This window comes from Lepisma saccharinum, chromosome 1 (assembly GCF_977018435.1).
Source record: "Lepisma saccharinum chromosome 1, izLepSacc3.1, whole genome shotgun sequence".
Lineage (NCBI taxonomy): Eukaryota > Metazoa > Arthropoda > Insecta > Zygentoma > Lepismatidae > Lepisma > Lepisma saccharinum.
Genome location: NC_139229.1, coordinates 210,944,287 through 211,016,375, shown reverse-complemented (window position 1 = coordinate 211,016,375; position 72,089 = coordinate 210,944,287). Strand labels below are relative to the sequence as shown.

General features: G+C 37.6%; 1 protein-coding gene across 2 annotated transcripts; it reads right to left on the bottom strand.

Moving 5' to 3' along the window:
* Positions 1-18,008: 18,008 nt before the first annotated feature.
* LOC145978888 (uncharacterized) lies at positions 18,009-68,002 on the bottom strand. Of its 2 annotated transcripts, none has more exons than XM_083111821.1 (4): positions 67,699-68,002; positions 57,287-57,436; positions 54,240-54,655; positions 18,009-25,566 (listed from the first exon to the last, which is right to left on the bottom strand). In XM_083111821.1, the coding sequence occupies exons 1-4, from the start codon at positions 67,825-67,827 to the stop codon at positions 24,402-24,404; spliced, it is 1,860 nt and encodes a 619-aa protein (XP_082967947.1). In that variant the 5' UTR covers positions 67,828-68,002; the 3' UTR covers positions 18,009-24,401. The 2 variants fall into 2 exon arrangements, with proteins under 2 accessions (XP_082967947.1, XP_082967956.1); XM_083111830.1 differs by lacking the exon at positions 18,009-25,566 and adding an exon at positions 39,374-42,118.
* Between the last annotated feature and the right edge of the window lie 4,087 nt (positions 68,003-72,089).

The window sequence follows — 72,089 nt, the reverse complement described above, 5'->3', positions numbered from 1 at the left end:
GGGGATGGCTTCCCATCCGGACGTCCATGTATAAGAAGTGTCTCATTATCCGAAATCAAATCAAAGCTCTTCCAGTAACTTTTGGAAGTAAAGTAAAGAGTTAAAATTTCATAGTGATATTTTTAAAAATCACAATTTAATGCTTTGCTTTAAAGTTACCATAATATATGTATATATATATATATATATAATTCTTTAATGGAAATCTTGAAAGTTTATTTTTCAGTTTGCGTTTTAAGTACACTTTATGCACAGGAAGGCTAATGGGGACTGGACCTACAGTTTAAAGTGGGATCTGATCCACTATGTGCCTTCACCGGGTATCGATTCCAAGACACCTTGATTACAAGGCGATGACGTTACGGTTACTCCATCTGAAAGGCCTCGAAAGTTTATTTTTGTGGCAAAAAAGAGAAGCGAAGCTCTGGTGGATTGCAGTTTTTACTAGCGTTGAGCAGGGGCCCGTCAAGTATCTGAGCGATGCTCGCTGAGCAAGATTTTCGCTCGTTGAGCAGACAGATCATTTACTTTTGACGCTGTTTGCTCATTGATCAAAATATCAGTGCCTTGCCTTTGAATAATCTGTGATGATGATGAATGTGGCTGCTTCAAGTGGACAAGATTTCGGTGTTTCAAAAGCTGTTAATTATGCAAGTAGAATAGTTGATGTGAACAAAACTGTCGAAATTTAAATTTTCACACTCATGCACAACTTTCCAAAACTACGGTGTATATTTAATATTTGGAATAAACAACACTTTCATTTCAATACAATTACATGAACTGGAATCGGAATATTACATCACCTTCTGTTACTTGAACTTCCTCTCTAATTACGCTATATCGCAAGCCGTTCATCATAAATATTTCCTCCTTGGTCGCCCTCGCCACTCTCGCCTCGCCACCCAGCCATCCTCATACAGTTTTCCTCTTCTTCCCTTTGCCTCACGAGATCGAAACACAAAAGCTCTATATTCTGTGGCTCAAACCTGTGGCCAGCCTGTGACGAGCAAGGTTCAAGTTCGCTCAGCGATCAAGTGAGCAGCGCTCGCGGTGCAACGCCTAATTGGCCGTCAAGTAGCCGAGCGATCACGTTGCTCACTGAGCGCTCAGATACTTGACGCGCCCCTGATAACACCATTTGACCATGCCGATACTCTGATCGATTCTAATCGATACCGATGCCGAGGTTAGTTACTGAGTCACAACAACTCATCACATTATGTTAATGACATTAAATAACTCTCAAATTATTCTCATGAAGCATTACAGCACTTTAAAATGCCTTGTGACATTTTATATGAACTTATTTCTAGACCCAGAGGATGCAATAAAAAACATTTTTTTTTAAATGTTGCAAGCCTTTTTAAAGTGTTGTAGTTACACCGAAAAATTTGGTGGATTATACCTAGGTAAATGTTCCTGCTTCAATTTCATGCATACAATATTCTTGTTGTTTGGATTAACCTAGAGGGGGAGGAAAACTACGTAAAAATACAAACAAATACAGATATATAATAATGCTCAATTGGCCGGCTCTGTTTATGCTCCATTATTCTCTGTCATTTGCAATAAAAACAAGTCTGCAGTGTCAGTATCAGTCTGCAGTCACACAAAAGACTTGCACAGAAGGTAAGAATCCACAACCCTCCCTCCCCAAGAACTTCGGAATCAGCCCAGCATGTAATAATACTGCTGGTTTTAAAAACGTCCACGTTCTTACCATACGAGTTTGCAAGCAAGAATTGGCAATAAATTGTTTCTTTCTTTTTCCACATAGCGTCCACCATCAGGCAGTTACATGCCTTCAATGTCACGTTTGGATGCAATATACGAGTACTTTAGTCCTGCCTTTGGTCTTGTCATCTTCCCAGGAGTGTACAGCACTTCTCGGTAATCTACATGAAACTTCCTGTGTTGGACTCCCAAGTCACCAGGAAGGGTGAATGAACCTTTGAAAAGGACAATATATATTTGCTCTTCTAGCCACTCAAGATCATTGGTATATTGGCGAAGAAAACTCAACCGATACTTGTCGATACCAATACCACTGGTATCGGTCAACACAGAGGTGCCCATCCCCTCCCCCCCCCAAGGCCAATGGCGCATCCCCACCAAAATCATGTCATGCGCCCCTCAAATCATATCATTCGCGCCCTCAAACCATATCGTAATGCCCACAAAGTATTTAATTACGACATATTGTCTACCGAAAGTAACGTTTTTCTTAGCTTTACTGAACACTATACTTGATCTGCCCCTCCTCCCTAAACAGGGGTGGCCATCACCCCCCAGAATCCCTCCCAAAACCCCTTCGATAATACCCATAAACACTTTACTTTCTTCATCTAATGGATTAAATATGGTGCATTTAAGGTGTAAAAATGTTATATATATTTTGGAAATATATATAAATGTTGAATTTTATATTATTTGAAGGGAAAAAATCACCCCAAAAAATTTCAATGGCGCACCCTGCGCCATAATCCCCCTCTGTGGGCACCCCTGGGCCAACACCAATACATTGGTATCGGATCAGTCCTAATTTTTACCTTTTGTCCCTGGAAATATAGCCAACATTTTTGTTAAATGATAACTAAGTTCTAAATTGGGAATGCACAGGATTTTCCATATCGCTATAAGCAAAACATAGGCCACACCAAGGTCCGTCGAATTAGTCTTCTTCCTTGCCTGAGAAGGTCCCGCCATAACTGGGCTTTCTAACAAACCCCGCGGCCGAGAATTCTGTGACGTCATCGCGGAAGCACTTGCCTTCCTTCGCCAGTCTTTTTTACGTGGAAGCGCATTGGAAGCACGAATGTTTTCACTTAGTATACAGATGCAATTGTTCTTGGAGTTTTTGTATGCAACGTTGTATTTAGAGGGAGGGTCCGGGGAGGTCAAGCTCCCCCGGAAAGTTGCCAAGTACTAAAATTAAATTACCAAAATACTTCATTACAGTATGCAGGGTTTAAAGTGAGCCGGAACGGTCCGGAACTCTGTTTGTTGGCGGAACTCAGTTCCTGCTGCGACATAATACACGAAAGTCCATCCTTTGTTACACCTTGCAAACAATAGGTAAAGAGGAAAGAGAAAGTTCTTGAACTAAATTTGTCTCTCGTCGGTGGGTGGTCCGAAATTTAGGGGGGAAAAAATACATATTAGTGCTATTCGTTTAAGTTGTAATTGAGAATTTCCTGAAATGACAGACGTGATAACGTATGGTGAAAAAAAATTGCACAAAAAGAAAACGCTGTGGTCAAGGGCAAAAACGCAGAGATGTATTTCGTGTGCTGGTTGGTATACAAGGGTGGTATCTGAACATCAATGAACAAACACATTCACACCGAGTCTGCTGGCCTTGCGACAATTTTGGGGCACTTTCTGCATAGATGGAGCAAATGTTGATGTATCAACATCGCGCAAGCATTTGCGGATCCGTTGGATGAGGGTTGCAACGGTTCGTGGTTGATAAATATTGGCATACACCATCCGCTTTAAATTTGCCCAGAAATCTTCAATGGGATGCAGTTGGGGAACATTAGGGGGATTCTGTTCTTTAGATATGTAAGGGATACCTAAGTGCTCCATGGCCGCAAGACTTTGTGCGAGTAATGGCAGCTGGCTAAATCTGGTCAAGAAACAACATTGTCCCCACAATGGTATTCATTGATAAACTGCTTCACTTTAGGCAAACAGAACTTTGCATACCGGTCGGCGTTGAGTGCAAGGCCAGCCTTGAAAAACTGAGGTTTCGACAGTCCTTTCTCACTCATGGCAAGCCATAGCAACACCTTCTGTGGGAATTTGGTTTTGGCAGCAAAAGGCACTGAATCGGGCACAGCAGCAGTTCCAGGATCATAGTGACACAATATTATATACCGTACGACGGGAAAATCCTACACGTTGGAAATGTTTCACAAGCTCGGACATTCGAAAATCACGATTCTCTGTCCAATATTACACGATCATTTTCCGACGGTCGTCTTCTTTCAGCTCCATACTGACTTGTTTTTACACCATCCTTCTCCTGCTCTTCACACTACATAACTGGTGGACGTACGATCCTACACAGCTCAAATGGTGTGCCAGTGTACAGTATTGCCAGTTCCGCAGGGTTGCAAACTTTGTGCAAATTTTTTTCACCATACGTTAGATCTTGTGTTTATATATTTACTTCTGATGCAATAATAATAATATAAACACCCAATTTGTCTCTTGCACGATCATTTATGAATGACGAATTGTTTTATTTTACTTGGCGTTATTTACCACTTTTGGCTAATTGCGAAGACGAGGAAATATAGTGGTACGGGAAAATCACAAATACATATTGATAGCACACAACACAAACCCCAAAGAGGATTTTATTGGCCATGGAGTCAGAAGCCTGAACCTTGCGTGTCTCCATAATGCAGTCCGTTGAGGTTGATATTTGAGTGTATTAAAAAAGGGTCACTGCTCACACTCCGCGCGATCATTTGTGAACGTACCACAATATTTAGAGAAGTTTTCTTGATGAACATACCAAATAATAATAATAATAGAAACAAAGAAACCTGAAGAGTACCGAAACTTTTCTTCCCAGAAAAAATCACTAATGATGTTAATATTAGTAATAATATAATAAATAAAATGACATTGTTTTAATACGTTCTTTATTATTATTAGAAGTAGTAGAAGTAGTAGTTCCCATGAGCTGCACCCCGTGGCGGAGTGGTTAGCTCATCGCGCTACGACGCCAAGGGTCCCGGCTTCGAATCCCAGCGTGGGTGTTTGTGACAGTGGATTTATCAATTTCATCATATCATCACTCATCCCCATCTTCGCAATTATCCAAAAGTGGCAGAAAAGCGAAGTACAATAAACCAAGTCAGTCAAATCAAAGTAGTTTCCATGTCTATTGATAACTGGTTGGCGTTCCGGCTATTGAATGAATTAGTTTTGTATTGACAGTGTCTGCAGAAATTAGTGCATGATGATCATAATAGTAATGCGTTATATTCTTATCACCTGAAATTATCAACCTTTTAGTTGATCTCGTTGTCGCCTTGTAATCAAAGGGTCTCGGGTTCGATAGCCGGATCCCACTTTAAACTGTAGATCCAGTCCCGATTAGCCTATCTGTGCATAAAATGGATTTAAAACAACAAATCAGTCAATCAATCATTTCGTTAATCTATAAACTTCTTATTGTACTATTTATTTATTTTGACATTAATTTTCTAGGTGGAACACCTCTCTCTGATAAAAAGAATAGTGGTCTTAGGTAAAAAGAAGCTGGATAATGAACGTGTTTTGTTAAGTGTATATTCTTACACCATCTCTTTACTGTTCATATAGGTAAGGTAGTGTTCCCATTGCACATTTCACCGTGCCATTAACCAGACATCTTCGATCTCGTCATTTTAGATGTATGATCAGCATCCCGCTCCGGCCGACTTAGCCCACCTCAAGGGTTGTCAGAACCCATTTATTTGAGGCTGGGTGAACCCCAGAGTCGCTTCATGCAGGGACAATGCCGTAAAAATTCCGACCTTAGATCACCCAGATGGGGAATCGAACTGGTCTCGTAGCAGTCAGACGCCCTAACCACTAGATCAGCGAGGCTCCCTGCCTCTATTTACTTAATTATCCATAATTATTACAAGTTACCTATTCTGTATCTATTTCTTTCTACTTAGTTATTTTATCGCTTTTCTGCCACTTTTGGCTAATCGCGACGATGAGTGATAGATAATTGGATGAAATTGATGAAGAACACGCACGCCCTGGCAGGGATTCTGACTAGGGATGGCCAAATCCAGATAGTAAAAACGAAGAATCCGGTTTTCTGAGGGAATCCAGTTTTTGAATGGAATCCGGATTTCGAATTCCATCCATCCTGGCTCACGCTTATTTTAAATGTTCCAACAAGATCTACTGAATATGTTTGCAGCTAATCCCAAACTGGGAAAGAGGAGTATAGTTGGCTAACTGAAAAGCAATGGCATCAGTGTCGTTGCAGTAGTATTGTAAAGCTACAACAGTTCTTTGTTTTGGACAAACATGCCCACATTGCTCAAGGGCTCCTTACAGGGCCGGCGCTAGTCATTTTGCCGCCCTGGGCGATGGCAGCAGATGCCGCTCTCTTTCGAAACCCCCCTCGTCATTACGCAGCAACGGGAAATTGAAAATCAATATATTCCTAAGTAAAACATCAAACTATAAAATAAATAATGAGAATTGTTACGCAGTTTCGATACTATTAAGCACAAAAGGATATCTCACTCGACCACAGTTAAACTTTAAAAAATGTGACACTAATTTTATATTATATTACGTATTATTATATTTTATGAAAACTCTCTCGCTCACTCTTAAACGTATCATAAATGTAACAAGTATTAGGAAAGAAATGAAATCTTGACTTCATATATTTACCGTTGTAGGTCTGTGATATATGATTGGATTTTTGAAAGAATTACATGTAATATTCCCAGATCTCCGCGTGGATGATCTGAGGTCTAAATTCTTTCCTGCGTTGTCCCCGCATAAAGCGGCTGTGGGGTTCACCCAGCCTCAAATTTATGGGTACCTGGGGGCAATTCTCCGAGGTAAAGGCAGCCGGAGAGTGGTCCTGATCACATCACTTCCAAAATGGCCGAGATTGAGAATATGTGTGGCCCTATCCCCACATCCTCTAAATGTGGCTTGACATGGTGCTATATGCACAGGGAACTTTACCTTTGCATGTAATATTAATGCAAACAAGCGTGTTTCAGACATGATTGACCGAAGATGGTATTTTTATTAGCCTTAATTTAAAAAAAAAAAAACTTTTTCTTCACTTGCCACGGTTTAGAACAAAGCTAATAAATTCAAAGTTCTACACTCACATTAGGTGCAAAATCATGACCCTTTATCAGTTTAAGGTCTCCTTTGGTGTAATTGTTTTACAGCCAAAAGCACTTTTAGTTCATCTTCTAATTCATGTGTTAACATTCCCGCAAGTTTTCTACACTTTTCAGTCAAAAGATAAGATGGCATGTTTTTATGATTACTAATTTCATAACATAAACTGAAAATTCACTATGATGTTTAAGCTGCTCAAATCTTTCTCTTAAAGCTAAAATAATCGTCTAGGACCTGGTAATAAAAATCAACTTTGTACCATTTTTGTGGATCTTCAACAGTTTCATCATACTGAAACTGCTTCTTTTGATTTCAACCCTGTACAGTGTTGTATATCCTTGGATCATCTATATGAAAATTCCATGCCAATTCTTTCCCATCAACCGGGACTCACAGGTCGCCGCCCCCCTACGCCTCCACGAGTGGAGGTAGGGAGGGCCTGCCAGGCTGCCAAGTGGCGTCTAAGAAATTTGAAATTTTTCATCACTCCTGCTCTTTTCAGAGAGCTGATTTGTTTGCAAGAAATCATCTAACAGCATCTAACACATCGTAGATTAATGTTTTGAAGACATTTGCTCATTACATTACGTGGAGTAAAAATTATACCAGATAACTAGTGAGCAAAGAAATGTAAAGCCACGTAACTGGTTTGCAATACACTGACCCCCATGTGCGATCATTTGGACAGTTTTATTGTCGCCAATTATTTGAAGGAGCGCATCATAGACCTCTCCCACTTGATATCTCAACGAAATCTGCTTCCCCACCTTGTGGCACTCAGTGGTTTTCAAGTGAGGCTACTGATATGTTCCTTCAAAACGGTGGGTTGGTATATATTAACTTCCAAGTTATATAATATAATATTATAACTTTCACGTTTTCAATAGGCTTTTTTTTCTTCTCTTCAAATTTTGCCGCTCTGGACAGTGGCACGGTTCGACACAGTTACACAAGAGCGATATTTTGGTAGATTGGACAAGTTCGCGCTTCAGTTTAATGCGCAAGCACTTTCTGACGCGATAAGAATATCATCATTTGCATCTGCTTTCTGACATTACATGCTTCGGAGCTCAAACAATAAAATCGTATGAAACACAAAATGTCGTATGTATTTCTTTCTGCTTTCGACCAAACTTTTCTTGCTCTCATGCATGGGTGGCGCCGGGAAGAAGGTGCGAAGGGGTTTGTATGTATGACTTATTAAAACTTTGTCGTCACATTGAAGTAACACCGCTGTTATTGTAGACAACAGACATTGGTTCTAATCTGAAAGGGAACCTCATTTACTTTCCTCTATTGGAAGGTGGGAGTCTCTACAATGATTAGTGGCTGTTGTCTTTCTTCCATCATTATCTTTTTGTTAAAAAGTTATTTTTCTTTTATAAGACAGAGTATATGGTAATTGGCCTGCATAAACAAGCTTTGTTCGTTTAAAATTACAAGACATGCGCTTGTAGTGGCCAAAACAAACAAAACTGAAACAAGTCACTATAGTCTTCAGATTCATTGGCATATTTTCATAAAAGCCTCTTAAATGTTCATTGGTATTTTGATGTAATGGCTAAAGCATGCATGCATGTTTCATGTTTTCTTCATTTTCAACATCACACTCCCAAAATTTAATTCCGCACCTCCTCAGCACACCTACATGATTAATACTGGCGCCGCCGCTGCTCTCGTATCATACGTGCAAAAAAATATTCAGATTACATCTGATGTTGAGAAACTGATCTCATGTACCAACTTTTTGTTAATCTAGGGACGGTGACAGGGGTGGGCACGGGTGGGCAAGCGCCCACCAAAAAATCCCTGTGCCCACCCGATTGCCCACCCAATCAAATTAAATAAATATATACAATTAGGGAAATGTAAACGGTTCTGTAAGTATAGGCTGGTTCTCACTCCATGTATATATTTACTTGTGAATATTGTAGATACTAGAAAGTTCACAAGTTTCATCCCATAACGAGCTTTGCTGTCAATTGGCGAAATGTCAAAGTAAGTAAGTTTACAAAGATTAGAGAAAATATCTTGTTGAACGAAATTAATTTAAGCGTTTCTGTCTACTTCCTTAATTTTGTCATTGGAAAGCTAAAGGCACTATCCGAATTATTATTTAAAAAATGAACACTGCTATGATTAGAAGCAATCAACAGGCTTAGTACGTTTTATTGGATATTCACAATTATGAGGTACAGTGTATATGATCAAGAGTTAATCAGGATTTAGAAGGATTTGGAGGGTTGCAGCTCTCAGCCTTCAATGGGGAAAAATGGCTTTGAAATCAGCCATATATTGGAAAAGAAAGATATTAGGAATGTGGAAGTACAAAAAGTATAACTAACTATCTGTCATGACTTGGGCTAAAGGTTATAGACTAACTGAAGCTGTGCATAGATGCGAGCAGGGCCGTATCAAAGTTTGTGGATGCCCCTGGGCAAAATGTTTTGTAGGGGCCCCCCATTTTTATATTTTTTTTTGCTAGGAGCTTTATTAGCTTAATACATTAACCATCAATTTTCATCAGTTGAAATGGTAGACCTGATTTTAGAATCAGTAGTCATTCACAATCGAACATATCGCAGGGAGAATAGCGTAGTAAAATAAAAGTTACAGGACGAAAATTGTAGCGCTATAGCAGCAGTAAAATTCTGCGTCTAAATGTCTACAGTATATTATGAAGAGTGAACACCGTAACTACAATATATAGTAAATACTAAGGGGGTTCAGACGGAAACCGAGAACTGAGCAGTAGACTCAGCGCGGTTTTCAAAAGCGCTGCTTAAAGTTGTCCCGTAGTTCATTGATGCACCGAGAGAGAGCGCTAGTATCTCCACAATGTTTTCCCCTAGAAAAATTCACAGTTCTAATACGATGTTATTAACGAAAGAAAGTTATGTACTTCATAGGATTATTTATTATATTGTAATGTAATTTTTATGTTGTGTTTGGGATTGAATTGGATTCCCTCGCCTTCTCCCGAACTCCATTGCATTTCTTTCACCTTTGCTGTTGTACGTCTCATTTTTCCCTTCCACCATTTTTCTCTGCTTGTATTACCCCCCCCCCCTCTTCTCTGTTTTAAAACACACATGTGCGTGCACGGGTAATCCGTTCACCAAATCTTCTGATTAAAATTCTCTCTATACACTCCAGTATAAAAAAAAGTAGCGAAAGTACCCGATGTCACCTGTTGTAAAGCCTGTTGGCTATTATTCCTGTGTGAATCTTGATATGACCTCCCTATTGTTCTCATTCATGTCCCTTCCCTGATGCCCTTCGATTGTTCAGTATGTACTTCGCTTTGTACAGAGGATATTTTATCTTATTCCTTTAAATTAAGAAGAAATTTATCATAGCCCATACTTTATTAGGCGAACGACAGATTACATTAATTTATTTGATTTATTTGTTGTATTTAACTTCGCTTTTCTTCCACGTTTGGCTAATCGCGAAGATGAGGATGAATTGTGATAAGATGAAGCAGACGAAGGGACAATCATAAACACACATGGGCAGATCACAAAACCACAAAAAAAAGCTCCACGTAGGATGTTACTGGCTGTGAGTCCAGACGCCATAGTCTCGTTAGTCTGCAAAATGCAGTCCAGGGTGTACTACGTGGAAGAAAGTCTGACATTGGGTTGGCAGATTAGAGTATGTTGTTAAATTCATGAGACAATTATTGAAAATATGGATCCAAATCAGTTCTCCCTCCAAAATTCGCTTTCCCTCTGTAATCGTTATCCTTCCAAAACCTGTCTTGCTCCGAAATCCGAATAGTATTTTTTCCGAATCCGGATTTCAAATTTTCCGGAAATCAGATTTCTTTGGCCATCCCTTATTCTGAACTTCGGTAGCGATATCGAAAGTAGACCACTTTATGCGCTAGGCCAGAGAGCAGGCTATTCTTTGTCTTATAGTATTATTAGCAGATACTGTAATATCAAGACAGTTTTGCTATTATTATTACATGTGATACAATTGACCAGCGTCCGAGAATCCTTCCCGAAATATATTTCTAGATAAGTCCATGGAGTGCCGGATCTACAACCCGCAAGACCCCGCAGTGTGGGGGGGGGGCGGAGACAAGTAAGCCTTTAGGGGGCCTCAGCCATTGACATAGTAGAGGGTTCGTATATGTCCATATAAAAAATAAACGTAGTTACTCAGAGGTACAGAAACGAATATAATATACACAGGTAAAAGTAAAGTTAAAGTTCCCTGTTCTTGTAGCACCGTGCTAAGAAAGCATATTTAGGATATGTGGGTGTAGGGCCCCACATATTTTCGATGCAGGAAATCTTGGAGGTGATGTGATCAGCACCACGCTCCGGACGCATTCACTCCCCTCAACGGGTATCATTTCATTTGAGGTTGGGTGGACCCTGGATCAGCTTTTCTGCGGGGACAAAGCAGGAAAAATTCCGGCCTTAGATCAAATCAGGCTACCATTTCACGAGAAATGCTGTGGTGAAGGTTTCTTCATGTTATCTTTAATCAGGATAGAGTTTTGACTTCATGATTATAACAAATTATCATTCTACGGATGAGAAAATAGTGTCATATATATATCACATCACCACGGGCGCCGAAACCGGGAGGGAGGGGCAGAGGGGCCCGGGCCCATCCAGTTCTCGTTTGACCCCCTATAAGGGGTCCAATGCATATCTTCCATATTACATAAATTTTGCACACAGAAACTTCGCCCACAACAGGTGGGAAATTACGCAGGATTCTGCTCTGAAATGGGCAGAATCAATAATGTGGGACTATCGCTCAGTTTGAGTGTCTTTCGTGTGCTTGTGCGTTTACTATTTTAGTAATTCCCTCTGAAACCGACAATGAACTAAGGAAAACGCATGGTATATTATGAATGAATATGTGCGAGAATAGAGGAAGAAGCATGGGAATACTGTAGTCTTCATGCTCTTGAATGAGCCAGTCCATTGGAAAATAGGCTCCTTTGTTTTCCTTCGGAAAAGTCCTCGCCCAGATGAAAATTTTATCTTGGGCCTTCCTTTTTAATGTAAATATGTGTGGAGATATTAAACTCTTATAAAGGATTGTAAGAACAAGTTTTATAAACAGAATATGATAAAAAGTTCTCAGTCAAAAGTTACACGTAAAGTATTATGTTTTATAAATACATAATCACAGTAGTGTAGTGAATTTTTTGTCCAGCTAATAAAGTTCGATGTACCCTGATATATATGTTTTGTTATTGCAATTACTATTTTTCAAAGGTTAATTCAAGTGTATTAGGTCCCCCTTAAGAAACAAAATTGTCCCTCTTCCTGCAAAAAGAAAGAAATCAGTATTTATGCTTTACTTAACTTCCCCCCCCCCCAAATATCTTAAGAAATCGGCGCCTATGCACATTACCCCACCCCTTTTTTAAAAATAAATGATTTGAATTCAATATGGCGATCACTAATATGGTGAACGTCCGCTTGGAACACACCAATGTGGTTCCCCCTAAGCCTAACCTGTTTCTATCATGACCAATTCGCGATTAAAATTTCCACCTGAGCGCTAGTGTAGCTTCCAATATGGTCGCTCTATGTAGGAAAAATCTTTGTTTACATTGAATAGTAGCACGTAATAGCAGCGTGTTGTCATTGCTGTTATGGAAGAAACGTTTAAATTGCGCGATATTTTTAAATATTGCGAATGCGATGTGAATTCCAGGAACTATAACGAAGGTGAAGCTGTGTTGAGAGCGAAGCATTTAATTATGATAGGTAAAAATAACACGGAAAACGCAGACGAAACTAATGTATACGCACTGGTTCTTCAAAAGAGTGCTGTTTCATCTGCACCTCGGTTGTAACTGGGGCTCTCAGAAATGATTTGAAAATAAAATTATTCACGGTATTGCAAAGCTTGGGCAGGAGAAAAATGTAAACATGCCGTTGCAATTATTTCTCCCCAAAGAGGCATGCTGGTTTAATAACAACACAGGATAATAATAATAACAACAATTTCATTGAGGCTATCTTCACTGAAAATTGACTTACTGAATGAACCAGCAACATTAGAATGTCATTTTTTATCTGACCTACCTTTATGATTACAGACATTAATTAATTCTCAAACTATTTTCATATTCGCAATTAATAGATTTGCACCTGTTCCAAATTACATACACATAACACACTGTTTTCGAAAAATAATTTTATATTCACGAAGAACCATTTAAAATTTACTTTCATGGTAATAAAAACATCTTTCGGAAAATAAAGTGGACAGCCCCCCCTTGCCACATTTCAGTTATCCCCCATGTCAATCTTGTCAATCAGTCCTGTTTTCCCCGATTTAATTACAAATTTCGTTTTGTTGATTCCACGGGGTGGAAACACATGTAAACCTTTCACTTGTCCTAACCCACAAAACGATTTAGAGCAAAAAACTGAACAGCAGACGTTACTTTTTCGCATGTTCCCCATACTTTGAACGGCTTCAACACAGCGAAGTGTCCTACATGGAGTGGTTCCTGAAAATCTCACCAGATGGCATATCGGATAATCTTAATCGCGAATTATACCCAGCCTAACTTCTTTACTTTTTATAGGGAGTTTAAGGGAATTTTGAATCACCCTGTAGGCCCTTGTATGTGAGTTTGTCAACATGAAATCTAGAACTACACACAGACATTATATATGTGTAATACATATATATATATATAATTATATACATATATATACACTATCTGGCCATTCGTCACCGGACACCCCATCAGGTGGCATCATGGTGTGGTCGTGCTTCTCCTGGTATGGTCTTGGTCCTCTTGTGTTAGTGCGTGGAAACATGAATGCAGATGCATACCAAAGGATCCTGGACAATTCTGCGCTACCGACATTGTGGGCGCAATTCGGTAGTGGTCCTTATCTGTTTCAGCACGACAATGCCCCATGTCATACGGCAGGTGTGATCAACACGTGGTTCGAGGATATGGGTGTGCAAAAACTTGATTGGCCCGCCCAAAGTCCTGATCTCAACCCGATTGAGCATCTTTCGGACGAGTTGGAGCGCCGGTTGAGAGCCAGGCCACACCGCCCAAAAAACACTAAAGAGTTGTTCGCCGCTTTGCAAGAGGAATGGAGCAGGATTCCCGTCGAAACCTATCGCAATTTCGTGGACAGTCTTCCTCAGAGGGTTGCGGCTGTACTTGCTGCGAAAGGTGGCCCCACACGATACTGACGGACGCCTGAAACCGGATTAAAGTACTCGTTCCAAGTGTCCGGTGACGAATGGCCAGATAGTGTATATACAAGGTAACCAAAAAAGTTCTTTCCGTTTTTGACGTCCATTAATCATGCGCTCAGAGAGAGGAAACGAAATGACGCAAGTGTCTGCCAAGCGATATCGGCAGTTAGTCTGACCATCGACTGTCAGTAATACAGGCATGTAGCGCACGCACAGCAGTCATAACTCGTCCAGTGTCGAAGAGGAATGGAGGTATCGAAGCAGCTTGTTCGCGTGTGTTTGTTGTATGACTTTAAAGTGGACCAGTCAGCTGCCGCATCAAGTCGCCGCATTTGCCAGGCATTTGGGGAGAATGCCGTGAACGAACGCACTGCCAGGCAGTGGTTCCAGAAATTCCGTTCGGGAGATGTGAGTCTTTCGGATGAACCTCGCAGTGGACGACCACATGTGTTGGATGTCGAGGCCATGAAAGCAGCCATCGAGGAGGACAGTGGTCTAACGTGTGATGAACTTGCAGAAAGGTTCCATGTTTCCGCTGAAACAGTCAGACTGCACCTGCTTGAAATAGGGAAGTCATACAAGTTAAGCAAGTGGGTACCTACCCCACACATTGTCGGCAACAAACAAGGTTGGTTTGATTTGAGTTGCGTTTTAAGTCCACTTTATGCACAGTAAGGCTAATCGGGACTGGACCTACAGTTTAAAGTGGGATCCGAACCACTTGTGCCTCCACCGGGTATCGAACCCGGGACCCCTTGCTTACAAGGCAGCAACAAACAAGGAACAGGGAGTGACAGCCTGTTTGTCCTTGCTCACTCGGCACCTGAACACACCCATATTTGATCGCTTGCTCACTGGTGAAGAAAAGTGGATCCTCAATGACACTCCCAATCGTACCAGACATTGGTTGTCGCCACATGACCCTGTTACTCACACCTCAAGACCACCTCTGCACCCACGAAAGGTTATGCTCTCTGTATGATGGAATTGTCGGCAAGTGGTGCATTACGAGCTCCTTCCACCTGGTCAGACCATCACTGCTGACCTCTACTCTCAGCAGTTGCAAAGGGTGCACCGTGCAGAAGGAGCCGGCATTGGTGAATCGCAAGGGTCTGCTGTTCCTGCACGACAATGCCAAGCCACATGTGGCAAAGAGAAGCCGGGAGACCCTTCAGCAACTTGGCTGGGAGACACTGTGCTATCCACCATATTCACCGGACCTTGCACACACAGATTACCATCTGTTTCATTCCCTCGACAACCACCTCCATGGGAGATCCTTCGCAAATGAGGAAGACCTGAGGAACGCACTCACGGACTTCTTTGCATCCAAGCCCGCCGAGTTTTATCACCAGGGTATTGTGCAGCTGCAGGAACGTTGGCAAAAGGTGTTGGATGCTGATGGAGATTACTTCGAAACCTAAAGGTGTGAGTGTGTGTGAAGGTATGTAGATAGAGGGGGGGCCTTTGGTAATATTTTGCGGGGGGGAGCAAAATTTGTATATCTGGCACTGCGTCCATGCCATTCCCCAGAAATAAAGTAAATTATGTAACAAGTCAAATATTCTGTTGTAACTATTGTAAAATATTGACACCTCATCGTTGTTTTCAAATGACTTGGTCAAAGCAGAGGACAGTTTGCTTCCGCAGTGACGTCACAAGTTTACAATCCCTGCCCCTCGCAGAAAAGGGGCTGTTATGGTCAGACCTCTTCAAGCGGGGTAGGGAAAACTCTTCACGGACCTTGGGCCAAACTGTCGAAAGAGGTAGAATCTTTAGTAAAAATTTAAAACACAATCATTCACAAGTAAATACAGTGAGGTTACATAAGTGGTATTACTCATGTTTTTGCTTAATTGAGTATGGACACAACTCAAAGTAAATGAAGGGTGATGCAAATGTGAGGTTACATAGGTGGTATTGTTCATGTTTGTTGAATGGCCACCATGGTCACCAGAACTAACACCCATGGATTTTACTTGTGGGTTCATATAAAGGCCATCATGTATGCTAAGAAACATAAGAGCTTGAACCACTTCAAGAAAGGATCACAGGTGACTTCTCCCAAATCACCCCACCACATTTATGAAATTGGGAGCATCAAATTGAAGCATGCATTCAAGTAAGTGGGTCATGAATTGAATGTGTACAGTAACTGTGACAATTACAAATCAATCACGTGTATGTTCCTATGCATGTTTGCCTATATAACCTGACTTTTGCCTCATCTTGTATATGTAACTGTGAAATTTTAGAAGAGAGTATGAAAGGGACACATTTTCATTTAAGAAAATAAGGAGTAATGTGTTTATAAATTAATTCTTCAGTGCAAAATTCATGAACTTGTATCAATAACACCACATGTGATTATATGTATACTTCTATGAGGAATGGTCATTTTTCATATTTTTGTGTGAACATAAATATTTATTTTCAAGAAGAAAATTATGTGATGATTAAAATGTATGACATTCATGATTTGTTTTTTGTGTTTTTTATTCATCCTGGATGGCAGATAAGACTAAAATGTAGAACATCAGGCAAAAGAGATTGACATCTTTGCAGTAGCGTACGCAGGATTTCATCAAGGGGGGTGTTATTTCGAAAACTTTCTACAAATTCACATTACCATTGTTTTATTATACTTTAATTAATAATAATAATAAATTAATTAATAATTCTTATAATTAATTAATTAGTTTAATTACTACTAATAATTACTACTAATGCAGCTACTATTTATGAAAGAAATAGAACAAAATTACATTTCTTTTGTTTCTTTGTTACAAAATAATTCTCTAGTCAACGGTTATTTGTATATGATAAGTGAGACATTTTAAGTGTGAAGAAAATCCATAAAAACAAGCAAATATATTAAATTTATTGAAATAATCGAAATATGAAACTCATTCAAGGAGCCACTCTGGTCTAGTCTGACAACTTCGTGGGATATCCGGGTTTGATTCCCGGAATTGGTTGGAATTTATCCATCCTTGTCTCCGCACCCAGCCTCATAGCAATGGGTACCTGAGAGAAAAACCCTGGGGGATGAAGGCTGCCGGAGCATGGTGCTGATCACATCACATGCAAAATAGTTCGAGATCGAGAATCTTTGGGGCCCACCACACCACTACGTGTGCCTTCATGGCACAGTGTTATATGCACGGGGGAATTTACATTATCTTTACATATGGAACTCGCCCAGGATGATGAAGCACGAGAATACATGTTGCTAAATTCCACTGAGTCTATGTTTTCGTTGAAAAGTAAGTTTATAGACATTCCAACACATTTATCACTTCTAGGTGATTCACAAAGCACTTCTTCAAAATTATTTAATGATGTGGATGTAGACTCAGCATCACTTGAGAGTTCACAAGGGGATGTGAAATCAGTACCGGGAAGAACGTTTACAATAAGGACGAAGCAAGGAATTTTCACAATTCTCGCGAAAGTCACTGCGCGAGTTTTTGCAAAAAAAATTGCAAAATTGAACTTTGCAGCCGCTTAGATTGTGTTTGGAATGTTGTGCTTTTCTTCATGCTGCATGGAAATAATAATTCAAATTATTATTATTATTATTATTACTGTCGCAGATCTTTGACTGTGACAAATTAGCCATTTTTAATTTTTTTACAGCATTTTCCATAATATTTCAAAAGCTCAAGGGGGGGGGGGGTTTAAACCCGGTAACCCCCCCTTGCGTACGCCACTGCATCTTTGCACTGAAAAATTAATATATACCATAGTTTAGGAATGGAAGTGTGCTTCTCCACCAAATGATAAAGTTATTCACAAAATAGATTACCTTAAACCTGATTATTTCATTTGTTAAATGTTAAAATGTGTGATGCTTTTTACTATATTTATAAATAAAAACAAAGAGACAGATTTTCCATGTGCAACTGAAAAATACCCATTTTATTTGCAAATAGAAGAGCAACATGTACAAAAATATGAAAAACATCAAGGAGCAAAAGCCCTTTGATGGCAAAAACATGACTGGTATTATCAGTCAAAATTTCATGAACACATACTTATATTTACATAAAAAACTTTACCTATACTCTGAAACTATCTAACAAGTTAATCAAAAAATAAATATGAGACAAAACATTGCAGACATTTAGTAACAACTAACAAGAAAATCAAATGTCTTTAGTGCTTACACTTTTGTGGACCAAGTATGTTACAAAAATTCATATTCCAGTAAGCTAAATTTTATTCCACTATTTGCCATGTACTGGACTGCTTCACAGTATTATAAATTGAAGTAACTAATGATAACAAACTCCCAACATATGATATATTTCTATTAATAGTGACTGAAAATTACAGTAATTGAAATTCTAGATTAAATATCACATAGTTTGCAGTCAATATACATATTACATAAATTAATAAAATAACTTACTGATGTTTATCTGAATTTAAAGGTTTGTCAGATTTCCACAAAGATGATCTTTGCATCGTCAAGATAAAAACACACGTGTCATAATGCTGTGCAATAAGAAATAGTACCCTAACACATCTCGGAAAAGAATGTCAATGGTCCACCATGTAGAAAATTTTGAGAAATACTATGCTAAGGAATTGGCATTTCCCAATTTGAAAATGGACTTTTATTCTGGTAGTGTGCCAGACTTTATGAGTAGATCAATTACAGAATTCATTTAGTTGATTTATTTTTTAAAAAATCTCATATTCAAGCAATGGGGAATTCTCTACTCCAAGAGCGAAATACCAATGTTTCACATGAGCTGTTTCAGTTTTCATTCCCCTGTCTCTGGGAGGGATGGTTTCACCCGTAAGTGCACTTGTTTTATGTAGTTGTGTCCCATTAGAAAATGTTCATGGATGTACAGGACATACACAAAACAATGGTGCAGTTTCAAAAGCTAATAAAACAATTATTTTTCACCTTACACGAATACAACATACACCGTCAGCATCAGCAACTGTCAAAGTTTCTCATGCTTATTGCGAGGCCACGGGGACAGTTTCCATGATGGCATCGCAGCAGAAGGCTTTATGTATGTTCTGTCTTGAGGTGTCCAGATCTGTGATTAAAGTGCAGTATGAGTTTAGCTAGTGCATGGTTTTAAAAAAGATGCACGATCACACGAGAATAACATAACCAGTTGGAACCGATAGTTTGTGGAAACAATGTTTGTGTAAAGGCAACAGTCTGATGACAACATTGGACGAAAATGTAAGTCTTTCAGTGAAATCCCCCCGAAGTCAGTGACTAGAACAAGAGGGTGCCCCGACTAAATACCAATTATGACGATTACACTTTTCAACTGGATGAAGCCCCCCCCCCCCCTTCCCCTATTTTCACAGGAATGTACTAGTGCTTCTCAATTGTTTTTTTTTCCACAGTGCTGAATTGGACGTGTTGCAAATGGAGACACCGTTTGCTGGATCTTACTCCGTGTGATTTCACTCGGAGGGGTTGTTAAAGGCAGTGTTTATATATCACCATTGCCCATGTTCATCCATGAACTTCGTGGTCGGATAATGCATGCACTGCAGGCCATTACAGCGGACATGCTACCCCGAGTATGGGATGAGTTTGATTACCATATGGATGTGTATCATGTGCACATATTGAAGGATTGTAATTAACGCATAAGAAACTTCGACAGTTGGCGTCGCTGACGGTGTATGTTGTGTGTCAGTGAGAACATTTTTTTGTGTATGGCCTGTATTGTTTATCACATGTTGTTCCTGGTCATTTTTACAATAATGCATGACATTCAAAATCCCACATATTGAAAGAGCTTTCAATAGTTTACATGAAACTTACAGTTAACTACAACAGCCTAATAATTTTTATAGTATGATATCTGATAAAATCCCAAATCCATATGGACAGCTACACCACAGTTTGTTTTCTAATGTACCTTGTTTCATTTCTTTCTCTTGATACTGTCTACTTTAATTGATTTCCCTTGTTTGGATTTTATTTTATTACGTGTTTCTTGCTCACGATCATATTTATCCAGAGGATGGTGTTTTTTACAATTAGTCATGTTGTCCTCCAAAACACATGGGTAAAGCACAACACCTGAGAATGCTTTGTAGAACATACAACACAAAGATAAAGTGCACACACACACATGAATGAATGGTGTTGTGTTACAAGTCTCATGAGTAGCAGGTTGCCTACATAACACAGATAGGAATCCAGTTCTAATCAGTTTGAAACTCGCATAAAAAATAACATGTGTAAAATTATGGTTTGTCTGAAACCTGACTCACGATCAGGTAACATAAATTAGTGTACTCAGGAACCACGAAAAAATTTGTGTTATGAAACATAGTACCTATCAAAGAAAAAACTTTCATTCTTTAAAATGGTGGTCTTGTCCAGTGTAGGGCCTCCTCAATTGTGGTGGTAGCATCCTTGCCTTGTAATCAAGGGGTCCCATGTTTGATACCCAGAGAGGGCACATAGTGGTTCGGATCCCACTTTAAACTGTAGGTCCAGTCTCAATTAGCCTTACTGTCCATAAAGTGGACTTAAAACACCAACTCAATCAATCAATGAATCAATCTTGTCCAGTGCTGTAGTCCCAAAATTTTCACAGGGTATACGCTAAGTTTCATGAAGCTTTAAGCAGAGAGCATGTTTCCATTAACTTTGGATTTTGTTTCCATTATACGTATATTGATGAAATCATGTAACTTCTACACAAAAGTCATTAATGGTAGAATACTAATAACGGTGATATACCCATTATTGGCATAAAAGAGGCCTTAATAGTCAACTGCCAATTATCGCAGGAAAGAGAAACTAACATTGTTGAGAATTTTGCATAGGGTTTACTCGTTACTTCAAAATCTCAAGTTATGTTAAGTCAAACCTACACAAAGAGACCAACCAACCTAGAAAAAATTCTGCTAAAATTAACTGCACATACTTTGTACGTACTTTGTTTCTTACACACCACAGTTTTTCTAATATGCCTTGTATAATTTCTTTCTCTTGATACTGTCTACTTCAATTTTTCTCCCTTGTTTCGATTTTATCAGGCAACCTGCACATTTATACAAAATTATTACAGTAGTCGAATGATGACAATAAAATGCTTGACCATATTTCACTAACCACAAATTAACAGTTGGGCTGAAAAGTTCGTAGGCTGACTCATAGATGGTGTTACTAGAATTAAATCCATGTGATTTTTACTTAGTACTAACCTTCAAAAGATACGTGTATAAATTTCACAGCTGCCGGATAATTAGTTCGTGAGATATAGCATTGTGAGTGAAGCAGCTTTTGTTATTGTGAAAAAATGGATAAAAAAGAATTTCGTGTGTTAATAAAGCATTGCTTTTTAGCAAAAAAAAGATACTGTTGAAGCCAAGGCTTGGCTTGGCTTGATAAACATTATTCGGACTCTGCACCAGGAAAATCAACCGTTGAGAAGTGGTTTGCTAAATTTAAACGAGGCGAAATGAGCATCGAAGACGATGCACGCAGTGGACACCCCAAAGAGGCTGTTACCGACGAAAACATCAAAAAAGTCCACAAAATAATTTTAAATGATCGTAAAGTGAAGTTGATCGAGATAGCTGAGACTTTAAAAATATCAAAGGAACGTGTTGGACATATTGTGCATGAATATTTGAACATGCGAAAGCTGTGTGCAAAATGGGTGCCGCGCGTGCTCACAATCGATCAAAAGCAACAACGTTTTGATGATTCGGAGCAATGTTTAGCGATATTCAACCATAATAAAATTGCTTCCCCATCCACCATATTCTCCAGATCTGGCCCCCAGTGACTTTTTCCTGTTTGCAGACCTTAAAAGAATGCTCGCTGGAAAGAAATTTAGCACTGATGAAGAGGTAATCGCCGAAACTGAGGCCTATTTTGAGGCTAAAGAGAAATCGTACTATAAAAATGGCATCGAAAAATTGTATGACCGCTATAATCGTTGTATCGCCCTCGAAGGCAACTATATTGAATAATAAAATCGAATTTTGTCAAAAAAATATTTTTCACTATGTTAGCCTACGAACTTTTCAGCCCAACTGTTACATATGAGTGAGTAGTGTGACCCGGTCTTGTAAATCTCCTATAACGGCTGAGGGTTCGACGTGCTGATCCCACGTCACCCGATTAGGCTTGATTCACATCTACACTCAAGCAACGCTCAGGGCAGTGTCCCCTCATGCCCCGCTCACAGTCAGGGGGTATCCACACTAGAGGTCAAGCTTCACTCCGGTCAAGGTATGATCAACATGAGTCTATTGTTGGTATCTTCAGAGTACACCGATTTTTCTGTATAAAAAGCCTGCCGGTTGTCCTAACTACAATGTTTACGATATTTTCAAGGACGGACTTGTCTGTTACAGCATTGGCATTAATTGGAAGAAAATAGAGAAGAAAAAGAATTGCCAAAATGGGGATTGATTGATTTGTTTGATTTACTTCGCTTTTCTGCCAGTTTTGATTAATTGCGAGGATGAGGGTGTATTGTGATATGACGAAATGGATGAACGAGCATCACAAAGAACATCCATATCCAGGCTGGGATTCGAATTTGGGGCACCTGGCATCGTAGCATGCTGTGCTAACCACTTGGCCACGGAGGTCGGCTATTAAAATATAATTCTGTTTATTGATATACTTTCGGTTTGAAATCGGGCAAATGTTTATTTGCAGCCACAATGTGCAAAACTGTAAATGTCAACAATGATAAACACTACTTTGTCCATCTGGGTTTGGCATGAACATTTTTGGCCTCATTGTTTCATATCGACATTGTTGACCATTTCTTTTATCAGAAAGTTTCCGACACAACACGTGACAGATAAATATCAGGTTCTAAGCATAGTTTCAAGGACCAGATTGATAAGCACATGGTGTGAAAAGTAGTCTTTCTCGACTAAAAAAATAAATCATTTTGTATAGTTTTTAACTTTCAACTAAAAAAGGGAATAATTTTGTTTGGTTTTCTGTAAACGAAGAACAAGTTTGTTGTTAATCTTGATTCGGAACTAGATACCAAGAATGATTTTTCCCTTGGCAGAGGGTTGACCTTTTCCTTTGCACACACTTACAAATGACAATTTTGTTGTCTGGAAAAATATGATGGTAAACAGGTTAGCTTTTTGACTTAAGGATTTTAATTCATGCAAAAAAAAAAGGTCATTTCAACTAGTGCTCATAGATCATATTTATGGTTACTCCCCTATTGAATTTTTTCATTGACTATAATTGCAATTTGGTTCTTTTGGTCGGTTTTATCTTAATTCATGAACTCGCATATTTTGACCTATGTTTTACAAACAGAATTGAGAGGAAAATATTTTGGGATTTTTTTGCGCAATGTCCCCCCCTCTCCCATCAATCAATTTTATCTATACTTCGCCTTTCTCTGTGTTTCAATAGGTCTTTGATTTCTGCCCATTCATCTATGCACAAAACTGGGTTACGTATCCTCTGCAACGGGACTGAAGACTGCTGAACCATGGGTTGAGCGATACAGACATTCACATCAGTGATCAAGCTTCGGCAAAGTAAAGCTCTGCCCCCTCACGCTCAAGTCAAATATTATTTCCACCTGATCGTGACCTAAGTGCGAGCTGAGCATAATCGAAGCAAACCTTGACCGCACCGTGAACAGAGGGTGTTCAGAGCGTTACTGGAGCATATATCAAACATATACTCAAATAATGTATTTGATATCAGGAATTATTAAAATAACCTGTAAGCAATATCATCACAGAAAGTTTGTCAAAAATTGTAAAACCTGAGAAACTTATCATGGCAGTCTCACAAAAACATTTATACAAATGGGATGACTTTATTGCTTTCATTTCTGGCCATCGGGAATATTTATTGATAAAACGGATTAATTCATCAAATGCCAACTTATGAATGATAGGCAGGGGGTGCAGTTCCTGCTTTGTGATTGATTGATTTGGTTTATTTTACTTTGCTTTTCTTGGCTAATCGTGAAGGTGAGGATGATGATATGATGGAATTGATGAAGGAACACTCACAAAGAACACCCATGCGCAGACTGGGATTCAAACATGGAACCCCTGACATCGTAGCACTCCGGCACAGAGGTCCGTACTTCTAGTACTTTTCTACATGAGGATATGAAGTGTGCATTACATTCAAGTATTATATATAATACAAGAAAGAAGGCACTGGTAAGCCACAGACTGTTTAGAAAATAGCACCAAAATATCTCATTTGTTGCTCGGCAGCTTCTCTGGGTAAAAAATACAGGAACTTCATCATACCCTACCTAGAAAGTAGTCGCAGCTGTCTCCTATGTGTCTTCGTCAGAGGAAAGCAGCAGGACTTCATTCTCGATTACTGTTGTACTCACAAATATGTTACGAACAAACTTTTTGCTTTTCAAATGGGATTCTTCATGTCTCCTCCACTCACAACTCGTAACAAAACGTTTATTGCATTGGCTACAGTGAAAGGTTTTGTCTTTGTGTTTCAGCATATGCCTCTGCAGAGAATGTTTGTTAGCATAACTGTTACCGCACAATTTGCACCTAGCTTTCTTCGCTCTGCTATGCACATCTTTCATATGTTGCTTTACATCTCGCCTGGAACTGAATTGCATGTTGCATTTAACACAAGTGTTACTATCATCTTTTATGTGACTCTCAATATGTTGATGCAGCCTAACTCGCAAAGAAAACTCCTCTTTGCAGATGGTGCATAAAAATGACTGGTCACTTTTTCTACTGTTTTTGGAATGGATTTTGTCACTTACTTTCTTTCTCTGCACTTCCTGTATCTTGTCAGCATTCTCTGTAACAGTTTCCGAATGTGTCTTACTTTGTGTAGTGACAGTGCACTTCCGACAAATATAGTCACCATCCTTACTTTTTTCACTGTGATGAGGGAATGTATTCTTGCATATTTTACACAGGAACCTTTTATGGTTTCCCTGCAATTTGTTGGCGGTTTGATTTGCTGAACTAGTACCTGGTGTCGAAGGATTAAGTCCATGCATGCCCGTCAGATGTTCTTTCAAATGGTCCCTCGTTGGGAATTTCCGAGCACACAGAACACAGCTGAATGGACAGATTTCCTGAACATTAACTGTATTTGTATTATTTTCAGTAGTTGCAGGTGTACTAGAGACTGGAAAACTTTGATTTTTGGTACTACAGTGTGAACTGTGATTTTTGGCACTACAGTGTGAACTGTCAACATTTTTATCTTGGTAGTATACTGGGCTATAATTTACTGTAACAGAACTTGCAGTATTTCTAACATTGGGGTTCAAGATTGCTACTTCTTCAAGTGATTCTAAATTTTCTCTGCTGGTCCCAGGAATTGATTTATGCATTTGATTTTGTTTCATATATTCTCTGGTTGGTAAAATTTTGAAGTTTGAATATCTTTTCTGCGTCTCAAGTCCTTTACAAGGCACTTCCTGTATTTCTTCCACTGGTTGCCTAGATATGAGTCTGGAAAGAAAAGAGATATACATTATCATCCATATTATTCATGCAACACAATACAATACACCAATTTGTCTTTTTGTGTATCTAAGGAGAAAACTCAGTATTACAAAAGTTTAAAAGTTTCAGTGTACTAAGTCAAACTAATTATATATTAAAAATACCCAAACATAAAACTTCTTGTCAATTCAAAATAGTACAAAAAGTGAAGCAGAATGAATATTAACAAGTTGTTGTTTTTTTCAAATTGTTACTAGTCATAATAAATTAGAAGTAATATGTATCTAGAATGGCCACCCGGAAACAAACAAAGCAGTGATGTGCTCCCTTCTAGATGCCATTAAATTTGCAAAGCGAAAATACGGAACTTAACATATGATATAATTTCATTTGTTAGAGATTTTAGAGAGTTCCCACATAATTCAATAGTTACAACTTGTCTTTGGTATCAGTTGACCTAGTTTAGATACCTGGTGGGAGGTCCAGAAATTTTAGTGTTCATCCAGCATCCTGAGAACAATTTTGGAGCTATTTGAAAGGAAGTACTTGGTTTTGATATTAATATTACACACAAAAAAATGTCACAATGGGACTTCATGTTGTGCTAAAAATTTACATGCTTCGCCAAGCTATAACGTCCATCGTTTCCACATTTCGAGAGAAAACAACAGCCATAAATCTAGGGGTGTAGTTCACACTGGCAAAGGAGGGTAGTTTGCAGTTGCCAAACGTCTTGCCATTCCCACCCCTAAAACAGGACAGGGAGAGGGTGGTGCCATTGAACGTTCCTCCCTTGCTCCCTTGAGCAATTTTTAAGAGTGGCGAAAGATTACGTTCAGTCCCTTTCTTTTTTAACATTCCTGTCTTCATCCCTCCCTCATGTACATGACCCTGGGCAATACAGTGACCATACCCTGAGTATGGCTGGCTGCTGAAATATGAGAAGAGGGGAAAAAGATGTGGCAGTGCTTTCGACTGTGGCATGCGTTGTGGTTTTGACAACAAGAGGGATGGAATAAGAACACTATAACATGGAGAGTTCTTTAGTGTTAGAGATTTTAACTTGAACACTGCACTCTTCTGTTCTAACATAACAAGTTTCAAACATAAGTAAAAGTGGTACACACTGAAGCTGAATGTATTGTACATCCCATGTGGAAGACCACATTTGATGGTCAAAAAAATTAAACTTTTTTTTTTTTTCCAACCTGCTGAAAACGAATCTGAACTTGGTTTTTGTCCTGCACCCTCAGATTTCGAAATAATGCCAGTTATAGTATAGAATGAAATTGCAGAGCTTCATGTTGGCGGCCTTTGTATCCCTCTACTAATTATCCTAGAATCACAAATGATACCTTGTTGGAAAGCTTATGGAACACAGAATCCAACAAGGTACATTTGGGACCCATCACGCCCAAGTTGTAGAAGAAGAAGAGGAAGAAAATAAAATTGGGGAAAAGTTAATTTTTGGAGAACTTGAGGTAAGTTTGCAACCTAACAGTTGTGCTACGCAAACATAAACTCAGTAACACACACCCTATACATTAAGTTGACTAACTGAAGTAGTCCTGTAGGATGAATATATTGGAAGAAACATATGTAAAGTATACATATTGCAATATACAGGGTGTCAAAAGTCCCTGACCACTCCTTATAAAATGAAAGGGAGTGTAGTTTGAAGCAATTGGTCATGGTAGTAATATGTTAGGCCTAGGGGGAAACTGTTTGGTGCATATCCGCCATCTTAGACCCAACTTCATTTCTGTAAATGGGAAATGGAGCTTTTGGAGTACGGTTTTGGGCTAGAATTTCACCAGGAATTCAGTGGTGAAGTCAGATTTATGAAAACTTTAATGATAAGGAAGTTATGGGCATGACAGGCCACAATCTGATAGGCCAAGAACTGCCACTGACGAAGAAACAGCTACGGCAGTGAAAGCATCGTTTGCCAAGTCTCCGCAGTGCAGCACACGTAGAATGTCTGTGCAATGTGGTGTCAGACAAGAGTTCCATTTGAAGAGTGTTAAAGATAGTTTAGTGGTACCTGTACAAGCTGCAGCTGCAACACCATCTCTTTGAGGACGACCCAGATAGGAGAATGCAGTTTTGTGAATGGCCTGTGGAGCAAATTCGGCAGGACCCACACTTTGACTGCATATTCTGCATTCTGATGAAGCAAATTTTTATGTGAATGAAGTTGGATCAAAGATGGCAGTTACCAAGATGGCGGACGTTGTCACGACATGTATCAAAAAGTTTCCCCCTAGGCCTAACATATTACTACCATGACCAATTGCTTCAATCTACACTCCCTTTCATTTTATAAGGGGTGGTCAGGGACTTTTGACACCCTGTATATATTGCAATGTGTATACTTTACATATGTTTCTTCATTGATATTCGTCCTACAGGACTTCTTCAGTTAGTCAACTTAATGTATAGGGTGTGTGTTACTGAGTTTATGTTTGCGTAGCACAACTGTAAGTGTTGCAAACTTACCACAAGTTCTCCAAAAATTAACTTTTCCCCAATTGTCTTATTTTCTTCTTCTACAACTTGGGCATGATGGGTCCCAAATGTACCTCGTTTGATTCTGTGTTCCATAAGCTTTCCAACAAGGTATCATTTGTAATTCTGGGATAATTAGTAGAGCGGCACAAAGGCCGCCAACATGAAGCTCTGCAATTTCATTCCATACTATAACTGGCATTATTTCGAAATCTGAGGGTGCAGGACAAAAACCAAGTTCAGATTCGTCTTCAGCAGCTCGAAAACTAAAAGGAACACCTCCTTATATGCAAAAAAAAATTTCACTGTCGACCAGTGTAATATGCGTATTTTCATCTAATTTCAAAACTCTTTCAATCACATGTGTCTCCGTAAATCCTTTTTTTTTCTATAAGTGTGATGGCAAATTTACATTAATTTACATGTATGGCAGAAAGCACAAAAACTACAAAAAAGTTTGCTGAAAGGTACTGAACCTCCAATTTAAAAGTGCAATGAGACCCCATGATTGCAAGGCAACACTGTTAGTGCAATAACTCGAGCATGAAATGCTTGTGCACATTTAATATATTCTCTCTTCTTCCCTTCCAATGCTACGACTTTTTTTTTTATTTGAAGTAGGGTTACACTTAAGCTTACAGTATTTTTACACAGATTATCTTACTATATAAAGAGCTTCTTGGCGTACATGGAATAATTTGTTAAGCTATACAATTCTGCTAAATGTTTATAAATGCATAAAATACGGAAAAATATAAGTGTGCCTATATAATTGAAACACACAAAGAATAAAAACACACAATAAATAGAAATTAAGTAAGTATATGTGAAGGAGACAATGAGGTAAATGAAGCACGGTGTCAGTATTCATAGATTAACACCTTAATTTGTTGTTTAAATTTGGCCAAATTTCTCTCCCTTCTCCAGGCTACAGGCAGTTGGTTCCATGCCTTACTTGCCAGAGATGATAAGGATTTTGATTCGTATCTTGCCTTGTTACATTTTGGTACTGGGACACTATTGGTGTTATTAGATCGCAGATTGGGATAATGCATGTTACTACATATAATTACCTTGCCGCTTAGTAAGTGGTTGTGTGTGTGAATTGCCTGATGAATTTTGAGTAGGAATGCATATTTTTGCCTGGACTCAAGTGTGGGTAGTTGCAGCTTCTCTGCTCATTCATGAAGTCATGTGTGCTGTATTTTGTATACTACAAATAGCATCCACCTTCAATCAACTTTGTTAGCTGTGAGACTTAAGCAAAAGTTTTAATGCAATATATTTTCTTTCCTTTTTACATGGGTTCAAAAAAGATTGAATAGGATTTTTTTTAAATAGTTGCTATTCAGCAAAAGTAATCCGAGAGTGTCCTGTTCTACAAATTTCACTTGCATACATGTTTAACGCTTACTGAACCTCAAACTTGCCTCAGCAAAGCACTTCCATCAAAATGTATTTCACTACAAAGAAACAGATTGGAATTTAAATTTGTTTATGCATTATCCGGGAGCAGCAGTGTATTTGGTAGGGCATCTGACTGCCAAGCGGGAGACCCAGGGTGGGCTATCTAAGGTTGGAATTTTTTCCAGCATTGTTCCTGCATAAAGCAGCTCTGGGGCTCACCTAGCCTCTGACAAGCTGAGCCTTGTTTTCCATGTTCTCAGCTGTTCTTGAAGTGCAAGCAAGTCTGGGACGTGGATAATCTCTGACATCTCCCCTGCCCTCTTTACATTTCTTGAACCACTTAAAAAAATAATCACAGCTGTGTAGAAGCTGTCTTCATTCCTACTTTTTGCTCAAAATCCAATGTGTTACCTTGTGCAACATGGAGGTTCTGTATCTAGCAGTCTTTGTTGTGCATAGTCACAAATTTCACATGTACATTGGCAACAATGTTCACGTAACATTGTGTTAAATTGCAAAAAAGGAAAGAGCTGCAATATATGTTGTAAATTAACTACAAATTAACACCAAGCTAAACTTTGTAAATGAATTACCAGTATACATCTTACAGAAACTAAAAAGAGACAACTAAAAGTGTTAATGGTTGTGATATAATCTTCCTGAGAGCTACTTTACATTCTACCAAATCAAGGATAAAATAATTTCCAAGACAAAAATTTCAAGGTACTTTTACAAATTATACTAATGTATTTCCAAATACAAATATTCTGTAAGTTTACATTTCTAAATATGTATAATATTCTGGATACAAAATCTCACATTCTTGCAGGAGTAATAGCACATATAGATATAAATAATACACTCATTCTTTTATTTTAAGAAATAAAAACAATACTTATAAAAATTGTAATATCAAAAAAGTACATTATAGTGCTACAATGTTAGTACAGTGCATTTTTCTGTTGCTTGTGCTGCCTGTCAGCAGTCCGCATCCGTTAAATTGTGATTGATATCTCCGCTATGAAAACCGCTAGCTTCGAAATGACTTCAAGTTCTCAGAATTACAGTTACAATTGCAATCAAAATAAGCACATACCTTTTCACAGAGACGTTGTCCTCATGCATCCACACGTTTCTGGCATGTTTTTAGGAAATTTTGCAGTGTTGGTAACAAGACACACTAAGAGGGCACATTAGGTTCCTAACAGTTCGTGGCGCCAGAGTGGCAAGTGAAACATGCGGCTTTGCGCAGGGGCTTGGCGACACTCATGGGGGACGCCAGTTACTGCTATTATAGTGTCTGGATATACGAATGCAAAAAGGGTGTAATTTTAGCATGTGGGGTGGTAAATAAATATATTATTGTGATTATGATAAATTATGTGTTTGTTTTTGACAGTGTGTGCAAAGTAATAAAATACGATACTGTGAAATACAATAAATTCTTTACTAATTATCAAATTAAGATTAATTACAAGGCTTGCATTATCGATTAATTGATTATCATTTACAATGTTAGACTAAATACTTAGTTTTCTTGATTTTTATCTGCAAAAATCATCGATTACTTTGAGAAAATTGATTTTTTTTTTACTCTTTGTCATTTTCAATTGACATACCCTAAAGCATTCCCAGACTCATTTTATTGCCTAAATAGGTTTTTAAAATTTCAGTTGAGAAAACTATTTCTCTGCTTTTGCTACTGTGACAGGTACAGGAAAGGACATGAAACAGCCTGTGCATACATCAGGATAACTGGAAGTCAATAAACCACATTGTATCACAATGAGATCTGCAAGCTTTTTCACATAATTCAAGTAATTTATTTTGTGTTTGTAAGATCTTCTAACTGCTAATATTTATGAATGAAATAAAGGTTTGAAAATGTTTTTGCTATTTCTTCAAGTTAGTTGCGACGCTCAATGCCTATAGAACTTGACAAAAAGGATCCTGACAGAGTTTGTCAAACTCCTTCATTATTTTTTTGATTATTTTGTCAGAGAATTCACTTCAAATCTCCTACATCACACATATTTTCATTACTTCAACAAGTGATTCAAATGATCCCCGAAGTTCAGTCAATTCTAGACAACGTTCCATAAGAGATCATATATATCATCAAGATATTCTGCTTGTGATGACTTAGAAGTGATATTTATCTGCTCCAAGAATTTACATTGATCAGTCAATATTAAAATGAAACTGAAAGATTCAATTTTCCCCTTAAGGCCAGTAGCCTCAATTCTTTCATTGGGTTTCCTGCTTCTTTATATTATATTCTATAATAATAAAAAAAACTCTTTTAGAACATACACAGCTTCTTATCTTCCTGCACATCGTGTTTGATCAAGCATTTTAAGAGATGGGTTCTTATTCAAGATTTTTTTGACCTACCACTGAACAATATTCTTACTAAAATATTTTGACAGCGTGCATTCTGATCTGTTTTTTCTTTTAAAGAATGGCTATTTCCCGGTCACCTTCTACAGCATATTTAAGAACCAAATTTTAATGTTGACTAGCACAATGTACGTACGTAATAAGCTTGAGAGACAGGAATTCGGAGATGAGGCTGATTGAGATGCAACCCCTCCCGAAATTTTAAGAAAATCAACATTTTCAAAAGAATGCAGCAAAGAAGTTGAGATAAAAGGAAGGGATAAATGAACCCTGTTTGAAATAACACCCCCCTTACCATTTTTGTCTTGGAGCAACTTTCAAAACAAAAATTAAAAAAGTACTAATTATGAAATATATTCCGCTTTCTCAACATGAAGCTATGTAATATCAACCTTCAAATTTCCAACCCCCTCCGAAAAACATCCTGCAAACGCTAGATGCAAGTTTATGGGTTATTTTTGTACGTACACAGATTTCCCAGACAACGTTTGAATCCTAGCTTAATTGTGCAGCGCTAGCATTCTTTCCTTAGCACAGTAGGAAATCATAGCATAATTACTGCAGTCGTGCACCTATTCAAAACCACCAGTCTTGAAACTCACACGTCACTATAATCTGCCTGGAGAATCTCAGTCTAACCAAAAGATAAGTCAGGAAAATTCATTACAGTCATTCGGAGCCCTGGGCTACCGCCCCGGCTGCCCCAGCCTAGTTATGCCCCTGACTTTGCGCAAGTTTAACTTGTGAATTTTTAAACCACATTCGATTTCACTTCGCGATTTCATTCCAGTTGCATTTTTAAAAGCGTTTACGTGTTATAAGTGTTCTTGTGATTTTCTAAAGTTTTATAAAGTGTTTAGTGTTCCAAGTGTTATTTGTGTTTTGCTATAGTTTTAATAATGGCCACATACGTACACATTACAACAAAATAAAGTCTATGCAACAAACCCACACACATTAGAACTGAAGGAGAATATCAGGAGAGAAAATGAATCAATTTCAGAAGCTGAACTGTTGAGAGTAAATGGAAATTTCTTAAAAAGATGCCAAAAATATGTGGATGCAGGATGACACCATTTCTACCATCTCTTGTGACGAGATACGTGCTTATTTTCATTGTAATTGTAACTGTAATCCTGTGAACTTCAAGTCATTTCAAAGTTAGCGGTTTCCATAGCGGAGATATCAATCGCAATTTGATGGGAGTTGCCACCTGACCGACCACCAAGTGGGCAGCCGACAGGTGGCACAAGCGATGAAAAAATGCACTGCATACCTTACATAAAAATTATTTTTTCAAATATTACATACTTTTTTAGAGGCTTTTGATAAGAGGAATGGAAATTGCATACATGGAAATTACCCTTTAAAAAATAAAACATAACATACTTTAAAACTAACTGTAGTTTCAAGATCCATGCATGGGTTTGTTATCAAATTCAGGTTTTCTTCTCAAAAATTATATTGCTGATGAATAGAAAAATGCACAAAAGATATTTTACAAATGAGACCCCATTGTATTGTATTACAGAATGATAAACTAATTCTAAGAAATATAAGTAATTCTAACAAAATAGTTTGCATGTTCCAGAAATTGTGATGAAAGCAATGAAACATTTCTTGGGAAATTGACTATTCAAATTATTAAAGTAAATTTGTAGTTTATTTGACAATAACATAAAAAAAACATTAGTTATGTGCTGGGTGGATAAAAATCACAACTTTTTATTTTAAAAAAGTTAAAATTGCTTGCATTATTTTTGGCACCATACACACATATATATGTTTCTTTACAGAAAGGTTTTTATAGTAAACGGCCCTGTAATATGAGGTGTGACACAAAAAAAGACAGATTGATTGCATAAGTGAAAAACAAAAAGGAGTTGGCAACAACAGTTTTGGTGATGTCATTGGACACCCCATGTCTATATGTGCTGCAAGTTTGGACTCACCTGGTCTTGCCAGTTGGGAGTATTACATCATTGAATGAACACCTGCAACCGTGTTCTGCCAAAAAAAAAAATGTCGTGTGAAAAGTGAACAAAGAATCAACATCAAATTCCTTGTGAAACTTAACAAATCAGCAACAGAAACATTCCAAATGTTAAGTGAGGCTTCTGGAGATGATACTTTGTCTAAGACATGCGTGTTTGAATGGCACGAACGGTTTTCGGAGGGAAGGGACAGTGTGGATGACAATGAACGTACAGGGCGGGCACCCACGAACTGTGATTACAGAACAAAACATTGCAAGAGTTCTTGAAGTGATACGAGGTGACTGAAGATTGAGTGTTCATGCAGTGGCTGAGTTAGTTAACTTGGATATGGAAGCTGTTCGACGCATTTAAACAGAGGAATTGAACATGCGGAAGATTTGTGTGAAGGTTGTACCAAAAGTTCTGTCAGGTGACCAAAAACTGTGTCGTAAAGACTTGAGTGAGGATATGTTACAATGCCTTAGAAATGAGCCAAGTTTGTTAGAATCTGTTGTTGCTTGCAATGAGACATGGATTTTTAGCTATGACCCTGAAAGTAAGTTTCACAAGGAATTTCATGTTGATTCTTAGTTAACTTTTCACACTAGACAATTTTTCGGCAGAACATGGTTGCAGGTGTTCACTCAATGATGCAATACTCCCAACTGGCGAGACCGGGTGAGTCCAAACTTGCAGCACAGATAGACTAGGGGTGTCGTCACCAAAACTGTTGTTGCCAACTATTTTTTGTTTTTCACTTATGCAATCAATCTGTTTCTTTTTCTGTGTGTCACACCTCGTATATTTGAACAGTTTGATTAAAGCAAATAAAAAATTACACGTAAATATACACTTTTCTGTTTCTGGTATACCTGAACCTTTCATGAAAATGTTTGTCGAGCTTGTTAATGAAACTATAATAATGTCAGTAACTTTTCTTCCATTGAAAGTAAATCAATCTGGATGTACTCCATAATTGTACCTTAAAATATTAACTTAAATATATTCATAGTCTTTGTAGCTTTTTATTATAGTTTGAAAAATATGAACTGTCATGTATATTTACAGTTTAATGATTATGATACTATTTATTCAATGAATGGGATTCTAAATGCATGCTACATATGTCTATATATACTCAGAAAGAAAACATTCAATTATAAAGTTTATACCATTTGCATATCATGAAAATCCACATATAAAAATACACTTCTTTATTTAAAATGGCATAAAAACCACTTATAAATACTATCACATTTGGAAGGCAAACTTGGTTCCTGCGCTCAAAAATATTTAAAAAAAGAAATTAGTGAGAGAGACCAACAAGCCTATTTTTAGATTAACAAGAATTAACCTATACTTTCTTTCAAAAAAGACCTCTGCAAAAACATAATAAATGAACTCCAGTTACACTTCACAAATACGGCTACCAGGCATCCTCTTTCTCCACCAGACACTTATGTCCGTCCAGCATCCAGGAGGAATTTCAAAAATATTTTTAACACAATATAATTTACATTAACAAAATGTGTCCTTCATTTGGAGAAAACAAAATTGAAAGGGAAACTTCTTATCTCCAGGGGATATTATTATTGCTCTACTGTAACTTAGTCGAAATTACTATCTCCATTAGATATATCATGTACTATAAGGTTCTCACTGATTCTGTTTGGTAATGGTTCAGTACAAATTCAAAGATTTTAGTTTAAGAGATTTTTATGACCAACACTAACAATTTGAGGAAAATGGGCTGCCTGGTGAACCATGTTTGAAAACATGTATTAGTGTATTTGATAAATCATTTTAAAAATCTTTATTTTCAAACTGAAAATGAAATCTCATATTAATTGCTAACATTTTCTAGTAATATATATAATTTACTGTACATTGATACACAGTAAATAATATATATTTCTAGAAAAAGCATTTGAGGTCTGTCCTACTTTTTGCTCAAAAAGGTCTCGTGGCTCCATTCACACAAATTCTCTCTCACTGTTAAGACTCGTTCAATTTTACTCCATTTATGGATGATATTCAACTTGAAGTCATCACGCAGTGCATTTGGGAAGAAACAGCATGAAGTCGTTTTCACGTCTTAAGAAAAGCATGAGAAGCATTCTTAGAATGGGAACTTTGTGATATTTTTATGTACACATTCCTCATATGATCATGATTATCATACCTTGATTCACTTTGGGAAAGATGAATGCTCACCCAGCATGTTATCATCGCAGGATCCGATTTGTTTGCCTGAAATATGGCAACTGAGCATGATTTCACAGCGTGTGGGGGAAGTTGTTGAATATCATCCATACAAATACAAAGTTCAAAGCAGTCTGTCTTGCAACAAAATTGAGGAAACATGAGGAACTAGTAAATGGAACCCAGTTATGGGATAGCTGGTTGTATTTAAAAGGTGTCAGTGCATGGCAGTACATCTCACATTAATAGGGAGGTAGGTAGCAGATGCTAAATATGTATTTCCTGTGCATGCACAGCTCAGTATCCAAAATGTAACTGTAATGACCACATTTTTTATGCTGTATCAGCAATGGTAAAACAATGGGATAAATGCATCAATATCGGTGGGGATTACAAAGAGAAATCAGAGCATATGTATCTATAATACTAAATGATTTTGAAATTTTTGTGTTTTAGTAATTCTTTAAAGCCTTTTGTGATCTATTTATTGACATCACCTCATATCTACTGACACAAAAATAATATTTTCTTTTGTACATTAATGAATACATTTTTGTTTATGTATGTACAAGTTGAGCCTGAGTGAATTCTAAAACAAAGATGTATAAAATGCATTTAATATAATATAATAATAATATCAAAGCTACAAAACAAAAGCTTGATGGAATGTATGAAGTTTACTTCAGCGCACTCAACAATTAAATGACAAAAAAAAAAAATTGTTCAGTTCAATATCTCGTATTTGAAGTAGAATTTTTAATCTGAATTGTAACAATCTTTGGTCTAGATACATTGTGCATCATATATGTAGTAAATATTTAATGTGTACATTGACTTAGGTAGGACTAATATCATAAAACAGGAACTTAAATACACAACTTTAATTTGCTTTTCCCTGGTAATTAGGAAACAAACCATCAACTAGTTCCATAATAAATAACAATTAGATTTATCTGATAAAATTAATTCCATTTTAACAAATTTATATAAACGTCTCTGTACTTAAATTAGGTGTTTTTCTTGTATACAGTGTTGCAATTTTGCACACAAAGATTTCTTGAAGGGTCAGAACCATGGTTTGGAATACATTGGTTATAAAGAAGGATGATAAAAATTATAAAAAAGGTTTGAAAAGACTGACGTTGTATCAATTGTTGCCCACATACACCACCTGGGCTGAATCTATGAGCATTTCAGTTCCTGAATATGGGTGAAATGTTAGCTCTTGAAAGCGAGCAGATCCAAAATTTGCCTGCTTGATATCCCAAGAAAATGTTCTCATCATTCACACTCAGGAAAGCTTTGAGGTGTATGTTATTTCCCTCTTGCACTACTGAACTACAATTTAAACTAACCTTAATCACGTTTTCACTTTAGTTAAATTGTGCATTCTCTTGATAACATGATAAAATATATGTTAATCTTCATATATAATTAACTTGACTGGCCAGGTTCATAACAACCTGCCTGAAATTAATATCAATTTGCCATTTTCTATTAGGGGAGGCTAGATCAAATCGTGGAAGCAGTGTTTTAAACCACACTTCCAATCTCTGACCAAAATCTTTTTGTGTGCGAAAGACGCGAGATGCTGGATGCAACAAATAAAATACTGTACATATGTATAAAGACATGTATATTAATTTGATAAACAGACTAGGCTACTTATGAAAAGTTCTTAGAAAATTGTAAACATAACATTAATAATATAAAAATGAATGTTGTTCTTGTGTATTTATAATTACACTGAATTCAAATGACTTTGGGAAAATAGGAACAATACCAGTAGCAAGAGGCAGCAATTGCTCTAAAAACTCATCATCGGTGCTCAAGGAGGAATATTCTGATGCACCTTGCAAGACATATTAAAAAACTGCTACTTTATTTATATTTATCATATAGTAATCACATTGAAACTCCCCCCCCCCCAACATCATAATTACAAAAAACTTATTTCTTGAGCCAGCTGGATGATATTGCGATTTTATGCAGTGTACATTCCTTTGGTCATCCCTTAAGAATATTTCATATGCGTGTCATCTCTTTCATGTGATACCAATATTATGAGAATGAAGCAAAATTTTGACTTCATTGGAAAAGGTCTGATGGATGGCTTTGTAGTGGAATGAAATGATAACTCCATCATAATTTATAGTTAGATATTTTTCTATAGCCTACAGAAAAGACAATAATGTCGTTTTCCATTTTTGTGTGTGTGTGTGTGTGTGTGTGTTTTAAATTTCTGGGATTGGATTCAAAATTTTAATTAATTGCATTGAAAATCAAGTACCTAAATGTGAGTTTTCCATGTTATTTTTTAAATTAAAAAACAAAATTCATTAAAATACATGGGACAAAACAACACCAAAAATAAAAAAAATATGCCTTTACACCTAATCATTATAAATGGGGACATGACATTTTATTTTCATTTTTAATAAGACCAAAAAGTTGAGTAAAGCAAAACAAAGTGTTCAAAATATATTTGGGTAGGTTTAAGGTCCATTACAGATGTAATTAAATACTACAATATTGTGACAGATTCAGCATAATACATGACAAAGTGTATTCACTCTCTTTGTTCTTATGGGGGAACATAGTGTTGGGCACACAAATTAAATTTAATTGCAAATCTCTGGAGAAAAGAAATGAGCAACCTCAAGATATAGCTATTATTATTGATGACAACAATATTGAGCCCTCTGTTTACATACTTGTAAAATTGTACTCCATGGGAGGAAAAAAGTTAAATATACCTCATTGGAAAGCTTAAAGTATCTACTTTTTAATAAGCATCGTGTGAAAATTATTATTCATTGCATTTTCTTATTGTAAGGAAAAATTCAATAAAAAGTGTTTTTTCTTCTATTTTGCATGAACGGGGAGGGACTTAACATCGTACAGTTCATAATCAACTCTTCATGTAATATTGAGATTTTTTTTTGCCAACAAAGTGCACTTGCCCGTAGCAACGAGACGGAAAACGTGAGAGCCGGTTGCCAAGTGAAACAATTCTGTCTGTTGTTTTCAATTTGCATGACGTGAAAAGATAAGATATGGAAATATTTGATTTTTATTCCATGCTCTTCGTTTGGATATGAATTGCATTGTCATTGAACGGACCATTGCTGAAATTGCAACACTGTTATTAAACATTAATTGTGGCTGTTGCAAAGGCGGCAGCAACATTATATATGGCCGAGATATTTCCACATAAACAATCTTCAATCACAATAAATTTCATATTTTTACGGCTGGTTTACAAGAAGCTACACACAATTCAATTAGACTTACACAAAGAACACATGAAACAAATACACTTTTACGAACACTTTTGTTTGAGTATAGAACAGAGTTAAAATTACTTTGTCTTGCTTTTGTCTAAAAGCAGACACTTCTGGAGTACAATTTTACAAGCACGTAAACAGAGGGCTCAATATTTTTGTCACAGACAGTAGACTACATGAAGCAGATAAACAGGACGAAGAAACTGCCAATCCAAGAAGTAGCAAAACGAAAACTCTATAAAGATGACAATTGAAAGTAGGAAACATTTTAACACAAAGGAAAATTGGTGTGCACTTCAAACAACACACCAGGATTTTGCGGTTTGTGCTCTTGAAGCAATTGCAATATTATTGCCAGCTTCAAATATAGGCTCGAAAGACTTTTTTCAGGGTACAATAACGTAGTATACGGTGCAATCTTTCAGACTAGCGGAGTTACTAACCATCTTGCTATTCGAGAAGTGAATGGAGCAAACTGCAATCTTTGTGTTTAGAAATGTGTTTTTTAAAGTAACTGACAACATTTACTACGTGTATGTGGAAAGTCACCAATGTAATTTTACAATTTTTAAACTAAAAAGAGAGTTTAAAAAAAAGTTTTGAAAATTTTATTCTGTGAGAGTGAAAGGTGTAAAGAGTTGGGTGATATCCTTCAATAAATATTTTACATTTAGTGGCCAATGAGAAGAAATAGTTTCGCAAATGCAGTAAATCTGGTCATTTCAAACAAAGGCCTTACATTTGTGTTTTTGTCATTAAAACTTGATTTGTTGACACTTTACACCACTTTATTGTAAGCATAGATGGAGCATTAAAATTTAATATAAAAATAACAGATTTTAAACACTGAATTTTTCAATAAACCGTGCAAAATAACACCGAATCGCAGTAAAACAAATTGCATCAAATTTGAAAGAAAATAAAACTAAGACTTCATGCCCCTAGTTATAAATTAACAGATTTGGCTTTTGCATCAGCAGGATTACAAGCAAAAGTAATGAGGTAATAAGGAAGCTTCTAGTTCTTTCTTTTCAGGAAAAATCTGTGGATGCAGATGCAAATCAGGAGCTTGAAATATGTTATTGTTTATGAGTAACCAGGTTTGTTCTCAGTACAAAATTACTGGATTAAATTGTATCATATAGAGCCTGCCTTAAATTACAGATTAAACAGAGCTAAGGGGGGAAAAATTACTAAATTTAAAACTCTAAATTGTTTAAATACTTTTGCTGCCAGGTTGAATTCAGTGCAAAAATATTATTCAGTTCATCTAATTTATGTGACTAATCACATTTCAATACCTATTTACAATATCTGGAGTTATGTACTATATAATATGATGTTGCTATTATAACTTTTGGTTCATGATGTAATTATATTCAAAGCCGATTAATATACAATCAGTAACACTGATCATTGCTTGAAACTCCTATTCCATACTAAAGTAAGATGAAGTCCTCCATAGCAATCTTACTTGTGCCAGGTATACTTACACAAACAGTAAATATAAATATAAAATTACAATACTATGTAAAAATATAAAATTGTAAAAGTAAATAAGGAAATTAATATTATACAAGCTTGTTACTCTGAAATTCAAAATAAATAAGTCTGAAATGATATGGTTTAGGCATTATCATAAATATTTTGATGCTATGCAGCAATTTTTTCAGTTTACGTTGTGAACATATAAAAACACACAAATGCTACTTATCCAGAGCACAATTAACATCACTTTCTCTCATGTCCTCATTTTGATGTTGCTCTAAGCACCTTTCACCAGTAACTATGGCAGTCTCATTTTGCACTGCTACTCCAGAAGTTTGGTTATTGCAACGAAATGACTTTCGTACATGCACGATTAGACCTTTCTTGCTGTAGAACATCTTACTGCAAGTTGGGCAAATAAAGTCCTTCGTACCAGTGTGCTTATTCGTGTGCGTGTCCAAGCTGTGTTTGGAAGAAAGGTACCTGTTGCAAAATTTGCACTTGAACTCACGCTTCGTATGGGCCTTGTACATATGGAGCTCTATCAAGGGTGCTGTAGCAAAACTTTGATTGCATATTGAACAACAGTTTGTTCCTTCTTGAATGTGGCTGTTCAAGTGCTCTAGGAGGTTTACCTTCAACAGGAACTTAGATTTGCATGCCTTGCAAGCAAATTGTATGTCGTCAGTACTTTCAATAATTTTCCGCCTCTTCCTTGCCTTTGGTACAGTATTCTCTGAACTTTGTGCAGGTTCTTCCTTACTCTGAGATGCTACATTGCACTCCAAACATACATTCTCATCGCAGGGATTGTCTTTGCGTTTACTGACATTTGACATTAGCTTTCCGCAACTTTTGCATTGCAAATTCAAGCTCTTACGTCGGTTTGGAAAGATGCTTCCTGGTGATATAAGATTCAGTTTGTGCATATTTCTAATATGCTCTTTCAAGCAGTCTCTTGTTGGAAATTTCTGCCTGCACAATACACAAGAATGCAGATAGCTCTGCTGTACTTGACCCTTTGAGTCTTGCTCAGTGTTATTTACAGGTAAAGATGTAGGCATTCTGTCAGGAGAATATTCAGAAGCCTCCGCATATGGAGGTACCCAGTTGGCAGCATGGCCAACTGATGCACCCGATATGGCAGAAAGTGTTTTCTCTGAATGATATCTATTGGTTTCATATTCTGGCACAGAACCATTTGCTCCAATCACACACACAGTAGACACACAGTTGACATCATTTGTTGTATTCACTTGTTCAGAGTTGTTCTTTTTCTCGTGGGATGCCCTGAAAACAAAATATTTTTCATTACTACTCTGTATCCCCTAATTTTTAATTTTAAAAGACTAAATTTTCTGGACTTTTCCAGTTAATTTTTAAAAGCTTTCCCCAACACCTATAATGATCTAGATTACTAATAAATACATATTAAGCATTCAAATTTGCATGTAAATCACAGAAATCAAGTATATTCAACATTGTTGAAAATAACTGGCAAAAAATAAAACAAAAGGAACCATTTTTATGTAAAATATCTCCTCCCCCCCAAAAAAAAGAAAATAGTCGGGAGGAAAAATAATATGTGCTTTCAATTTCCAATCCTGGCAACAAAAACATTAATTTTTCATGACTCACTTTGAAGTTGACTTCCCTGACTTCTTGCTTTCAAGGTCAGTGGGAACCCTGTCTAATATTTCTATTAGTAATAATACTGTTCGCTTGCTCTCCATTGTATCAAGTAACAACTGACTAAAACTATTTTTTTTTTTGTCAAACAGACACTAACTCACTAGAGCCTGGGACTTTCTTTATTTTATAACATATTTTTTATTTGTCATCGGATCGAATACTGGGGTGAGATATTTACGTATCTGATGAAAATCAGCTGAACTAGTGTGTCCCAGAAGTCGCTGAACCCGGTGTTTACGACCGTATAACTGAAAAGCTAAATCTAATGAGTTGAATTGAATTGATCTGTTGTTTTAAGTCCACTTATGCACAGAAAGGCTAATCGGAACTGGACCTATAGTTTAAAGTGGGATCCAAACCACTGTGCCATGTGCCTCCACCGGGTATCGAACCCGGCTAAATGTAATGAGAAAAAATGCTTTCTTCATAAAATTATGTGATACAAACATATGGAATATCATGCATGATTTAATAATAAATAATTAAAATGTTGCCAGAAACAAAAAATAAATTTCTGAAAATCGTATTTATTGACACAACTCCCTGAGGCAAATTATTGCAAAATTTTTCAATATCACCAAATAATCTGGATGGAATACTTCTGAATTTGACAGAAAAAGTACAATGCACAAGGGTATTAATGAGCTATTCCCAAATTCCATGTTTTTGCAATATTACGAACCACACTGGCAACACTGTTGCTGGCAAGTGTCGCTGACAGATGTGTTCCAACTCTGGCTATCACACTACGTTATTTTTAACGAAAAAGGAGAAAGTTAGTTATTTTAGAAAATTTTTGATAACCTTGCAACCCTGAAATGTCGGTAGTGAATTACGACGACGTCTCGATATTGCGTACCATCCCCCATTTTTTTGCAATTTTTGGGAATGCAACAGTAGTTTATGCAACTTATGTGGGTTTCCTGTGGCCCAATATCTGGAATTTTGACTGTTTACGTACCCGGCCAATTCAAACCAAGCTTCGTCGCTAGAAAAAAAAACTTCATTCAGTACATTGACACCACTTCTGATGAATAATTGTAACCAATGACAGTAACGCAACCGTGCTGGGAAATCCACGAACTCTATACGGGTACAATTTCAATTCCCGTACAGCCCTGTGAGCAGTTGACTTACATAATGGATTCTGCAGTGAGCTTCCTAACTAACTTTTTGGCGATGCCATCATTTTTTCTTCAACATGCTCCAGAACATCAGCTCCTAAAATTCAATATCGACATTTTAGAGTTGCAAGCTGTATGAAGGCTATCGAAATTTTCTAAAATAACCAACTTTCTCATTTTCCGTTAAAAGTGCCTTAGTGTGATAGCCAGAGGTGAAACACATCTGTCAGTGACACTTGCCAACAATGGTGTTGCCAGTGTGGTTCGGAACATTGCAAAAACATGGAATTTGGGAATAGCTCATTCATACCCTGGTGCAATGTTTGTAAGACTTCATCAATCTACGTTTTCTGTCAAATACAATAGTATTCCATTCAGATTGTGCAGTGATATTGAAAAATGTTGCAATTTACTTCAGTGAGTTGTGTGTCAATAAATACGATTTGCAGAAATTTATTTTTCGTTTCTGGCTACATTTTAATTATTTATTATTAAATCATGTATGATATTCCATATGTTTGTATTAGATAATTTTCTCAAAATACAGGGCATTATCTTCGAAGAAAGCATTTCTTCTCATTCCATTTAGCTTCTCAGTTATACGGTCATAAACACTGGGTTCAGCGACATCTGGGACACCTGGTAGATGCATTTGATAAGGCATATTTTGACATATTTTACCAACTTAGCATTTTTACAACACATTTCTTCAATTTTCTCGTAATAAGACATATAATTGGTTATTTTATAATTTACTCTTCGCAATTTTAGTGCAATGGATAGTTTATATTATCAATGGCAGGATAAGGAAATTACAGACAAAGAAATTAAAAACAGATGCCGTATTTTCTTCCCATTTTTTTATCCCACCGACAATTGATAGCCATCCAAACATTAGTAAGGAAAAATGTTCTCAGTCATTGTTGTGCAAGCAAGTAAAGAAGTTTCCATTGTTCTAATTTTTTTACCTTCTTGTTGCTACTCACAACAATCAGTCAAAAGTAAAAATAACATTTGGTACATTACAGCCCCTACTCTATCAGCAATCGAGTATGGGAGTTTCAAGATCATTTGTCGTTTGAGCCACCCACATATTAGTGTGTATGTATATACTCTGTCCACCTATTTCTGGAGTAGGCAAACGATAACAAGTCACTGTGCAAGTAGTGACGCGAGATGGCTCCACCACACAGTTTGCACAAAGGTGTAAGTCTGACATAATAGTAAATCTAACTTACGATAAATGCAGTGAACCTCACAATATTTTCAGTATTTTCCCATTATATTCTTCGGTTAAAGGGATTCTGACTTCACTTAATACCACACCTCCATCCTAGTCAATCTTCCCTGGAAGATACCGACTTCCTATATAATGCATATTTTTAGCTTTATTGGGAATATTCTGCATTTATCTGACATATCTTTAAATTTCTATGACATATTTTTCCATTTTTATGGCATAATTACATACATAATTGTTGAAGCTTTCCTGGCAGCGAAGATTGAAGAGGCAATCAACCAGGTGATTGGCTTCCGAGCTATCGAGAGCTAACGTCACTCTCATCTTCAGGGATTACATTGCCCAATCCCTGAAGATAAGTGTGACGTTAGCTCTCGAAAGCTCGGAAGCCTATCCGGAAATCACCTGGTTGGTTGCCCAAGAAAACCTCTTCAATAATTACAGAAGGTTGCCCACGATAAAAATAGTCTAAATTGACTGGCCATTGTGAACGATGCATTGAACTGCTGTTATGTCCCAATACTGAGCTGGCTACACTGGAGCCTGTACTAGATAACAGTATCATTTGAGCACGATCTATGGAACGATGAAGGTAAAAGTGACAGCTTTCTGGGAGGGGTTCATTTGTGGACTTTCCGCCGCCCATTATAGTCACTCAATAATAGTGAAACGGTGCAAAGAAGAGGGTTTAATCGTCAGCAAAGCTGGTGCAGGTCTCATCATCCGACGATGTGCCCAACAGGCCCCTGTGGTACGTGCGCGGCTGGAAATTGTGAGGACATCATGGCCCCAGCCCGCAAAGTGCATGCCATTAGGACATCAGTGACACACGACAATCCCCCAACGCAGAAAAGTTTGGCTATTCGCCACGGTATCTCAAAAGGCACAGTTTCCAACATCATCCGGAAGAACCTCTCATTGGAAGCGCATCACAAAGCACGCGGACACCGCCTCTCAGAGCACCACAAGCAAGAGAGGTTCACAACTGTATGAAACATACCTTGCAGGGGACAAGTGGGAATGGGTGTGTACCCTGGATGAGGGGTGGCTCTACGTAGATGAGACCAACAGAGTTTGATCCATTTTCTACCGTCCAACAGACCAGAAGAGCCGATTTGACTGTGCTGCAGTGCAAGGAAAAGTTTTCCAGGGGATTTCTGGTGGTGGCCGGATATTGCAGTCGGGGAATACTCCCACTCGTCAAAGTGACTTCCAACACCTAAGTCAACGCAGCTTACTTCCAGGAGAACGTTATGGCCCCTCTGTATGACATACACATCCTCCACCTGTAAGGTGACGAGACCACACATGTATGAATCCACATGGACAAGGCCTCCAGCCATACTGCTCGAGCTTCGTCCATCCCTGTGAAATCCCTGGATGCCTCACCAATGGATCACCAATGGACTACTGTGGGTTTGGATTCCTCAAACAGTCACTTGCTCGAGGCCATCCCCGTACCTTGCAGGGACTTGGGAAAGTTGCCAAAGGGGTATGGTGAGACATTCCCCTTCCCATTCCATGCAGAGTTTGCTTCAGTGGAAACTACGCTGCCGGGCAATCGTTCGGGCCCATGGCCGTCACATCGAACACAATTGGTGGTGGCACAAGGGGATTTACTAGCCAGTTGTGAGATTCAAAGTCGACTATTTTTATCGTGGGCAAACCTTCTGTACATACATATTTTACAGTTTTATAGGACATAAAGTCCGTATACATCACATTAGGTTATTTCATTGGAACTGGCCAATATAGACACATCAGTGTTTGGTACAAGGGTCATTCAAGGTTGACCGGGACTTTTATTTCTGCAGAGGAAATAGGTAGCAGAAGAAACACCAAACTATGTCAGTTTTTCAAAGTATTCTCCGTGCGCGCCGAGGCACCGTTGCCATCGTCCTGGCAGCTCCCGAATTCCTTTGGCGTAGAAAGAACTTGGTTGTTGTCGTAGCCACTGGAGGACATCGCTCCACAGTACTTCGTCTGTCGTGAATTTCTTCCCTCCCAGATGGTCTTTAAGGGGTGCAAACAAATGATAATCACTGGGGGCTAAATCCGGACTGTAGGGGGGATGGGGCAGAACTTCCCAGCGCATGTCGGCCAGAGTTGTTGTTGTCACATTGGCCGTGTGAGGGCGGGCATTGTCATGGAGAAGAATGACATTTCCAGACAACATCCCAGGTCTTTTCTTGCGAATGGACTTTCGTACAGCACCACTCAACAATGTGGAGTAATACTGGGCATTAATCGTGCTCCCTTTGTCCAGAAAATCCACATGGATAATGCCCTTCATGTCCCAGAAGACACTTGCCATGATCTTTCCAGCGGACGGCTGCATTTTGCTTTTCTTGGGGGGCGGGGAACTTTTATGCCGCCACTCCATGCTGCGTCTTTTGGTCTCTGGGGTTGAATTGTGCAACCATGTTTCATCACACGTGATGATGGATTGCAACAATTCATCAACTTCTGCTCGAAACCGATTCAGAAGCTGTTCACAGACCGTCCTGCGTGTCCACTTCTGATCGAATGTCAGCTGGCGGGGAACCCACCTTGCACAGATTTTGCGGAAGCGTAAGTGGTCGTGAATGATTGTCTCAACATGCCCGACACTGATATTCACCTTGGCAGCAATATCCCACACTGTTACTCGCCGGTTCTCAAGAATCATTTGCTCAACACGTGCGATATTCACTGGTGTGACTGCAGTCGGGCAAATGTGTCCATGCGCTTCATTTGTCACCAGCTCCCGTCTTTCGCGAAACTGCTCACACCATTCGTACACTCTTGTCCGCGACATCGTTTGTTCACTATACTGTGCTTGCAATCGTCGTAAAATCTCAGCTGGTTTCACTTTCTCCTTCACGAGAAATTTGATTACACACCGCTGCTCCACAGCCACAGACACACTGCTTGCCGCCATGTTTGCTGCAACTGCTGTGCATGCGCGAAATACGTCATGCCGGGCGCTAGTTACTCGCGAAGGAATACATTACGTCACCCGCATGTTTCATCATGATCCGGCTATTCATCGATTTTTTACGTACGAAAATCCCGGTCAACCTTGAACGACCCTTGTAGATTGGTAGAATTACTGACAGTTTAAATGATCCAACATTTCTATAAATCTGCAATACTTTTAGTACACCACTCTCAAAATTATGAGGGATGTGAATATTTCATTTTAACGATAATACTGAAAAGTAAATGGAAGTAAATTGTATGTTTGGAAAGGTGGAGGAGGCAGGTTTTCGTTGTGGAGTGACTTTCCACACAGTACACTCTGGACTGTATTCTTGAAGACAACAAAGCTCTAGCATCAGGACCCACACCCAGTACAATCCTCGGTGAGTCTTGTATCCTGTCTACATTCATTTGCGACTGTCAATTCATCAATTTCATCAGTTTTCACCTACATCTTTGCAATTAGCCAAAAGTAGCAGAGAAGTGAAGTAAAACAAATCAAATCAATTGGGTTTCCTTTGTTTTGGAACTGCTAATTAACACCAAATTTTGCATATTAACTTTAAAGTAAATGTGGCAGAAAAGTGAAATAAAATAACGAAAAATACATACAAAATACAGTGACAAAAAGTTACTTATAATGTGAGAATTGCATGAAAATCCCAGTTACTTCAACAGTCATGTATTTTCTGGCCACTGAAACAGCGATACTGAAATATTGATCTGAAAAGCATATTGTATCTGTTACAGTTGGTAATTTCCTGTGGTTTTGCAGTAATGAGAGTACTATTATTACTGTTTGTGATGCACCACTAGTCTTGGAGGGAAGTGATCATTTAGCACAAAATCTAAATTTTATTTATCAGTATCCTCATCTGCAAAGACATGAATCCTCTGTAATTTTTTCACTTAAAAAATTAACCATGATTTGAATCTAATGTTCTAGTAGATAAGTCCTTACTATCGTAATTAATCAGATATGCTAAATAAACGAATACAAACTCAAAAAAAGGACAAGTGAGGGTCACAATCCTCCCATCACCCCCTTTTCAACTTAATTTTCTTAAAAAAAAATAAGTAATTCTAATTATTTTGTCATTTTCCTACCAAATTTGACATTCAATTCAAAATACTTTTTCACAGCCAGACCTCCGTTAGAAACTTTCTGGTTGGGCATATGCATGCAAGCACATGCACACATCCATGCAAGGAATTTGAGAAACCACTCTTTGAAAACAACCAATGCATGCAAGAATGGTCTTGTGTTCAAATTCCGAGTACAGAATTTAAGTATGTTTATGACTGTTCCCCATCACTTTGTGAGTTTGTTAACCACTTTTATTGTCACAATGAAAGTTCAAAATCCAGAAAGTTAATGTGAAATGGCAAAAATGTAAATTATGCCTTATCAATAAAGCTGATAAGAGGCTATAAGTAATTTGCTCCTTGTACTGTTTTTCACTGAAACATTATTCCATTATTTCACTACCTACAAAGTACAATAAACCTCCCCCCCCCCCAACACACACCCTGCCCCCATAATATATACACATATTTCAGATTGTTATGCTTATTAAAATGTATTGATCAGCTCTCGTACTTGTGGGTAATAGATTTCCGTCAGTTTTTACATTCTAATAATTATATTCTTACTGGAAAAAATAACACAGAAAATACTTTCTCATTTCATAAATAAAGACTTGAAGCCATATGAGCGTATTGTGCTACTATACATAAATATAATGTGTAGAATATGAGATGTAAATATTAAAATTACTCCCCCACATTCCTCGGACTATAATCCTTCATCAGTACCTATAAGTGATAGACTAGGGTATCTGTAGGCATGGCCTTTCAACCTTTACAGCAGCTGGTGGGTTGGTGATGAGCAAGTGCGAAACTAGAAACAGAAATCTTCAGTTTTCCTTTTAGTGGCTGTCTCTACCCACCAGGGGTGCCCACACGGGGGGATTATGGTGCAAGCTGTGCCATTGAGATCTTGGGGGCAGGGATTTTTTCCCTTCAAATAATGTAAAATTCAACATTTATATATTTTCCAAAAATATATGTAAAAAATTTTACACCTTAAATGCACCATATTTAATCCATTAAATGAAGAAAAGAAAGTGTTTAAGAGCCATTATTTTGAAATTCGAACAAAAAAGGGATATTTGGATAGTTGTATCTTTTGATTGGCTTCATTTTTTTATATGTTGAAGTAGGTCATGAGAAATGAATATTGTGCAATTTTGAGACCTTAAAAAAATTTTCCCTCCCCTGTAGAAAATGTCAAGTTCAAGGTTGACCCAACCACCCATTTTTCATGAAAAGTGAAACATGGGGAAGTTCGGAGTGCTGTATCATTGGAAATCAACAACATCCCAAACGTTTGTTATATACTGTTAATATAAGACTGGTTGCTTATATACATTCAATTGTTTTGATGGGACATTGTTGCTTTCCATTGTTATGCGGCAACAAAGAGGGTCCAAAATGCAGTTTTTTCCTCTTTTCGGCCCTTAATATGTTGGTTAAGCAACAGTACCCCAAAGATTTGTTTTCTGGGCAATGAAGTTCACTATTAGTACAAGCTACCTGATATAGCACATTACTGGGATATCGATGCTGTTAGTAGATAGAATTTGGCCTATCTCAAAACAGCATGAAGGTAAAAATACATGAAGTATGCCAACTTGTAGGTGAATATATGTACTAAGACCAGGAAATGAAAAAAAATTTGGGGCCTCGTACCATTTTTGAGAAAATAATTTTTAAAATATTAGGAAATGTCAATGTAAATTATCACACTTCCTCCCCTATCAGAAAGTGGAACAGACCTTTCTCCTACTTTTCTATGTTCCAAGTGGAACAGCCCATGTATTGACAAGTTGTGGGACAGTTTTCATTTTTCTTTCTTTGATGGATAGCATAGTAGTAACATTACATCCTTGTAATCAAGGGGTCCCGGGTTTGATGCAATGTTGACGCGCAAGTTGTTCGGATCCCAATTTAAACTGCAAGTCCCCAGTCCCGATTAGCTTTCCTGTGAATAAAGTGGGCTTAAAAACAAAGCTCTATATACAGTGGTGCACCAGGGATTTTCCAAAGGGTACGAGGGGCTATACATTTTTTTTAGTAGGCAGCCATCTATTTGCCATCTTTTCCCGCCTTTGACATTCTTTTTACTGGGCCAAAGGAGGGTTATTATAACCCCGCCCCCTTTATGCACACCACTGTCTATATTGCATTAAGAGTATGTTTGTAAGCGATTCTGTATTATTGTACCAAATAAAACATAACTTTCTTGTTATAAATAACTTGAGATTCCCAGAATAAACCAATTTCAATTCAGGTTGGCGTAAGAACGGACCTTCGTGATGGAGTGGTTACCATAGCAATCCACGATGCCAGGGGTCTCGGGTTCAAATCCCGGTCTGGGGATGATTGATTGTTTTTTTATGAGTGTCACTTCATCAATTTCATATCATCATCACTCAGCCTCTTTGCCATGATTAGTAAAAAGTGACAGAAAGGTGACGTAAAATAACCCAATATTAGGCAATGAATCTCAAATAGGCTTACTACTTCAACATATACAAAAATGAAGCCAATCAAAAAATGTAAAAATTTTCTTGCTCTCGAAAATAATGTGTGTTTGGTGCTTTACTGAGGTGAATGTGAACTTTAATACTATAGCTCCATTACAAGACATTCTCGATATTCATTTATAACATCACTTCTTAAAATATAATGCTCAGTGTTGGTATACTGCTTAATTTAAAGTAGGTGCATCATTTGTAACAAAAAGCTACAAGTTACTTTCGGGAGATACGCTGTCGTAATTAAATACTTTGTGGGGATTACAAAATGGTTTGAGAGTGCAAATGATATGATTTGGGGGAAACGCATAGCATGATTTTGGAGGGAATGCACCATTGGTCTTGGGGGGATGGGGACCACTGCTACCCACGCACCAGGTGGTCGAAAAGGTTGCCAGCCTGCCTGAAGATCGTATTGAGGGGTCACTTATGAACTGTAGGTTCAACAGCAGAATTAATATGTATTGTGATTTCAAAATAATTCGAGATGTGACATCACTAGGGGCATGCATATTTCGTTTTTGACGAAAAAACGAAATTTGAAAAAACACATTCTAGTGTTAATTTTTCATGTTTTTGAAAGGTGTGAGATGCATTTTGTGACCATGTTTTGTCACGAAATAATGCGAAATGAACTGCAAAAAGCGAAATTAAATCTTAAACACGAAATTTACCATTTATATACCGACGCGACACTTTCTGAAGTCTGAAGTATCCTGTGAGTTATGCAATTCCCGGAAAATTGATTAATTCTGCTGTTAATATTGGAGAAGCAAAAATGGACTCCTTTACACAGAAATAAACTTAATACTCTTATAACTACATAAATGTGCTATTAGAAGTGAAATGTTAATTCTGTGGAATAAGTGTAGTTTTTAAATCAAATTTAGGATTATATTCACAATTTTAAAACCAAAATGTCTTTTTATATACCACTTTTCATCCAATTTTTCACCGCTATAACACCGATATTTCATTTTATTTACCGCTTTTGAACCCGAAATTGACTCCGTTTTTGTACCGAAATTTTGCTTTTTTATTTACCAAAAATATGTGCCTCTAGACATCACTGCTAGACTGGCTACTCCTCAGTGCATGTTACCGCTTTATCATAAAGAATTCCAGAAATGATGACTGCTTTCTCAGACATTTCATCAGAAATGTGCACAAGAATGTTTGGACAACATCAAAATATTTCAAATTTGGCTAAGACTGAGCAGGTTGAGGGTATATTTACTTTTTCAGTTTTGAGCATTGGGAACAAATTATTTGAGCAACCTCAGTTGCAGGTTAAGTCCTAGTTTGGACACAAACAAATACATGAATTGTCTCAATTTGCACACAATTATATTTTTCCAGCTCTCCCAATTAGTACCTTAGAATGGGAAGAAATGTTTTGAAATAAAGCTTAGAAAAGACCCAACAGCAATGAGTGAAATAGGAAGAATTGATTGATTGACTGATTGAGTTGGTGTTTTAAGTTCACTTTATGCAGTAAAGCTAATCATGACTGGACCTACAGTTTAAAGTTGGATCCGAACCACTATTTGCGTCCACCGGGTATCAAAACCAGGACACTGCGCCATGGGAGGCGCTGAAATATGAAGAAGAAAGACACAAGCAAGCAAACAAAAAAAACTAAAGCAGCACAATAAAATGCCCCACATCAACACTAAAATAGGAATAGGACAAATAAAGTAGAACATGAAAGAAGGAAAAAATTGGAGAGAAGATTAATATAATAAACTTGGGGAATTAGGATTAGTAAGATATACATACAAAAAATATGTTACATAAAAAGGAATGTTAATACTTACACAATCAACACACTCACTGGATCCGAAGTTGAATTTAGCTACTTGTAGGCAGAGGAAAAAACAAATATTTATGATTTCTTAGATAAAAAAAATCTAACGAAGACAAGAAATGAGCTTACACAATCTGGTGAACAAGATGATTAGTTAGCAATATTTACTGATTTTTAATTACATTAATGCACATTTTCACTATTTCATAATTATCATAGCAAAAAAAATGCAATGCAACATAAAATAAAAAATAAAAAAATTATACACATTTGTTTGTTCCCTTATAGTTCAGAAATCAAGAGACAAAAGTACAAATAAAATATTAAAACTAGCATTTTGAGTAACAACATTTCGCCCTTTTGTAAAAAGCTGAAATTACTGTAAAAAGATGAGGAATAGTGAAAGTTCAGTGGATGAAACTGAAATATTGCCATCCAAATATCATTTTTTTTCTTGTTTAATTTGTAACTTTTCTTAAAATTTTCAAACCTTACCAAGGTCTGATACTGGGGCTCCATTAGGAAGAACGAAACCTGTCATATAAGTATGAGTACTTGTGCACCTCAAGATATGTAGTGTGTAGTGTAATTTCATGTATATAACCACATCTTTGGCATGTAGATCAAAGATAGATTCATCCTGTGTGGTTCACAGACTAGTAACGAATGATGATAGGGGATAGACAAGAAAGTGATCATTTAGCCAGGACGTAGGTTCATGGGAATGGTTGCGAGAAGTAGAATGGAGCAGGGGGAGACGCATCAGAATCACGGGTTTGGGTCAATACTTATGTTCGTGTCGGAAGGTTATATTTGCACTCATAGGCTCTTTCCCTGTGCTCAGTCATTGATAGTACCAGTAGATAACAGTAACTGCTACCTGGAAGCAGCGACTAATAGTAGTATTATGGCTATTGGTGTGGACAATGCAATGAAATTTAGATTTTTGGATGGAAGTGAGGTCATTGTTGACAACATTTCATCTTACCTTTGATTTTGCAATTGGCCATCATTTTCAATTCCCATGGAGGGTGCCTCTAATTCTTGTCCCTGATTCCCATCTGTGGTTTTCAATGATGGGCTGCTCACTGTTATGACCGCTGGCCTTTTGACATGCATATCCTCAGCATCCTCTGCAGGTGTAGTATTAGCATTTCTTTTGCATGGTGACATGACATTGTCTTTCACAACAAGCCCTTCATTTTCAACAATACAGCATTCATCATCACTCTCAGCAAGAAAATGTTCATCATCACAAGACTTCTGAGTAGAGGTTATGGAATTATTAGTGAGATCTTTGCCTGCACTCTTGTGGGCATAAATACAGTCAGTCTCTTCCTCAAGAGGATTTTCATCTATTAATATGCAATCGTCAGTGTATGAAACTCCAGCAGAAGAGGTCACCTACAGGTAAAATGAAAGTTTGAATTAGTTATAGCATGGCCACATGCAACTTCTAAACCTGTGATAATGCAATTTTCATTCACCCCTTTAACAAAGGCAACCCTAAAAATTAAACCCTTTCTTGATGTTGTTTCAAATTTACATGAGCTAACACATTAGAAATTAGAATCCAGGGAAGTAACAATATAAACAGAGCAAATACTAGCAATAACTATTGGTCAATTAATGATTTTTGATCTGATTTGATTCTCTCGACCAAGCTTGGCAAGATAATTTACTCAATGCATATTTTATGTATAGTATGAGTGATTTTTTTATTAATTTACTTGCCAATGATAGAAAACAACTTTTTCTTTATAACACCTGCATTACAAATAAGCATTTCATTCATTATAAAAAAAATAACAACAGTGACCACTCTAAGACCATGACAAAATTTAACTATAATTAATAAAAGGATTAATAAAAGTTGCAATTTTTCACATCTATGGAGAAAAATTCATGCAGAATTCTTGGAGCCAATAATTCATGCATAATTCCCAGAATTCAAGGAATTCCTAGTAAGTAGCTGCCCTGAATAATCAATACACAATTTAAATCTCATTCTGATGCAACATTTGTAGTGTACAAAATTACATATAGCTACATAGAGTGCAACTTCTAACGTGGCATTTGTTTTAAACAACACAATACATACGATTTTTTGGTCTGTTTTATTAATAGGTAGAGGCATGCAAATTTAGTTTTTGACGAAAACACGAAATAACATGCTATAATGTTTATTTTTCATGTTTCTGAAAGGTGTGAGGTGCATTTTCCTACCCTCTTTTGTCACGAAATAATACGAAATGAACTGCAAAATGCGAAATATACTCTTAAACACGAAATTTACCGTTTATATACCGACGCAACACTTTCTGAAGTCTGAAGTATCCTGCAAGTTATGCAATTCACGGAAAATTGACTAATTCTGCTGTAAATATTTGAGAAGCAAAAATGGACCCCTTTGCACAGGAATAAAACTTAATACTCTGGTAACTACATAAATGTGCTATTAGAAGGGATAAGTTTACTTTGTGTAATAAGGGCAGTTTTTAAATCAAATTTAAAATTATATTCATAATTTTAAAACCAAAATGTCATCTTATATAGCACTTTTGATGTGATTATTCACCGCTATAACACCAAAATTTTATTTTATTTACCGCTTTTGAACCTGAAATCGACTTTGTTTTTGTACCAAAATTGTGCTTCTTTATTTACCAAAAATATGTGCCTCTATTAATAGGGTTTTCTGCCCCTTAAAAATACGGGATCTGCCCCTTAAAATTGGAGTACATCAGTTCCAGTGGCGTGGCGTGACTTTTTCAAAAGTGTTACTGGCCATCAGTTCAGCAATTATGCCTGCCTGCTAGATGTTATCATCTCCACCCCTAACCCCCAAACAAAACAAAAAAAAAAAACATGCCTTCAATCTAGATTTTGTAGTTTTCTTCATTTTTCTTTTTCAATCTGCTCAGTGATTTAGCCACAAACACTCGTAGAAAGAACTACCACTCATGAGACACGTCACCGCGAAAATCCGATGAATTGTGGTCAAGCCTTGTCAAATCTTCATCTCTGTTTCTTTGCGATTGGGGTGGAAAGGTGAAGAAGAACCACACATTTCTCTGGTCAGTTTGATGTTTGTGCGGCGAGCAGATCACAGAATTCCACTCCTCCAGCGACAGTCAGATTGTAAAAGACTGTATGTACTACTGTTGCCAACTTAGTTCTTTGGTTCAAGGTTTGTTCAAATCACAAATCGCACCAAGGAACTATTTTTTGTCTTTACCTAACCAGTTTTGGCTTTGTAGTCTAGTTCTAGTTATTTCAGAAAAGTAGTATCCCCATTTTAGGCAGGATTTAGCTCTTTTCTGTGAAACAAGTGTGGCCTGTACCGGAAGGCCTGACCGGTAACTGGGCCCTTTAATAACCCCGTAGCGCACTGTCTCACTCTTCCCTTGCATTGGCATCCTTGTTACCTCTTCAGGTTAGCGGAAACGGCCTCCCTCTTCGCTTTTGTCGGCAGCAGGAAAAATGTCCTCTGCAATATATACTCGACGGCAACACTGTCGGTTAATGTAGTTAACATTGTTGTTATTTTATTGAAACAACTTTTTAATTCTTCACATTTTGCTGTTACCTCTGATTAGTTCAAAATCAGAACCCTCCAATTTGTGTAATGTTTCTCATTTTATGTTGCTTTTCTACATCAACAAAACAATGAGGGTGAATGATGGATAGACGAAAGTGATGAAGAGGCACTCACATGGCAGGATTTGAACCTGAAACTATCAATATTCTCTGCACATCAATGACAACAAAATCTCCTTTCTTTTACTTGTAAACTGCATTTTATTCTTTATAATATTTAAATCGATATGTTCGAGAACAATAACACTATTCATTTGGTTTCTTTAAACTGAAAATTCAATGATAATTCAAGAAAGTTTCACTCAATTTTATATGGAAACAGAATAGCATTCCGATAAATGAACTGTTTAAACACAAACATCATGAATTATATTGTTAGGTTCTAATGAAAATAAGAATGGCCAGAAGAGATATCCCAAATATTTTATCACTTACCTGTTTCTCATTCTCATGAACTTCTGGGAAAAAATAGCTTTTCAAAATTTTATCACAAACTCGTGCATCTTTTCTAAAATCATCTAGTGTATTTAATTTGTAAACACACTGGTAACATATCTGTTTTGGTAAAGGTTCATCTTGTGATATCTGAAATAAGATAAGGAAAACAGATTACACAATTCTAGTGATATATTTTATAAGAAAAGTGCAAAAAAGCAAATTCCATGAAGGCAAAATAATGATTTTGGGTTATTCCATGTCAGACCAATTTCAGAAACGTTTCCAGGTCATAGCTTGCAATTGGATGAAATTTAGCTCAATGGTTCAACCATGTCTGTATGGTTTGCCTCAGAAATAGTTCCAGAGTTCTAGCCTGTGGAAGAATGTAAAGATGCACCACTTTAACGTACCAGTTAAAGTGACCCACATCTGATAAACATGCCATAAAAAATGTGTCAAATTATGCATGTTATTTGCACCCAAAGTTAGAAATGTATTCCACCCAGGAAGGTGGAATAATTTATTTCAAGTAAATTATATGTAGGCTCAAAAAAGAGAAAAAGAAAGAGAGAGAGAAAGAGAGAGAGAGAGACATATACATTATGTTGGCTCTGTATCTATGACTCAATTTGTGTTATATGCGACTGAAGATACAAAAAAATTGAGAATTTTCTGGAAAATGGGGGATTTTTAAATGGTCTACAAAAGAGACAAGATGAAAGTCAAGTTGTACACACTATATAATCAGACATTCTCCTGATGTGTGTTGAAATACCGACTTGTTATTACAAGGCACTAGTGTACAGTAAAGTTTTAACAACATGTATTGGATTAAGTGATCTGACCATTTTCTTAAACAACAAAATTGGACCTGAACTTCACAGAAAATTGCTAAAAATGAAGTAAAAATTATCACTTGCAGTTGTTTTAAAGTTTAGTTATGTGCACAGAGCTCCTGGGGACTCAGCAGGCTTGGAGATAAATTCACGATTTTTAATCATGCATGTGACCTGCCATCCTAACTAAGGTTTTGCAAAGATTTTTTTTTTCAAAGCACCCAGCCAGACAAATGTCAGGATGGTACCTTTAGTTCAGGTGTTGATAACTTTATCATTGGACAGCTAAATCCCACTTTGTTTATGAATAATCTTACTGGTCCTGTTCACCTCCGGCTTCACAACACTGGATGGTATGCCTCAAGTATTGCTTCTGGTTATAAGCAAAAATAGCACAGCAACCTATGGTTGCTTGCTGTCAGTTGTGCTTCTTGATCCAGGATCAGACACACTGTCAACACACACATTATGCATACTGCACCTGCTATAGTCTTGATATTTTCCATTCTTGCATTCAGCCATTCTACACATGTCTCCGGACGTCATCTTTGAAATGGCTGTGTAACAGTCACCAGTGATATGATTGATTTGGTGTTTTAAGTCCACTTTATGCACAGTAAGGCTAATCAGGACTGGACCTATGGTTTAAAGTGGAATCCGAACCACTATGTACCTCCACCGGGTATTGAACCCAGGACCCCTTGATTACAAGGCAACGATGCTACCACTGCACCATCGGGGAGGCCACCAGTGATATGTTCCTGTGCACAGGTGAATAACTGGAGTGGTGGTAGAATGTGCCCTTTAGAATGATGCTGTAAACTAGCTCTTGACGCCGAGTGTTTAATAGTACCACAAATACCACTACATACCTTCAGTAAAAAAAAAAAGTAGCTGGGATTTGGCTGGTAAAAGTCCCACATTGGAGGTATCGAGAATTCATTTTGTCCGTAGAATGGCAGCACTATACTGAATGACCACACAGAGGGGTAGAGTAATCTATCCATCAGTTTGTGCACAGCAGCTGTTTGCGTTAGTTGTGTTGACGAGTGTCCTGCAACTTGCAGAATGGAGACAAATATTGAGCAAAGAATTTGTTTCAAATTTTGTGTTGCCAACAGCAAGGACATGAGTTGCCAACAAGTCGTGTGCTCTCAATCGTTGAAAATGGTACAAAAGGCCTTTGGTGATTCGTGTCTAGAAAACACAAGCATATGCATGGTGCAAGGCTTTTAAAGAAGGCAGAGAAGTTGTTGCTGATTTGCCCTGTTCTGGTTAACCGACTGACGAAAACGTCTGAAAAATCAGGACAATGGTGTTTGAAAACCGGCATGTGAGAGAAGTGGCTCATGAGCTTGGCATATCACATGTGTCCGTTCACAACATTTTGGCCGATGTGTTAGGCATGAAATGCGTGACTTTTTCCGAAGGAGCTGAATTTCCTGCAAAAAGCACATCGCAGGGATGTTGCTGAAGACATGATTTTGCTAGCCTCTAGTGACTCAACCTTCATGAAACGCATTATAACTGGTGATGAGACATGGGTGTATGAGTATGACATGCAAACAGGTCAACAATCTTCGGACTGGCACTTCGAAAATGAACCAAAACCCAAAAAAACATGCCAAAGTCGCTCAAGCATTAAGGTCATTCTCATTGTTTTCTTTGATTATTGTGGTGTTGTGCACTCAGAATTCCTTCCAGTGGGACAAACTGTGAAGACTTTTATGTGACCGTTATGAGGCATCTGCATGAGAATGTTCGCCAGTTATGGAAAAACAATTCTAGGATTTTGCTCCATGATAATGTGTCGTCGCACACGTCAACTCTTGTTCGTCAACACATGTCCTTGCCCAAGCCCCATATCTCCAGATATGGCTCCGTGTGATTTTTATTTCTTTCCGCGACTGAAGTTACCACTTCGAGGAAGGCATTTTGAATCAATTGAATCCATTAAAATTAAATTCACAGAAGGAACTCAGGGAGATACCGTCTTTCTGCGCTTGAAAACTGTTTTGAAGACTGAGTTAAGCGTTGGCATATGTGTGTTGCATGTGATACGGCCTATTTTGAATGGTGACAAAATAAATGTTGATGATTATCCACGTATTTTGGGTTTTATTCACAAATTCCGGGTACTTTTTGTACGTAGTAGTATATCTTTACTTTGGCTTATTGCAAAATAATTCCATTCTGTTTCAATCAGAAAATCATGGCAATGTGTATATATATGATTTTCAATTTCTCTTTTACTGTTTTTGTATTCGCTTACTGCACCATCACTGAAGTATTTGTCATATTCAGGGGAGGGGAGAATTCTAGGACCACGATAAAATTCAAGTGTAATTCCTGGTTTTCAAAGTGAACTTTGTAAACACTCAAGACTACAAGCAATTGTTTACACTAATTCAATCTTACGTATTACCGCCTCGCCCCCCCCCCCCCTACACACACACAAATAAATAATAAAGGCTCTGTGTGATTCCAACATATCCAAAAATTCCAATTCAATCTAATTTAAGGCGTGGAGTTTACATTTGCCATTTCACATACTCAAACTCAAAATACATCTACAAAGACGTCACAAATGTTGCGGACTTTTATAAAGTTTTCTTTTTAGCAGGACTTATCTCAGGTGGGAAGGTATCAACTCAGGCCAAACAACGGCACTGATTGGCCTGTTGGGTGAGAATGAGCCAAAGCAAGGACATTATAAACTCTTTCCTGCTCCCCCCAAAATAGGAAATACTTAGGCTGGGGAGTTGAATGAACTAACTGATCTCTAACTACACACTGGTATACTAATCTACAAAAAATTGTTAATTGTATGAGAATTTTAAACTCAAATTTGCCTAATAAACTTCAAGGTATGTTGCAAAAATCTTATGTCTGTCAGATTGACTGTTCTGCAAAGGACACTAACAAAGTAAATGGATTTTTCCTTCCTTGATAAAAATAAAATCTAGACTGTGAAAAAAATTGCCTCGGGGCATTTATGAAACTTTTCCACATTGCAGGTTCGCCTGATACAGCAAGCTACAAAACTACACATTGTTCAATTTAAAACAGGACCCATCATAGAAACAGCACATGAGTAAATGTAAATATACATATATATAAATATACACAACTGTCAATGACATCCCTGCAGTTCAATGCATTTGTCCACACATTTCACCATGTTCCTGGAAACTCTATGGAGCATCCTGTGGTTGATACTATGGTTGGTATTAGTGATGTTCATCTTCAGCTCATCCAAGATGTATGCATTGTTTTTGTACACAGTTTGTTTCAAGTGTACCCACAAAAAGTAGTCTGGACTGCTAAGACCTGGAAATGTTGCTGGCCATCGTCCTTTAGATATGATTCTGTCGCCAAACAATTCCTTCAGCATTGTCATGGATGAATTTGCTACAGGACAGGTCTCACTATATCTAGCAGTGGCATTCATCCTCTTGAACTGCCTAATAACATCTTGGTAGGTCTCAGCACCCACGGTTGATCCAAAGAATAGGAGTCCAATATTATTCATCCTGGTGAGATAGCATAGCACACCAGATGCTATTTTTAATAGGAGGGGACTCTGTACAGAGATGCAGGTTTTCAGTGCTCTGTGTATGGTGTTTTGGCTACAGAATATACAGAGGTGAAACTATGTCTTCTCTGTGAAAAACACTTGATCTAATGTGAAAATGTCCAGGAATGAAGTACTTAAAACCATTGCAACTCATGTTCAAATGCAGCTTCTCACAACTGACTCATCACAGCATCTGCATCCGAGGAATTCATGCCCTTCCTTCCCCACCAAGCTCTTTCTCAATGGAACCACCACACAGTAATTGGGTTACCACTAAAAAATAAATATGGGCCCAACTATGTACTTGTCAATGTACAGTCCTGTTTCAAATTGAACGAACTGCATAAACATCCATAGTAACTCTTAACCTGATATCAGGAGCAACGCATATTAACTTTTCACTTGTGTAGTGTCACAGATGACCCATCACTACTTAGTGTAATAATTTGATAGATTACAATTACAGCTCATTCACCTTTCATGCAATATACGATTAAGGTGGGTCGAAAAAATTGATTTTTCGAGTATCGAATTCTAATAGTGCTCAAAAGTTGCGTATTTGTATGCTAATCAATGGAAAAATATTCAGTTCGCCCAAAGGGCCTAAAGTTAGGAAAAAAATTAAAAAAACCACTAAAGTTTACCTTTACGCTCAAAATATACAGGTAACGTTTTTTTGGCTTTTAATAGCATCCAAGTACTTCATTTTTGATGTGTGATAATAGAAAAAATATTTTTAAAAAACAGACGCTTCATTTTGAGTTCACGCATTAGGACTAAAATTTTCGAACTTTCATGAAAAATCGGGGTTTTACCACTTTACAAACATACGCAGTATTTTACTAAATGTAATAAATGAGATAACCATTGTGTGTTGTTTGCAATCCAAAATCACAATTAAGCTTGCTTAATTGCTAGTGGGGAGGGAGCAGTGCCAGTGCACTCCTGTCTGTCATCTGTCAGTTGCTACTCAGCGTGACACGTGAGAACATCTCGTTGCATCGCTATTTCTATAAATAGTTTTACAGTGTAGTAACAAATCAAGCAACAGTGCAGTGACACATTTTTCCTACATTTCAGTGTTTTTCTTGTGAAGAATGTGAGATGGCGACTCAGAAAAAGGTGTTGATGACAAGACAGACTAAAGAACTAAGCGGAACAAACCTACCGACATATGAGGACGTGCTACTAAGTTGCTTTGAAGAAAGCTATAAAATTTCAATCTCATCGGATTCAAAGAAAAAAGTAGCATTTTCAAAAATAGCCGATAGTGTTGCTACTCAAATAGAGATAATATATTGTAAAGTCTCCATTCCAGTGGTGACTCATACTCGGGTTGTGCAAATGATAAAAGCCTACCATGATGCATATTATAATTTAAGAAAATCGTGCAACAGAGACCAGGAAAAAGAGAGTTTAAGAAAAAAATAGAGGAACTCGTGGCTGAAGCGAAATCAAAGCTATTTGATATTGCAGCGTGAAAGTGTGCTATCACATATTCTTGTGTATGTGGGAAAAAGGCAAGTGCTTGTGACTGCCCTATAGTTGTAGAATGTAATTGTGAAAAAGACAAAAAGATCTCATCCATTGAGAGAAAGTTTATATACAATCAGGGAACAACCAGGATTGCCCGCATTGACGGTCTAGATAAACAAGAAACATAGAAACTTATGAAAAGAAAGGAGAGAAGACAACTACAATTATTGCGAGAAACTGTTGCAGTTGACAATGACACTTGTGACATGGAAACAACTCGAAAATCTTAGCACGAAAGAAGAAGCAAGATTGATTTGTCTTCAGTTTTTCTACATCTAAAATGAGGTTGAAATTAGTCTACTGCTTTAGTTAGTGATAGTTTTGATGTTTCTGATAGAACTACAGCTGCTGTCGCTTCCAGTGTTTTGCATGATCTTGGAATGATTTCTGAAAAAGATTACGTTGCTAGTGATCGATAAAAGCAAGATAAGAAGAGAAAAACAGAAGACACGACAGGCTATAGGACAAGATATGCCTCACTCCATAGTAACAAAGAGAATATACTTTGATGGTAGAAAAGATAATACTATCTTTAACAAAAAAAATAGGAGCTAAAATATACCCAGAGTAAGGAAAGAGGAGCACATTAGCGTGATTTGTGAGGCTGGTGGGCAATATGTCGGTCATGTCACACCAGCGAGTGGAACCGATAGTAAAATAGCCAAATGCATCGTCAAGTGCCTGGAAGATAATGATATTGACATTAATGAACTGGAAGCGATTGGTTGTGATGGCACAGCAACAAACACAGGGTGGAAAAATGGTGTAATCCACAACATAGAGGTTAAAATTCAGCATCTATTGAAGTGGTTCATTTGCTTACTTCACTTCAACGAGCTACCATTCAGACATTTATTTGAATACTTGGACGGAGAGATGATGGGACCCGCGTCATTCTCTGGGAAAATCGGTCAAAAAAACTGCCTGATTGTGAGAAATTACCTGTTATAAATTTTGAAGCAATTGAATTAGATGAAATCAATGTAAATAAAACTGATCTTAGTAAGGACCAACAGTACCTTCTGGATATTGTCAGAGCAATCCAAACAGGACAATGTGCTCCAGATCTGGCTGTAAGAGATCCTGGACTTCTCAGTCACTCCCGACGGCTGACATGTGCAAACTGGGTCTTATGGTTGGTTGTTCTTTTCCCGAACAAGTCCTACAAACGAACTCAAGATGATTGTTAGTGAAGACATATGCTCATGTCTGGTTCGACATTAAGAGATATCAGTCAGTGAAATATGTCCTAAACATATCTGTAAGGTTGTTCAAGCAACGAGACATTTGCCAGATGACATTAAAAGAATCATCGATCCTGTGATTCAGAAAAATGCATTCTTCTGTCACCCAGAGAACATGTTGTTAACCAAAGGCAAGAACTCAAAATCCGAAGGGGAAGTCTGTTAGAACTTTTACGACTCCCTCAATAAATTTGGATGTCACAGACTACATGAGCTAATAGATTGGACAAAATGTAAGCTGTTGCCCCCTCCAATGATGGAATATTTGACAACAGAGACCATTTCCTCAGTTCTGCAAGATAAAACTCTGCCTGAATTTGATTTTTTAAATTTACCATGCCATACCCAAGCTGTTGAAAGATGCGTCAAACTTGTCACAGAGTCTGAAGGAAAAGTGAGCTGACAAGAAAACAGAGATAGCTACATTAGAGCAACTTTTCTCTCAAGATCCAAAATGCCAAAATTTGATCAAAAATCTGAATTTACGACAACGTCCTTGACTAAATGTAATTTAACACACCCTACTTGGTTGGATGGTTGGGCACGGTGTGGGTGGAACTCGAATTGCAGCCACCTCCTCATGGTAAGTTCTGGATCATTTCATAAAAAAATTGTGAAATGGGCGAAGAGCTGCAAAATGAAGTACTCTTATCAAAATAGAATGTATAAAATCACTCACATTATACTGCAGGCCTTAGAAAGAGCGTTTCGCAGGCTAACAGCAGACATCGCTCGCACACTATTGCCGATACTCTCGTGCTGTCTTCTCCTCAGCCGAACAAACAGGCCGATGTAGCAAGAGGCAGAGGTCACACACCCTTCCAAAAGGGTGCAGCGAGCTAGCTGTGGCAACCGGGCTCGTTCATTCGCGGACCTGATTGGTTCTCGCATACACACCCCCATATTGTCGTCTGCTGCAAGCCCGCGAAGTGATCTTTTTAAGGCCTCATGGAGTATAACGAATTATTAAGAAAGATGGCTTTTATAATTTAAAATACCACAGTGTGTCTGTTTGTAAAACGGTAAAAAAAACAATTTATCACCTAAATTCTAAACTTTTAGGCCTTTTGCACGAACTTAAAATGTAGCTTCAGCAAGTATTAATTACCACAGAAATGATTATTTGAAATGTAGCTTGCACAAGGAGCCGTTCTTGTTTCTGGTCAACTCGGACACAAGTTTTTACGGATTTTTACATGAGGCTCAAAAGGGATTTGGGTAAAACTATCAAAGCCGGGAAATGTCTGTAACTTGTTTATTCTGTAATTGTTGACATTCGTACTTACCTATTCTGCATTGCGAAAGATTGTTTAACAAGGGATTTAGCTTTTTTTTTAACGAAATTAGTATCTACTGTCGCCATATCGAGTAATTATTGTTTGTTTTTCTCCCGCTCACTGAACATGCAAAATGGCGGGCAAATCTTGACTAGCATTGTGTTTCAAATGGCAAAGCAGTGTTTCAACCTTCATCCAAAAACCATTCACGCATAGCCCCAAAAACCATTCGGGATAGTATGACCATCCACGAATAGACCCAAAAACCATTCTGGATCGTATAACCATCCACGAATAGCCCCATAAACCATCCACGAATAGCCCCATAAACCATTCACGATAGCCCCACACACCATCATGGTAAGGTTGGTACTACTTTACTATACCAGAGACACCTATTAATGATTTATTTCACAATTTTTTACATTGCTAACGAACTAGTCTGCATTGTGGAACATTTCTTTAGGTGAAATAATGAATTTCTAACGAAAACAATGTATGTTTCTTACAATAACGAGTACTTACTGTTGTTCTTTATTTCCCACAAACCTTCCACGGGCAGACCCAAAAACCATAGACGTTAGCCCAAAAATTCACGATAGCCCCACGAACCATCATGGGGACGAGGTATGCCTACTAGGTTAGGTTAGGCCTGTTAGGTTAGGTTCCATTAGCACTCCTTTCGTTTAATTTAGCATATACGGACAATACGAGAGCGTATTGTGCTCTCATGCAGAAAGCAAATGGCAGCAGCAGCAATAGCACGTCGGAAATAGATTTTCGAAGAAAACCACATGCATTCGCATTAAAATGGATCAAAACTACATTCCCGAACATCAACAACGCTACAGAAAATGATTTGCGTAAGTACTGTCTCCTGTAAATTTGAAGAAATCCGTCTCCGGTATAGTAAAGTGTTACCGTAAGGTTAGGTTAGGTTGCTCTAGGTTGGGCAATATCGTGAAAGGTATAATTTATCAATACAGGGAATTTCTCCAATTTGTTTGAAATTTCGGATACTTACTAATTTGGGTCTCCTAATCACGAATCTGCACTTAAAATTTGGCGCTCACTTATAGAAATTCCTGAATTATGGCTAGCCCCACGGACCATTGGCGCTAGCCCCACGAACCATTGGCGCGTGGTTAGGTTAGGTTAGGAAACAGTTAAAAAATGTTATGGGTGTAGTAATATCAGGAATATATATATTTCGTTCTTTACGTATTCGAAGTATTCGAAACGGAAAATCTTGCAATAAATAATGAGCAATTGTGCATTGTCGGTTGCGATGACTGACCCTCTTATTTTGCAAGTTTGACATGTGAGCGCCAAATTTTAACTTCAGATTCGTGATTAGGAGCCCTAATTTAGTGAGTATGCCAAATTTCAAACGAAATGGAGAAATTCCCGGTATTGTAAAATCGCTCCTAGTGAAAAAACTGTGTGTTTGGAAACACTTACCGCGGATTACGTCATCAGATGCTCGCAACATTCAGTTCAAGTACATGGATGGAACGGCAAGCAACAGCTTTCGTGCATCGGACGGACATTATTATAGAAAAATACATGATTTAGCGGGCAAATACATTGAAAAATGCGAGAAAACACTTCTACGACCTTCCGAAATTACACAGAAACTCAATTCCTTAAGTACTTTCTCCTGTAAATTTGAAATCCATTTCCCGGCTATGACATTTTTACCGGGATTTGTGCTTGAGACCAGATATTACATGATCAGGTGTTGAATCAATAAACATTCGCAACCGTTGCCACAACAGCTGTTAAGCACTGTGTTTTTGAAGTCCACTTTATGCACAGTAAGGCTACTCGGGACTGAACCTACAGTTTAAAGTGTGCCTCTACCGGTTTCAGGGAACAGAGAAGATAATTTGAAATAAAAGGAAACAAGTACAAATAAATATATTAAGGGTCTACTTACCTGAATTGAAAGGCATGTCCTGATTTTACGTTCGAAATTCTTTCCATCATTTTCGTCACCATACAAGAAAACCCTAAATCCTTCTGTTGATAAACAAAGGCGACAAGAATTGCTGTATTTTGATGTCATCTTGCAAATGTTGAATTAGAATATGTGAAAATGTATATAACAAACTTGATATATCTACTTTAAAAGTTTACATTGTTATTCCTGTAACAGCAATTTTATACACATCTAAAACATTCACATTTGATGAAATGCTGTTGAACGTCACCATGTAAATAGACATACTACTACGCCATGGTTGCAGGGGGTCTCGCTTATTGCACAACACTTGAGCAATCTTGTGTTCTGACGTCACGGGAGAATAATTTTTAATTTTAGACTAGATGCCTACGTTGTCAGGTTAGGCTAGCTAGAATTAGTCCTCTTAGCCCAAATAATAATTTTCCATTGTATTTACGCTAATGGAACCTAACCTAACAGGCCTAACTTAACCTCCTACGCATTCCTTATCAAACGTCAGAACATAAGGTAGCTGTTGTGCGGAGAGGAAGACCCACAGATACCACAATTAGTCCTATATCAACCAGCGCTTAAAACATATAAAAATCTCATATATTTTATGATAATTAGGTTCTACTCGATTATATTAATGTTAAACATTTGGCAGGGACGTCGTTAGGGGGGGCCTGGGGGGGCTTTGGCCCCGGCAGTTGTAACTCTGGCCCCCGCAAACAAAATTTTGATCGATTAAAAATTATCCTAAATTAATACTACATATTCTTTTCTGGTAAATTTGTAGCAGAGTTGGAAACACTGTTCCGAAGAAAATCTTCGGAAGCAAATGTAGGACAGCAAAATTCCACCCTTTCCTTGCTTACCAGATTATAACCAAGGTCATAAAATCTGCCTGCTTAGAGGTTATTACTAGGGAACGGAACTTTATGTGCTAAAAAACTCAGAAATATTTATTTTTTATGTGTCATAAATGTTGAAAATATGTTATAAAAACAGGAAAATATGTGACAAAAATAAAAACATTTGGTAACAAAAACAAACTATAACATGCATTTTAAACACCTGAAATTAGTTTCTAAATGATTACCTCTTAGCGAGCTATTTTTTGGAAGAGTTGCAGTGGATCACCATAGTTCTTTCCAAATTCTCCATTGTAAATCTGTGACGATTATCTCTAAAAAGCATCTTATATTGTGAGAAAGATGGCTCCACGTCACAAGAAACAATTCTTGCATATTTGAAGCACGAAATGTCACTAACGCTGAAGTTTTCCAAAGCTTCCTCTTCCTCTACTTCACCTCCTTCCAAAACACATGCAATTTGGCACAATGTTTGAAAACCTTGGTTTTTCCCCAAAAATTCTGTACATTTAGACATTTAGATCCAGTGAGTTCTTTCAGTTTCGTTTCTACTATACGGACTTCACCAATGGAAGCTGCCAAAGTGTTCGCGGACGATTCAAGCTTTCATATGGAATTAGAGAGAATGGACAGGTTTGTTGAGATGTATGCCAATTCGACTTTTAAGGAGGGCTCCATCAACAGTTCTTGCAGAATTCTTCTTTGTCGAGATCATTTACAACAGATACAAATTTTTTCAAAGTTCTGGGCATAACATCTGCATCGCGTAACTACAGGTGTAGGGGGAAGGGGAACCTCAGGACATTTTTGTTTAAAAATGTCTATTCTTCTAGGCGACTTGATAAAAACTTTCTTCCCATTTGAAACCAGTTTATCGACATTGGGATAAAGAGCTCTTATCTTTTCACATATTCTATGCAACGCATGCGCCACACATGTAACGTGCACCATTTTGGGGTAGCTAACGGCAAGACCACTGCATGTAAGCTGCAACATCTGTCAAGAGAAGAACATTGTCAAATTTTATGTCTTCTGGCCACAATAGCTGCATTGCTTCATTAAAAAGCCTTGCTATCGTTACGTGTAGCCAGCCCCAGCTACTTACAGCTATTTTCTCCGGATAGGATCGTAGGCGAGGTGCCAGAAGTCTGCCAGCGAGCGTTTTCAAAGACAAAACAAACCTAGCACTCTCGATATGAAAGAGGTGCGGAGAATAAACATTTTTCCTTGGAGGATTTCGAGGTAGATGAAGTCAACGAGCGATTTTATGTATTTAAAATGAAAATTCGCAAAATATGTATTTACATACGGAAAACTGGAAAATATGTGTTTTTATGTAAAATAAAATTTGCTGTGTTGACATATAAGGCTATGATAAGAATTTTGGCAAAAATGAGGGTCTCTATCTTATCGCAGAAAAAACATTTATTTACCTAAAGTTCCTTTCCCTAGTTATTACCCTTGCCCTAAGTTTCTGGAAACCAGAGATCCGACCCTTTTGTTGCAAATTACCCTTCCAATACAGATGGAATCAAAGACTCCGCCGTGGCCGAGCGGTCAACAGTAGGTGGTCGAGCGACATAGGCTATGGAGAGAGTTCTCCAGTACTGGCATTGTTCTGAGATTTAAAATTGCTCTATGCTTCAGCTTCAGAGCCACAGATTAGCTTTGTGTTCTTGCTTGCGAGGAAGGTCTGCTATCGGGTTCCTACGGTCACTGTGTATTTGTTCGTGTGTGGGAAGAGTTCTAGCGTTGTTGTGCATTTCCATCTTGAATGGATAAATATATCAAAACCTGATATTTTAAAACTATCTCAAAACATGTGGAAGATGACGGCAATGAAGAGGGTGTTGGTCCAAGTTCTGACGTTCGAAAGTTTGACAAAACAGGTGAATGTACTAATGTGAAAACAATTACTGATCTTGGGATAGATAATCCTAGGCAACCACTTTTGCAAAACTATCCAAATACTACGTTCGGAAAGCGAAAGCGGTCATTTCAAAAACACTGGTTTGCATCTGCGCCGTGGCTAGAATATAGTGTGGAACTTGACGCGTGCTTTTGTTTTCCATGCAGTAAATTTGGCACAGATTCAGGATATGCAGAACCAAATTTCAGGAAAATAGGGGTGCGCAACTGGAAGAAAGCATGTGAAAAAATCAAGGAACACAAAGGAACGTCATACCATCTAAAATGCATGGAACTGTGGGCGAATTACAAAGTGAGTACCAATTAGTTTTGTAAAACAATTATATATATATATATGTGTGTGTGTGTGTGTGTGTGTGTGTGTGTGTGTGTGTGTGTGTGGGTGTGTGTGTGTTCGTAGATTAAATTTAAAAAATGAAATATGTGTATGTCTGTATCCAGTGTTCAAATTGAAAAAATGCTGAGGGAAAAATTTCACAGCTTCCCTATTCTAATTTTGAGAATTGTACCTGATAGAAAGCCAACTGCGTCGGGCAGAAATTTCTCTAGGGGAGGGGTTTCAAGAATCCCGTATCTAAAACATACGGACTGATTTATATAAATTTCTTGGGTTCAAAGTAAATAACACAAATTTTCCAATTAGTGTACAAGGTTTCAGTAATCACTGATCTCGTCTCAGTGGACTTATTTAATATCAGAATTATTTTTCTTAGAGGAAGGCAAATTAATCAGGAAATATTTTCTCATTAAATATATATTGTAATTTGCAAACCTACAACAGTATTAATTTTAATGTAAAATTTAGTTCAGAAACTGACAATATATATGTTGATATTAATGTAACATTTACTTGAAATTGAAAGAAATGATTGCGTCAAATTCTGAGCAATGGCAAAATATGATCTAGAATATACTTATGAGGGTAAATTCTTTACATGGTCAGGAGTTAAATTAAAAACTCCCCCCCCCCCATTTTAATTCGAACACTGGATGTACTTTGATTTTCGTCAAAGATATGCAACGGTGATACAAGAAATTAATGAATGGACAGTAACAAAAGACACGCCTGCCTGTCCAGGGGAGGACATCGCGTAGTGGTAATGTCGTCACCATATAATTCCATATATATCCTTGGTTCGATATCTAGTGGACGCACATAGTGGTTCGGATCAAACTTTAAACTGTACGTCCAGTCCCGATTGGCCTCCTATTTGTGCATGAAGAAGACATAGAACATTTGGGGACAAAATCGTAATTCGGGAGCTAATGTGCTCAGCCACTGAGGCGGCTAAAATTCAATAGGTTTCCATTTTGGCTATTTTACCTTTTTTCCTACCTCGTAGGTTAATTTTTACGACAAGTCGATCTGGATTGATGAATGATGGATGGATGGAAAAGTGATGGGAGCATAGACAAACAGAATGAGTCACCAATGGCTGGTGGAGGTTTGAACATGGGATCTCTGATTTCGTAGCCCTTTACGCTTACCACTCCGCCACGAACACTGGAATAAATTAAATAAGTAATGCCATGGTTTAGAATGAATGTCGGAGAGAGTGGAAGCCGAGATAATAACATGTA

What these genes read in the sequence shown, in the direction of transcription:
- LOC145978888 (XM_083111821.1), bottom strand. Translation starts at nt 67,827, where the DNA reads ATGACATCAAAATACAGCAATTCTTGTCGCCTTTGTTTATCAACAGAA. An exon ending in GGACATGCCTTTCAATTCAG is followed by an intron (nt 57,437 to 67,698) that starts GTAAGTAGACCC and finishes ATCTTATTTCAG; the next exon opens with ATATCACAAGATGAACCTTT. An exon ending in TTCATGAGAATGAGAAACAG is followed by an intron (nt 54,656 to 57,286) that starts GTAAGTGATAAA and finishes TTTTACCTGTAG; the next exon opens with GTGACCTCTTCTGCTGGAGT.